Source organism: Oncorhynchus mykiss, chromosome 5 (assembly GCF_057628025.1).
Source record: "Oncorhynchus mykiss isolate SJ-2025 chromosome 5, ASM5762802v1, whole genome shotgun sequence".
In the NCBI taxonomy this organism is placed as follows: domain Eukaryota; kingdom Metazoa; phylum Chordata; class Actinopteri; order Salmoniformes; family Salmonidae; genus Oncorhynchus; species Oncorhynchus mykiss.
Genome location: NC_143026.1, coordinates 98,228,612 through 98,289,559, shown reverse-complemented (window position 1 = coordinate 98,289,559; position 60,948 = coordinate 98,228,612). Strand labels below are relative to the sequence as shown.

Sequence of the window (60,948 nt, the reverse complement as noted above, 5' to 3'; positions counted from 1 at the left end):
CATACCTCTCAGGAAGGAGATGTGTTCTGTCACCTAGAGATGAACGTACTTTGGTGCGAAAAGTGCAAATCAATCCCAGAACAACAGCAAAGGACCTTGTGAAGATGCTGGAGGAAACAGGTACAAACGTATCTATATCCACAGTAAAACGAGTCCAATATCGACATAACCTGAAAGGCCGCTCAACAAGGAAGAAGCCACTGCTCCAAAACCGCCATAAAAAAGCCAGACTACGGTTTGCAACTGCACATGGGGACAAAGATCGTACTTTTTGGAGAAATGTCTTCTGGTCTGATGAAAGAAAAATAGAACCGTTTGGCCATAATGACCATCATTATGTTTGGAGGAAAAAGGGGGAGGCTTGCAAGCCGAAGAACACCATCCCAACCGTGAAGCACGGGGGTGGCAGCATCATGTTGTGGGGGTGCTTTGCTGCAGGAGGGACTGGTGCACTTCACAAAATGGATGGCATCATGAGGCAGGAAAATTGAGGCAGGATATATTGAAGCAACATCTCAAGACATCAGTCAGGAAGTTAAAGCTTGGTTGCAAATGGGTCTTCCAAATGGACAATGACCCCAAGCATACTTCCAAAGTTGTGTCAAAATTAATTAAGGACAACAAAGTCAAGGTATTGGAGTGGCCATCACAAAGCTCTGCTGACCTCAATCCTATAGAAAATTTGTTGGCAGAAATTTTACTAGGATTAAATATCAGGAATTGTGAAAAACTGAGTTTAAATGTATTTGGCTAAGATGTATGTAAACTTCCGACTTAAACTGTAAATATAAGCAGATAATTATTCAATCCACTAATACTAAACATGTGCCTTTACCATATCTCTGTTTAGTATTTTGATCGTCAACAAAGTTTATTTGAGCTATGGTCAGCGCCATTTTAAATTGCCATAGTAACGACTGGCGGTGTAGTATTGAGTTTTTACCCGGAGCGTCAATCGAAGAGAGTGAGGTTAGGTGCGGACAACGAAGATGGAAACAACAATAGCAATTCAAACATGAACTGTATAGTGCCGGGCTGCATGAATTGGCTCCAAAAAAATCCCTTGGTAAACGACCATAGGCTGCACTTTTGAAGAAGTTGCTCCATGTCCTGAAGAGGAAGGACATGCCAGCTCGAGCTAGCAGGATCTACAGACAGCACTTCGCGGAGGCAGACTTCGCGATGAAGGGCACTCTCAATGCGGCAACCAGGAGTTTCCGAATGGAAAGGAGTCATGGGCCTATTTAATGCCCTCTGCGGGGGCCTCCATTTGACATTTAGAGGGTTATGGTGTAGGGGTTACCGACCGACCATCATCACTGACTTCGGAGTCAAGCAAAAGTGACTGAACGGAGGAGGTGATGTGAGTCAATGCAATGGAGCCCGAGATAACGTTAACTGGTCATGAATGTTGTTGACGAGGCTAGCGTTAGACACTGGACAACTTTGTTGCAACTCTAGTTGAAGGTAACAAGGTAATTGCGTCTGAAGTATTTAGCAACTAACATTAGCAAGCAACTCAACTGCAACAAAAATTGCAAGTTTCTCTGTGTTATTAGGTAGTTACTGTAGCTAGCTTCCACCTCAGTCAAGTAATATTTTGTTAGCTCCACCTCATTTAGTTAGACTGAAGTTGACATAACTAATGTTCGCTGAAAAATAAATGTCCCTGTATTTGCTGTGTGTGTGTGTTGACAAAGCATACAAGACAGGTAGCTTGCTAATGCCAACTGATATATTTGTCTTAACAAAATGTTTGTTTGCTTTCAGGATGACATCTTCATCCCTGAATGTTTTCATCCTGGAGGCAGAGGAGGTACAAGCAAATTCCATGTTATTTCTAAAGCTATTGTTTAGTTCAAGTATATGCAGTGATTCTTGAATATAACTGTAGCCTAATAGATGCCTTCATTATTTTCTACCAACAGGAAAGAACAGCATGCCAAACTGACAACTTGGTGCCAGAGTGTTCATGTGCTGCAGTGGAGAAGAGGTCCACCACTAAAGAGCTCAGGGCCCGGCTAGACTGGGCTCACGACCATCAGTATACAACAGAGTCCTGCCCCTATAGCAACATTTCACCAATTATTTAACTGGCATATCGGCTGCTGACTAACTTCTTCTGACAGGAAGTCCTTCATAAGGATTAGTGACACGTCCAATACATCGCCATCCAGACAGACTGACAGGAACCTCTGACTGGATGTAATACGAGAACGAACTCTGATCTGGGGCAATGATCGGCTCAAACATGAATGGCTTCAGTAGGTTTATTGGCTCCCTAACTAACATTATTTCATTCTCTGTAATAAACTCATTCTCAGAGCTACTTGGTAAATTCAGCCATTTTTGGGAGTTTCAAAATCTTCTCTCCTGCCAGTGATGCAACAATGCCAATATGGGGATTTACAGTTAGCTGGAGTTCTAAATCCTTTTTCCATTCTCCTTTATGTTCTCTCACCTCAGTCCGTAGAGCAGCCACCCATCTCCACCTTCTGCCCTCCAGGTGTTGTTGTGCTGGTCTGTTTTGTGGGTTTGTTCTGTCTGGATTGTGTGGACTAGCTCTCTGAGCTCCACCATGTATCTCTCCAGCTCTGTGAACGTATCCCTCTCAGTGATGGAGGAGCAGTGCAGTTGTGGGACCAGGGTGTGTTCAGTGCTGGAGGGGTGACTATCCTCATCTGCAGGACAGTTTGAAGAGGTGTGATCAGACAGGATGGGGGTGGGTCACAGAGAAAGCTTTTCCTGCTGTACGCTCTCTTTGATCCCGTAAAAGTCCTGCTGGAACTGCTTGAGGATGCCCTGTAGCATCTCTCACCATTGAATACAAGTGGATGAAGTCAACAACCCTCATCGAATATTTAAAAAACAGATTACAATAATGAGACGTATCCACCAATCCATAGAAAGGATAGGTGGGAGCTAGGCAGACTACTGTGTCGCTTTGTGGACAACGACTCACATTGTTAGGGCGGCAAGACATGCATCTTGTTAATATATCCATAATCTTTGCCTGCGTACACCCTGAAGGGTTGCGTTGTCATCAGTATCTCTGCCGGAGTCAAATGGTTGTCTCCATCTAGAAAGTGTATGCATCGTTTCAGAGAAAACAGATACGCTTGATATCAATGAAGTTTGCAGTCCAAATTTATTGTAAATAAAAAATCAAATGTTATTTCTATGTTATAGAATATATAGCTAGCTAGATAATATGAACATAATATATAATATGAGTATCCTACTCTCCGTTCATGGTAAGAGAACATTCTCTGCTGTAGGGATGCTGATAGCCTGCTGAGGGTCGAAGGGGAAGTTGGGTTTCAGTGTGTGTTCTGAGCCAGACTCATAAGAGGAGCAGGTTTTCAGTGTGTGTTCCATGCCTGAGTCGTAAAGGGAATTGGTTTTGACATGTGTGTGTGAGTGATGTTCTGAGAGATAGAGGGAGGTGGAATGCCGTGGGGTCTTGTTCCCGAGTTGGGACAGGAAGAAGCGGACTCCGTAAACTCTGATGTTCTCTACATCTATTTCCTCTGACAGCATCACCAAGTGCCTCTGGCCCAACCGCCAATCCTCCCTACTGGCCCGTTGATTGGCAACCAGCGGACTCATGCTCTCTTCATGATGATGCTTCAGCGGCTTGGAGATGAACAGGAAGTCCATCTGACCTGTGATTGGCTCCACGAGAGAGCTTGTCTGAAGCTGCTTGCTGGTTCCAGAGGGGAGTGGTCTGAAGTAGTTTGGAGGGCCAATCAGAGGCTCTGACATTTTAGGGTTCATCCCATTGAGCACAGGACCCACAGCAGTGGAGCTGCCTCGCTTCTGCCTGGGGGGAGGAGAGGGGAGGAGATGGGCCCTGCTTGAGGGAGGGGGGGACAGCTGGTTGCTATGCAGCGGGAGTTGTCCCAGTTCTGAGGCCTTACCAACCCTCCCATCAGCAGACAGAACCCAGAGGCTCACACTGTGGGGCCCTGCCACACCCTGTTTCTCCTCCCTCTCTCTCTCCCTCTCCCCTTTCACCTCACCCTTCTCCCATCTCGCCCCTTCTTTCTCTCTCCTCTCCCTCACCATTATGTCTGCCTGCAGGGAGTCAGTGATGCGGACGATAGCAGAGTGGAGAGTGGTCCTGCTGAGGTTGCGGCTAGGGTTAAGGTTGGGATTAGGGTCTTCTAGGAAGTGGTGTCCAGAGGAGGTGAAGGGCTTGTGTTGGTACGGATCACTGTTGCACACCACAGGGTATGTTTCACTGACTATCTGTGAAAACAACAATACAAGTAGGAAATAAACACACAGGCCTTACAGAGGCAAAGCCACGACCGGTTGAATACTGGCCCACCCAAATCAGGCTGTATATTAAAATATATGCAAATTAGTGGATTCGGCTATTTCAGCCACACCCGTTGCTGACAGGTGAATAAAATCAAACACACAGCCATGCAATCTACATAGACTAATATCGGCAGTAGAATGGCCTTACTGAAGAGCTCAGTGACACAGTCATAGGATTCCACCTTTCCAACAAGTTAGTTCATTGCGAGAGCTGCCCCGGTCAACCGTAAGTGCTGTTATTGTTAAGTGAAAATGTCTAGGAGCAACAAGGGCTCAGCCACAAAGTTGTAGGCCACAGAATGGGACCGCAGAGTGCCGAAGCACGTAAAAATCATCTGTCCTCGGTTGCAACACTCACTACCGAGTTCCAAACTTCCTCTGGAAGCAACGTCAGCACAAGAAGTGTTCATCGGAAGCTTCATGAAATGGGTTTCCATGGCCGAGCAGATGCATACAAGCCTAAGATAACTATGCGCAATGCCAAGCGTCGGCTGGAGTGGTGTAAAGCTCGCAGCCAATGGACTCCGGACCATTGGAAATGCGTTCACTGGAGTGATCAATCAAGTTTCACCATCTGGCAGTCCGACGGACAAATATGGGTTTGGCGGATGCCAGGAGAATGCTACCTGCCCGAATGCATAGTGCCAACTGTAAAGTTTGCCCCAGACCACTAAGTTTGGTCAATAGTGGTCTGGGGCTGTTTTTCATGGTTCTATCCGTCTAACTTTGTGGCAACAGTTTGAGGAAGGCCCTTTCCCGTTTCAGCATGACAGTGGCCCCGTGCACAAAGCGAGGTCCATACTGAAATGGTTTGTCGAGATCAGTGTGGAAGAACTTGACCGGCCTGCACAGAGCCCTGACCTCAACCCCTGTCCACATACTTTTGATCATCTAGTGAATATAAAAAAATTAACGAATTTAATTTGTAGTTTGTATCGTCTCCTGACTAATCAGACATTTTGGGTAAATGCAGCAGGAGGTTACTGGCATCTTATTGGTTTTTATCACAATCACATGGTACGGACAGTTTGTCTGAAATACAGTTTATCAAGGGATGCTGTTTTCTGTCAAATGTGGAGACACTTCCCTCAGCTCTACTATGGAAAGCTCATTTGTTACAGACAGATAAGGATTGGAAGCACCTTTGTGAAGCATGAGTCAAGAATCAGGCTAGTAAACCCCACTTTTGAAGACTGCAGTGCAAGCCATGGCAATCAAAGCCAGGGTAATGTTATAAATCAGCTTAACTATGAGGCCATGGACTATTCATTTGTAGAGCATAATCGTGGTTGTGGACATTGTCCTGTTTAGCGTAAAACAAAGTGACACAGACATGGGACATACTGTTTCAGCCATTTCACCCGGTGGGCGGTGCTATAGGTCACGGTGGGCGTAGATTTCAGCGCGCATACATACGGGTGCACACAATGTAGAGCACGAGCCGAGCACGAGCTCAAATCGTGGAATATATTCAACACATACATTATGGCTGACCCCATCTGGTCAATTGTTTGGTCGCCCAAGATTTCTTTTAGTCGAGCAGTTGCAAATAGATGTTTTTTTTTTTTTATGGCAAACGAGACACCTGCCTGATTTGCACCAGTCTCAGTGAACTAATTCATTGACCCGGCTGCGGGGATGGTTGGGTACAAGAAGAAGGGAAGTGTGGGTAAGATGCAGAATGCATTCTTTCCCACCAGTTTGTGCGCATTCATTGTTTCATAACTTCATTGTGTGAATTGTTTAACCTTTGATTGTTAGTGTCTATCAATACAGTATTGTTGATTTTATTACAAACACAAAGTGTGTCTTTTAATGGAAAAACACACATTTTAAAATTTAGAACAATCAGAAAGAAAAGACCACTCTTGGTCGACTAAGATTTTATTTTTTTGTCGGCGACAGCCCTAACATACATATCATACTGACCTGAAGTATTGGTTACCATTTTTTTGTAGTTCACATCACAGTTACTGAAAAGGGAGGGGTGAAAGGCTCAGTTAATCTGATCTTGTTCGTCTAAACGCAAACAATTCAGCTCAGTGATTGACAGCATATGTTGACTAACCAATCGAAGTGAAATTAGTTTAAATCTAGTCATTATCAGTTTAATTTATTTCATTCAGGCAAGCTGTTGGGAATTTTATGAATAAATTACTAAACAAGATCCCCATTTTAAATAGAACTGTAACTAAGTAAACTATACCCTGTTTTGCAATATCTGATTAATAATGTTAGTTCATAAAGAAGGGATTATGTGGCATGAACAAGGAGTAATTAAACATAATAAACACCATTCCAACTAGTCTGGGGAGGAACGGGTTGTGGGTTAAGTAAGTAGATAGGAAACTTAGCTCTGGGGTGTTTTAGATAAGGCAATGAGTGCATTCCTAGGTTTTCTGTTAACTAGAACTGTCAGCTCATTGGTGATCGATAATGGTGAAGGGTCAAGAGTTAATTCAGTTATGTTGTGTGTCCTGTGTGTGTGTTAGTGAGTTGGAATGAACTTTTGAACTTGCTTTATTCTCAGTCGGGAGGAGGAGATTCATTCTAGAAGCAATGAAATTACGTCATGTTTTGTATATAAACTGTTGTTCGTGGATACTTGAGAGCGCGCTCCGAGAATAAATACTATTATCCATTTTTGATAAGACTGGTCTCCGTCTATTTTATGCAAATAAGAATCTTACAAATTCTCATAAAATAGACAATGAATTAAATTAATGAACACATATTGGAAATAATGAAATTACAGTAACAATTGGTCCTACAAGCGGATTCCACAAACTTGCCTCTGTCGTCCGAAGGTAGAGCCGAAAGCCATGCACGGACGGGTCTGGACTCGTTATTTAAAGACCTGGCCTCTGAATTGAGGTTTAAAGAACAGGCCGGTATTAGATCTAAGGGCGACAGAGAAGGTGACGGAATCGAACCGGCATTGCTTTTCCCAGTCTACAGGACGAAGGTAAATAGTCTTTATTCTCGAATTTGGGAGGAAATACACTAGGTTTCTACTTTGTGTTTTACCGGAAGGAGGTCCGAAAAGACCTAAGGTAACGAATTCTACCACAAATAAATATAACGGAAGGAAGTGATATAGTAACTTTTGTTAGATAGGACGGTCGTTCTGTACAAATAGGATAGCCATTAATTCAAAAGACATACCTAAATAAAGTTTTAACCTAAGTAGTCTATCTGTTATGTAAAGTAGCGGATAGATATATTAAAACAGGTGAGGATAAATTAGGCTTGGTGAGAAGGCAGGGTAATCCTAGGCGAACGGAATAACTGAACCTATTCAATACTGAAAGAAAGTAATATCCAAGGAGGTGGAGAGGGAAACCTAGTCTAGAGAAGTGAGATATGAGATATTAACGTTGACAGTCCCAAGGAACAATAGTTTATAATGAGCTTATAATTGTATACGGGTGAAATTTAATGTCCGATCAAAAGTAAAATCTATAGACGAAGTTTCCAGAAAGGGGAATAAATAGAAACCCATACACATTGGTTATCATTAAAGAGACACACACATAGACAGGAAAGAGCAACTAAAGTAACTGGGTAACGGTAAACAGCACATACATAGATCGTAGTAATACACACACATAGAAGGTAAAAAATAGAAAGGCATAGATAAGTGATTAAATACCATAGCTACTAGTAACGATAAAGATAAGTGTCAAATATGGGTAGTATATCCTCAAAGGAGGTCCCGGAACTAACGGGAGATGAGCGTTATATGGAAGAGAGAGACAAAATAAACATTGATTTCGGTCTAAAATGGAGAACGAAATATGATTTTGATGGCCGTCTAAATGTAGAAAAGCTAGAATCACTTAAAAAACAGATACATAAGGAACGTGGAAAAGATGTGAAAAAGCAGAATAAACAGGGGTTATACACAGCCGGAGTTTGGCTTTCAGAAGCAAAAAAGAGAGTTGAGGGTGAAAATAGGAGGAAACCCAAAAAGAGCCAAGATGCGCTGCCCTCCGCTCCCGCAGATGAAAAAGTTAGCCAATTGGGCGGGGGTGAGGGTAACAAACTATATCCTTCTCTAGTATACCAAAAATACAGAGGTAATCATGTTGATGAAATAGTGGTTGTGAGAATACGGCTGCAGGAGCTACCCGCACAACCACCACCAGCATATGTGGAGCCTGCTGGAGCAACAGGAGCAGACAGAAAGGGAACGTCAGGCGAAGGGAGTAAGGGGGAGCTGAGATGTTTTAATTGTAATAAAACTGGACATTTCGCCCGGGAGTGTAACACTCCCTGCAAACATTGTGGCGGATTAGGACATAATCACAGAGATTGTAATTTAACTGAGGGGAAGATCAGAGGCGACAATCGGGGGGGGGGGGGGGGAGAAGGGTCAGATACAAAGAGAGCGAGATTAATGAGAATCCTCGCTGAGGAAAAGCTTGGGCTTTTAAATTAGGGCTATTTTCTGTTGTCCCGGAGAATCTTGCGGAGAATCTTAGTAATTTACATAGCGGTATAGTGGTGAGCATAGCTGCCTTCCAAGCTGGAGTCCCGGGTTCGGTTCCCAGCCAAGGCGTTAACCAAAATCTGAGTTTTTGATTGTAATTAAACTATTTGTATGTTTTGCCTGGAAAGTTGTTTGTATAAGATATAAACTGAACGTTTTAATAGATTGTTTAGGTTAAATTGATAGACTAATTCATTGAACTAAAAATAATAACGAAGCGAATTTTGATGCAAGACTATGTCTGTTCACTAAATTATCTTCTGGAATAATGTATTGAGAATTGAGTTGTATTTAAATTGTTGTATCAATAGAGGAGACAGTTGCCTAAATAAAAAATAATCTAAATAATAGCGGAGAGATAATGGCGATAGAGAGGTGGCCACCGCAATGTTTTTCATTCTTATAGATTGACTGACACGTTATAATTTTGGCGCCTTGTGTGTTATTTTTAAAGTCTTGGACATTTTATAAGTGTGAAGAGGAAAGAGAAGAGAAAGTTATAAAGGTTGGTTTTAAAGCTTATGATAGAGGTAAGGAAAAACGTTGAAATGAGAGGGGTTATATATTTTTGCCCACTGGGAAAAAAGAAATAGGATATTAAAATGCTGAAAGTAATAAGAGAGTTAGTTGTTAGAGGCAGGTAGATTTGTTATGGAATAATGTAAAACTGCGTCATTAACAATAACGTTACTCAAATTGGTTTGACCGTTGTTCAGGTACACTCTTTTCTGTACTTCTGGCAGTACAATTTTGGTTGATTGATGCAGTAAGTTCTATTCAAGATGCAACAGATGTGATAAATTAGGTTTGGATTTTCGAACCCTGCTGCAGACAGCCAACAATAATTTGTCGCTGTGGAATGGGCATTGTTGATGACATCACTCACAAGGCACTTTTGTCGCTACGGCAATGATGTTGTGACTGGGGGTGACAGAGAAAATTGTTTGTGTCATTTAGAAGGAAAATGCATGCATTATCCTATTTATCATTGATAATAAATAGGGGGAGATAAGATACATTGAGGTTTGGATAGGAGATATATTAAGCCAATAGGGCAGGAAATTACATAGAAAAATAGTGATTTTATAAGCATTAAAAATTATTAATGAAAATAAATAAGTTTCAGTTCTTAGGGGTGATAAATTACTGTAGATAAGGTATTCCACACTATGCAACATATATTAAATTATTGATGAAACTGATTTTAAGGTTAATTCATGTTATTGTCAGATAAAATACTGTGGACCCCTGAAGGAAAGAGCTTATTAGTGTAGGAAGGATTTGATATGGTTAGCATTTGTTTTGGCTTTGTTTGACTATTAGGAGTTTTTTATTTAAATAGTATTACATTTGAAAGGGATATATGACATCTATGATGATTTAGGATTATTGTTAGGTGAGACAGTGAGACGCTTAGTGGTATTTGAAAGATAGGAAAGGGTTACGGTTTTAATCAATAAATATATATATTTAAGGACATATATAAGTAGCACAGATACTTCTTAAAGTAGATAAGACACTTGACAGAAAATTGGTACAGGATTGATATGAATGGACGCCCAAGGGAGAATTGGACATGTGGAGAATGAAAGGGGCGCTCCTACATGATGATGTCAGACATAAGGATAATTTACTAATCTTACCTAAGTCATTGTTTAGAGTAGGCAAGGCTGTTACCTGGCCAGAGCCAGGGGGGATGGGTAAATTGTGGTCTAGGATAGGATGTGGCCTATTGGATAATACACTTAAAAAAAAAATTTTTTTTTAAATAGCTAACAAGTAGGTATAGAAGTTAAAGATATAATCAGATAGAACAAATGAGAAACTGTTTGTTAACCAAACCTGTATGTCCAAGATTTTATGCACTACAGGTGAATTACAGGTGAAGTCACTCAATCCAGTCCCTGAGGCCTGTTGGGGGAACCATACCAAGGACTCCTGGTGACAGCTAGCTGAAAGAGCTACCCGGATTCATATCACACTGCGGGAGGGTAAGACACATTGCCACTGTCGAACAATCAGAGTGTTCGAGAGGAGAACTGTAATTAACAGAATTCCGGGGGCCATCTCTCGATTGAAGTAATCCTCCCTGTCCTATCAGCCCTGTTTTCTCTCAAATGAAGTAATCCTCCCTGTCCTATCAGCCCTGTTTTCTCTCAAATGAAGTAATCCTCGCTGTCCTATCAGCCCTGTTTTCTCTCAAATGAAGTAATCCTCCCTGTCCTATCAGCCCTGTTTTCTCTCGAATGAAGTAATCCTCCCTGTCCTATCAGCCCTGTTTTCTATCGAATGAAGTAATCCTCCATGTCCTATCAGCCCTGTTTTCTCTCAAATGAAGTAATCCTCCCTGTCCTATCAGCCCTGTTTTCTCTCAAATGAAGTAATCCTCCCTGTCCTATCAGCCCTGTTTTCTCTCGAATGAAGTAATCCTCCCTGTCCTATCAGCCCTGTTTTCTCTCAAATGAAGTAATCCTCCCTGTCCTATCAGCCCTGTTTTCTCTCAAATGAAGTAATCCTCCCTGTCCTATCAGCCCTGTTTTCTCTCCAATGAAGTAATCCTCCCTGTCCTATCAGCCCTGTTTTCTCTCAAATGAAGTAATCCTCCCTGTCCTATCAGCCCTGTTTTCTCTCAAATGAAGTAATCCTCCCTGTCCTATCAGCCCTGTTTTCTCTCAAATGAAGTAATCCTCCCTGTCCTATCAGCCCTGTTTTCTCTCCAATGAAGTAATCCTCCCTGTCCTATCAGCCCTGTTTTCTCTCAAATGAAGTAATCCTCCCTGTCCTATCAGCCCTGTTTTCTCTCAAATGAAGTAATCCTCCCTGTCCTATCAGCCCTGTTTTCTCTCCAATGAAGTAATCCTCCCTGTCCTATCAGCCCTGTTTTCTCTCAAATGAAGTAATCCTCCCTGTCCTATCAGCCCTGTTTTCTCTCAAATGAAGTAATCCTCCCTGTCCTATCAGCCCTGTTTTCTCTCAAATGAAGTAATCCTCCCTGTCCTATCAGCCCTGTTTTCTCTCAAATGAAGTAATCCTCCCTGTCCTATCAGCCCTGTTTTCTCTCAAATGAAGTAATCCTCCCTGTCCTATCAGCCCTGTTTTCTCTCAAATGAAGTAATCCTCCCTGTCCTATCAGCCCTGTTTTCTCTCAAATGAAGTAATCCTCCCTGTCCTATCAGCCCTGTTTTCTCTCAAATGAAGTAATCCTCCCTGTCCTATCAGCCCTGTTTTCTCTCAAATGAAGTAATCCTCCCTGTCCTATCAGCCCTGTTTTCCCTCAAATTAAGATTTCCTTTTCCCGTCATTCCATCCCTGTGTTTGTTCCTAGAAGTGAAAGTGTGTCTGGCTTCTTGCCGATGATGTGTTCTCTGGGAGAGTGTGGGGCTTTTACAGTAACACAAGCTTAGTAAATTGGCTTGATAAACACAGACGTTGCTGGTTGGCTAGCAAGCAAAGTTTGACATAAAACGTTGTTCACTTTTGGGAAAACTGATCCAGCCACTTAGCTATTGTTAGTTCAAATAAAGCAAAATTATGTCCTAATATGAAAGCATAAACCCACCATAGTGATGACTGAAGAAGTTATGAATAATGTCCCAGGCAGAGGGTTATCAATTGAACGTGGATGCGCATCGGACAGTCGTTGCACTTTAAACCACGCCCACCGTGACGTATAGCACCGCCCACTGGGCGAAACGGTGTGAAGGGAGTGTGTCCCACGTGGACATAGGGAGAGTGAAGAGGCCCTTAATGATGCACTATGCTGAAATAGTGCCATTTCCTGGTTGATAAAATTCTAATAGTTCGCATTATTTCAGTTTGTGACAAAACAAGCAAGTATAATGTAGAGAATCACTGTACCATCTAAACCACTGTGAAATATATTTTCTTTCATCCAAAATATTGTATTTTCAGCTGTTCAAAGCTTGTGTACAAAACTGAAAGCATATGAAGCATAGAAATAGCACACACAGAACAGAACCTATGTGTTTAATTCAAAGTGAGCTGGGCTACAGTCTTCATACCCACCGTGATATTATGCATGATGTTTTCATGCCTGCCTATACAGTGGTGTTTGTTCATTCAAAATGAGCTATTCACTTCAAAGTGGGTTCAATAAAAACACATGCAGGGCTTTCTATTTCTATGCAATATACAGTCCGGAGCAGGACCATGGAGCAGAACCGAGTAGCAGAACCTCGGAGCAGAACCATGGGGCAGAACCTCGGAGCAGAACCTCGGAGCAGAACCTCGGAGCAGAACCTCGGAGCAGAACCTCGGAGCAGAACCTCGGAGCAGAACCGAGTAGCAGAACCTCGGAGCAGAACCTCGGAGCAGAACCATGGAGCAGAACCTCGGGGCAAAACCATGGAGCAGAACCTCGGGGCAGAACCGGTCGATGCCTGACCATGGCCCTGAATTCACTATTTTGCCTGTAGACCTACTGTAGATCGTTGAGTGGGAGTGGTCGTTCTGATCTGATAATATCTTGATTATTTCATGATGTTTAATTACGGTCACGTACGATGGACTGAACACTTCATCCATTCTCCATATTTTGTGACACTTATAATAACCCCTTTTATCACTGCACTTCTCTGCTGTAGAATCTCTCTCTGAATATGTAGGTAATAGCCATGTTGTGTATTACATTATGCTTGCTGTAGGACTCGGGACAGTCGGCCTGTTTTGTCAGTTGTGCGGTTGTAAGCGGTTGTGTAGTTGCGCTGCATAATTAGCAATAATAACAGGCATGTTTGCAAAGGGAAATCTGTGGTGTTTCTTGGTCACATTTATCCAAATATGTCAGGGTACTTCTGCCAACGCCACTAAGGCCTTATATAATTGGCAACCATAAGGGCTTTTGAGGAACAGAATGTAAAATAGTAAAACAGAGTGAAAGATAGTTTCCTCTGAGGGTTGGGGGTCAGAGGTTAGGGAACTTACCGGCAGAGGGAGGTAAACTGAAGGGGGTCGAGGGATTAGGACTCTCACATTCTTTCTCTTCAGCTCCTCTGATAGGCTGAGAGAAACACAGTCTGCTGTGACATCATCACTTACAGGAGACACTTCCTCTCTCTGGCTGTCAGTCACTGGAGTATGCCGCTGCCCGTCCCTCACACTCTTCCTTTTCAACCTTCCTCCTCCTCTGCTTTCTCCTGGGCAGGAACACAGACACAGCACTATTTTGTATTTTATTTTATCTTTATTTAACTAAGGAAGTCAGTTAGGAACAAATTCTTATTTACAATGGCGGCCTACCAAAAGGCCTCCTGCGAGAACAGGGGCTGGAATTAAAAATAAAAATATAGGACAGAACACACATCACCACAACACTACATAGAGACCTAAGACAACAACATAGCAAGGCAGCAACACATGACAACACAGCATGGAAGCAACACAACATGACATGGTAGCAGCACAAAACATGGTACAAACATTATTGGGCACAGACAACAGCACAAGGGTAGAGACAACAATACATCACGCGAAGCAGCCACAACTGTGAGGAAGCGTGTCCATGATTGAGTCTTTGAACAAAGAGATTGAGATACCTCTAACCCCAACCAAGGCTGACCTCTAACCTGCAACCTTAATGAAGTATTTCAAATGTTACCTGTGAAAGTACTAAGGGCTTGGTGTCTGCCAGAGGGGGGAGGGGTTAGAAGGGTTGCTGCACTACAGTTACTGTAGTAGAGGGGTAGATGGATACTATCGATATTGGCCTTGGGGCAGTTACTGTAGTAGAGGGGTAGATGGATACTATAGATGTTGTTGGCCTTGGTTGGGGTTTAGAGATGAATCCTTCCTCAGTTTAACCTACGGAAACCTTGTTACGACTTTTACTTCCTCTAGATAGTCAAGTTTGATCGTCTTCTAGTAGAGGGGTAGATGGATACTATAGATGTTGTTGGCCTTGGGGCAGTTACTGTAGTAGAGGGATAGATGGATAATATAGATGTTGGCTATGGGGCAGTTACTGTAGTAGATGGGTAGATGTTAGCCTTGGGGCAGTTACTGTAGTAGAGGGGTAGATGGATATTATAGATGTTGGCCTTGGGGCAGTTACTGTAACAGAGGGGTAGATGTTGTTGGCCTTTGGGGCAGTTACTGTAGCAAAGGGGAAGATGGATACTATAGATGTTGTTGGCCTTGTGGCAGTTACTGTAGTAGAGGAGTAGATGTTGGCATTGGGGCAGTTACTGTATCAGAGGGGTAGATGTTGGCTTGGGGCAGATATTGTAGTGGAGGGGTAGCTGGATACTATATATGTTGTTGGCTTTGGGTTTGAGGAGGACAGTATTACATGGTGAGGATGAGGAGGGTTAGAGGTAGAGGACAGTATTACATGGTGAGGATGAGGAGGGTTAGAGGTAGAGGACAGTATTACATGGTGAGGATGAGGAGGGTTAGAGGTAGAGGACAGCATTACATGGTGAGGATGAAGAGGGTTAGAGGTAGAGGACAGCATTACATGGTGAGGATGAAGAGGGTTAGAGGTAGAGGACAGCATTATATGGTGAGGATGAGGAGGGTTAGAGGTAGAGGACAGTCTTACATGGTGAGGATGAGGAGGGTTAGAGGTAGAGGACAGTATTACATGGTGAGGATGAGGAGGGTTAGAGGTAGAGGACAGTATTACATGGTGAGGATGAGGAGGGTTAGAGGTAGAGGACAGTATTATATGGTGAGGATGAGGAGGGTTAGAGGACAGTATTACATGGTGAGGATGAGTATGGTTAGAGGTAGAGGACAGTATTGTATGGTGAGGATGAGGGAGGGTTAGAGGTAGAGGACAGTATTACATGGTGAGTAGGTTTAGAGCTAGAAGACAGTATTATATGGTGAGGATGGGGAGGGTTAGAGGAGGACATTATTACATGGTGAGGATGAGGAGGGTTAGAGGAGGACAGTATTACATGGTGAGGATGAGGAGGGTTAGAGGTAGAGGAGAGTATTATATGGTGAGGATGAGGGAGGGTTAGAGGTAGAGGACAGTATTACATGGTGAGGATGAGGAGGGTTAGAGGTAGAGGACAGTATTACATGGTGAGGATGAGGAGGGTTAGAGGTAGAGGACAGTATTATATGGTGAGGATGAGGAGGGTTAGAGGTAGAGGACAGTATTACATGGTGAGGATGAGGAGGGTTAGAGGACAGTATTACATGGTGAGGATGAGTATGGTTAGAGGTAGAGGACAGTATTGTATGGTGAGGATGAGGGCGGGTTAGAGGTAGAGGACAGTATTACATGGTGAGTAGGTTTAGAGCTAGAAGACAGTATTATATGGTGAGGATGGGGAGGGTTAAGGGAGGACAGTATTACATGGTGAGGATAAGGAGGGCTAGAGGTAGAGGACAGTATTACATGGTGAGGATGAGGAGGGTTAAGGGAGGACAGTATTACATGGTGAGGATGAGGGTTAAAGGTAGAGGACAGTATTATATGGTGAGGATGAGGAGGGTTAGAGGTAGAGGACAGTATTATATGGTGAGGATGAGGAGGGTTAGAGGTAGAGGACAGTATTACATGGTGAGTAGGGTTAGAGGTAGAGGATAGTACCCCCTTTAACCCACCTGTCCTGTGTCCAATCCTCCAGGGAAGGTATTCAGGGCTGGAGAAGGTGCAGACGCTCACTCTTCTGCCGACGGCCTCCTTCAGTTTGCAGCTTAAGTCTTCTGTGGTGGACGAGGCTGCTGTTGCTGGCTTTGATACCCTGGACGTAAAACATTTGTACAGGAACCGGGTTAGGTTCTACAAATTAAGCATCTGCCAAGGGTTAGGGCCCTAGACATGAGACACTATACTAGTACTAAGACACCTCCTACCCTAACCCAATAGTGTATTAGTACTAAGAAAACTCCTACCCTAAGCCAATAGGTACATCATACCCTAACCTAACATCTAAAATGGCTGCGGAAGAAATGGCAGGAGTTTTACGGGCGCCCAACCAATTGTGCTATTGTGGGGTTTTTTGCGTTATTTTAACTTATTTTGTACAGTCGTGGCCAAAAGTTGAGAAGGACACAAATATTGATTTTCACAAAGTCTGCTGCTTCAGTTTGTATGATGGAATTTTCATATACTCCAGAATGGTATGAAGAGTGATCAGATGAATTGCAATTAATTGCAAAGTCCCTCTTTGCCATGCAAATGAACTGAATCCCCAAAAAACACTGCATTTCAGCCCTGCCACAAAAGGACCAGCTGACATGTCAGTGATTCTCTCGTTAACACAGGTGTGAGTGTTGACGAGGACAAGGCTCTGTCATGCTGATTGAGTTCAAATAACAGACTGGAAGCTTCAAAAAGAGGGTGATGCTTGGAATAATTTTTCTTCCTCTGTCAATCATGGTTACCTGCAAGGAAACACATGCCGTCATCATTGCTTTGCACAAAAAGGGCTTCACAGGCAAGGATATTGCTGCCAGTAAGATTGCACCTAAATCAACCATTTATTGGATCATCAAGAACTTCAAGGACAGCGGTTCAATTGTTGTGAAGAATGCTTCAGGGCGCCCAAGAAAGTCCAGCAAGCGCCAGGACCGTATCCTAAAGTTGATTCAGCTGTGGGATCGGGGCACCACCAGTACAGAGTTTGCTCAGGAATGGCAGCAGGCAGGTGTGAGTGCATCTGCATGCACAGTGAGGAGAAGACTTTTGGAAGATGGCCTGGTGTCAAGAAGGGCAGCAAAGAAGCCATTTCTCTCCAGGAAAAACATCAGGGACAGACTGATATTCTGCAAAAGGTACAGGGATTGGACTGCTGAGGACTGGGGTAAAGTCATTTTCTCTGATGAATCCCCCTTACGATTATTTGGGGCATCCGGAAAAAAGCTTGTACGTGGAAGACAAGGTGAGCACTACCATCAGTCCTGTGTCATGCCAACAGTAAAGCATCCTGAGACCATTCATGTGTGGGGTTGATTACCTCCTGAACAGGTAATCAAATGGCTACCCAACCCCTCTTTTACGCTGCTGCTACTCCGTTTATCATATATACATAGTCACGAACAAAACATTCATGAACATACTACCTCAATCAGCCCGACTAACCGGTTGCATGTATACAGCCTCGCTACTGTATACAGCCTCGCTACTGTATGCAGCCCCGCTACTGTATTCTGCCCCGCTACTGTATGCAGCCCCGCTACTGTATGCAGCCCCGCTACTGTATGCAGCCCGCTACTGTATGCAGCCCCGCTACTGTATACAGCCCCGCTACTGTATGCAGCTTCGCTACTGTATGCAGCCCCGCTACTGTATGCAGCCTCGCTACTGTATGCAGCCCCGCTACTGTATGCAGCCCCGCTACTGTATGCAGCCTCGCTACTCTCCAAGATGGCGTAGCAGTGAAGACATGTTTGTTTTGTCCTCTTGTGTACTTTTGTATTTTTCGTATTTTTGTATATATATATATATATATATATATATATATATATATATATATATATATATATATTTCAATTTATTTTCAATTTTTTATTCGATTATACCTTCCGGTAACCTGCCTCACCCAATGTGATACGGAATCGCTATTATTTTCAATTTTAGAACACATTCAAGTATCTCCAGAAGCTAACCAGCTAATTAGCTACAAGCTATTTAGTCATTGTTAGCCACTGCTAGCGGCTTTTACCTTCTGCACAGATACCAGCCCTGTTCTTAGCCTGGATAATACTCGCTAGTCTACCATTATCGGACTGTCTCTCCACAACAACGCTGGATTCCCGCCGTAATCCCTGGACCACTACTTCTGATCTTCACAGCTAGCTCACGGCTAGCTAGCTAGCTCACAGCTAGCTTTCACTCACCGTGGCACCCAGTACCGAAGCTATCCCTGAGGCCCACCTCCCCACTCGCTACTGTATACAGCCTCGCTACTGTATATAGTCTCTCCAATGTATATAACCTCTCCTGTATATAACCTCTACTGTATACAGCCTCTACTGTATATAACCTATCCACTGTATACAGCCTATCCACTGTATATAACCTATCCACTGTATACAGCCTCTCCACTGTATACAGCCTCTCCACTGTATACAGCCTCTCCACTGTATACAGCCTCTCCACTGTATACAGCCTCTCCACTGTATACAGCCTCTCCACTGTATATAGCCTCTCCACTGTGTACAGCCTCTCTACTGTATATAGCCTCTCTACTGTATATAGCCTCTCTACTGTATATAGCCTTGCTACTGTATATAGCCTCGCCACTGTATACAGCCTCTCCACTGTATAGTCTCTACTGTATACAGCCTCGCTACTGTATATAGCCTCGCTACTGTATATAGCCTCTACTGTATACAGTCTCACTACTGTATTCAGCCTCGCTACTGTATTCAGCCTCACTACCGTACAAACCCAATAGTTTTAGGACTAAGACACCTCCTACACCAACCCAATAGTTTATTAGGACTAAGACACCTCCTAAACCAATAGTTTATTAGGACCAAGACACCTCCTAACCCAATAGTTTATTAGGACCAAGACACCTCCTAACCCAATAGTTTATTAGGACCAAGACACCTCCTAACCCAATAGTTTATTAGGACCAAGACACCTCCTAACCCAATAGTTTATTAGGACCAAGACACCTCCTAACCCAATAGTTTATTAGGACCAAGACACCTCCTAACCCAATAGTTTATTAGGACCAAGACACCTCCTAACCCAATAGTTTATTAGGACCAAGACACCTCCTAACCCAATAGTTTATTAGGACCAAGACACCTCCTAACCCAATAGTTTATTAGGACCAAGACACCTCCTAACCCAATAGTTTATTAGGACCAAGACACCTCCTAACCCAATAGTTTATTAGGACTAAGACACCTCCTACTACTCTAAACCTATAGACACCTCCTACTCTAACCCAATAATTTAGTTCTAATTATGCCGTAGTTTGTTCCTCTTACCCAAAGTCAATAGTTTATTCGGACTAATTCTACCGTAATTTGTTGTGCAGAAACTCTTGCTCCACGTTGATGTCAGTGGTGGTCTTGTGTTTGGAGATGGGGGTCCTGCGAGCATTGGGGAACTCAAAGGTCCAGTCACAGTTGACAGTCAGAGGCAGGACCAGGTCTGGCTTCCTGCAGGAGGCACAGCAGCATCGGGGGGCATGGCTCAGCAGACGACTCTTCTGGAGAATTTAACAGGTTCACAACAATTTACTTCCAGGTGCATGAAGGGGGGAAATCTAAAGTTTAGCTATGTACTATTTGGGGTTGATATACATTAAACATGTTGTGGAGCATGTACTGTGTTCCTTCTGAGAATATATAACTAACCATAGTCAATAATATAAATATATTTAATATAAGATTAAGATCAATTTAACTAGTGTGTTAGATGAGTTGAAATAGCTAAAACCTTCATTGATGGAACAACAAACCAACCTCCTGTAATGCCAGTGAATACATCCAACATAATAAGTAAATAGTAACAAGAACGTTAGCTTGATAGCTGACTAAATAAAGGTTTGGGCTAAGCTAGTCAACTACTTGCCCTTGCATGCCCATCCAGGACTTTCTTGGAGTGATTGTCCAAGACATTAAATGAGGCAAGAAGTCTGGTTGTCATCTTTAGACACTGAAATTACATCAGAAATACATTAGCAACATAGCTATATAACGTTATACTGTTCGTTGAGCTACTTCACTGCCAACAGTGGCAGCTAACGTTAGCTATCAGCCAAACGGAGTTGGACACATCTTTGAACTTAAAATACCTAGCTAGCTACCGTTTATGACACTGGTAATAGCCTACTAACAGGCTACACAGCCTTGCCATTATAGTTCGTCTCCGTTAGCAAGCTAACTACCATCTTTCCAGCTCGCCTGACAAACTACTATTGACCGTTACCATAGCAACACACGAACAGGAGCCAATAGGGGAGACAGAAACTAGATGTGTAGTGGTAGAACAGCGCCCTCCTGCGGTTCAGTATAAGTTCACAACGTTTCAATGCTATGGATCCCCGTTTGGGTCTTACGTGTAAAAAAATATATATATATACTACTATGCTTTACAAAAAATATAAACGCAGCATGTAAAGTGGTGGTCCCATTTTACATGAGCTGAAATAAAATATCCCAGATATGTTCCAGACTGTACACGTTGGGATTTGAACACAACGTCATTTCCGGTCACGACTTGCAGACTTGTTTTTGAGTTGCTGTGCGTTTTGTTGCCAACCTGTTTTGCTACCTGACAAATTTACGGTTTTTACTTTTTAATTACCGTTTATATTTTTGTTTTTTCCTACTCAACTTTTTCACTCCGGACGCTTTATCTGGACACGATTCGTCAGGACCTCCAACAGCCGAAGCTAAGTAGTAACATTAACATGATGCCTTCTAATTGTAGTCGCTGTACTCGCCTTACGGCGAGGATAGCTGTGCTACAAGCCCAGCTTCAGACGCAATCGCTAGGCAAGGGCAATTTCAGTGTAGGAAAGGATGAAACAGCGTCTGTGCCACCAGTAAGTACAGATAGTAGTATAAATCCCCTGGCACAGTCCCCGCAGCCGGACAACTTTCTCACGGTTTCTGGAAGGAAATGCTGTAGGAACGCTCAACCGGTGTCGCTCATTCAGCCGACAGAAACTTTCAACCGGTTTTCCCCATTAAGCAGCGGGTCGGAGTCAGAGGCCGAGTCTTCTCTGGTCTCTACTCCTCCCGTTACGGGGTCTGAGACGCCGAAGCTTCCCACCATTAGCTCTGACAAATTGAAAACTCTAGTCATTGGCGACTCCATTACCCGCAGTATTAGACTTCAGAATCATCCAGCGATCATACACTGTTTACCGGGGGGCAGGGCTACCGACGTTAAGGCTAATCTGAAGATGGTGCTGGCTAAAGCTAAAACTGGCGAGTGTAGAGAGTATAGAGATATTGTTATCCACGTCGGCACCAACGATGTTAGGATGAAACAGTCAGAGATCACCAAGCGCAACATAGCTTCTGCGTGTAAATCAGCTAGAAAGATGTGTCGGCATCGAGTAATTGTCTCTGGCCCCCTCCCAGTTAGGGGGAGTGATGAGCTCTACAGCAGAGTCTCACAACTCAATCGCTGGTTGAAAACTGTTTTCTGCCCCTCCCAAAAGATAGAATTTGTAGATAATTGGCCCTCTTTCTGGGACTCGCCCACAAACAGGACCAAGCCTGACCTGCTGAGGAGTGACGGACTCCATCCTAGCTGGAGGGGTGCTCTCATTTTATCTACCAACATAGACAGGGCTCTAACTCCTCTAGCTCCACAATGAAATAGGGTGCAGGCCAGGCAGCAGGCTGTTAGCCAGCCTGCCAGCATAGTGGAGTCTGCCACTAGCACAGTCAGTGTAGTCAGCTCAGCTATCACCATTGAGACCGTGTCTGTGCCTCGACCTAGGTTGGGCAAAACTAAACATGGCGGTGTTCGCCTTAGCAATCTCACTAGGATAAAGACCACCTCCATTCCTGTCATTATTGAAAGAGATCATGATACCTCACATCTCAAAATAGGGCTACTTAATGTTAGATCCCTTACTTCAAAGGCAATTATAGTCAATGAACTAATCACTGATCATAATCTTGATGTGATTGGCCTGACTGAAACATGGCTTAAGCCTGATGAATTTACTGTGTTAAATGAGGCCTCACCTCCTGGCTACACTAGTGACCATATCCCCCGTGCATCCCGCAAAGGCGGAGGTGTTGCTAACATTTACGATAGCAAATTTCAATTTACAAAAAAAAAAATGACGTTTTCGTCTTTTGAGCTTCTAGTCATGAAATCTATGCAGCCTACTCAATCACTTTTTATAGCTACTGTTTACAGGCCTCCTGGGCCATATACAGCGTTCCTCACTGAGTTCCCTGAATTCCTATCGGACCTTGTAGTCATAGCGGATAATATTCTAATCTTTGGTGACTTTAATATTCACATGGAAAAGTCCACAGACCCACTCCAAAAGGCTTTCGGAGCCATCATCGACTTAGTGGGTTTTGTCCAACATGTCTCTGGACCCACTCACTGTCACAGTCATACGCTGGACCTAGTTTTGTCCCATGGAATAAATGTTGTGGATCTTAATGTTTTTCCTCATAATCCTGGACTATCGGACCACCATTTTATTACGTTTGCAATTGCAACAAATAATCTGCTCAGACCCCAACCAAGGATCATCAAAAGTCGTGCTATAAATTCACAGACAACACAAAGATTCCTTGATGTCCTTCCAGACTCCTTCTGCCTACCCAAGGACGCCAGAGGACAAAAATCAGTTAACCACCTAACTGAGGAACTCAACTTAACCTTGCGCAATACCCTAGATGCAGTTGCACCCCTAAAAACTAAAAACATTTCTCATAAGAAACTAGCTCCCTGGTACACAGAAAATACCCGAGCTCTGAAGCAAGCTTCCAGAAAATTGGAACGGAAATGGCGCCACACCAAACTGGAAGTCTTCCGACTAGCTTGGAAAGACAGTACTGTGCAGTACCGAAGAGCCCTTACTGCTGCTCGATCATCCTATTTTTCTAACTTAATTGAGGAAAATAAGAACAATCCGAAATTCCTTTTTGATACTGTCGCAAAGCTAACTAAAAAGCAGCATTCCCCAAGAGAGGATGACTTTCACTTTAGCAGTGATAAATTCATGAACTTCTTTGAGGAAAAGATTATGATTATTAGAAAGCAAATTACGGACTCTTCCTTAAATCTGCGTATTCCTTCAAAGCTCAGTTGTCCTGAGTCTGCACAACTCTGCCAGGACCTAGGATCAAGAGAGACACTCAAGTGTTTTAGTACTATATCTCTTGACACAATGATGAAAATAATCATGGCCTCTAAACCTTCAAGCTGCATACTGGACCCTATTCCAACTAAACTACTGAAAGAGCTGCTTCCTGTGCTTGGCCCTACTATGTTGAACATAATAAACGGCTCTCTATCCACCGGATGTGTACCAAACTCACTAAAAGTGGCAGTAATAAAGCCTCTCTTGAAAAAGCCAAACCTTGACCCAGAAAATATAAAAAACTATCGGCCTATATCGAATCTTCCATTCCTCTCAAAAATTTTAGAAAAGGCTGTTGCGCAACAACTCACTGCCTTCCTGAAGACAAACAATGTATACGAAATGCTTCAGTCTGGTTTTAGACCCCATCATAGCACTGAGACGGCACTTGTGAAGGTGGTAAATGACATTTTAATGGCATCGGACCGAGGCTCTGCATCTGTCCTCGTGCTCCTAGACCTTAGTGCTGCTTTTGATACCATCGATCACCACATTCTTTTGGAGAGATTGGAAACCCAAATTGGTCTACACGGACAAGTTCTGGCCTGGTTTAGATCTTATCTGTCGGAAAGATATCAGTTTGTCTCTGTGAATGGTCTGTCCTCTGACAAATCAACTGTAAATTTCGGTGTTCCTCAAGGTTCCGTTTTAGGACCACTATTGTTTTCACTATATATTTTACCTCTTGGGGATGTTATTCGAAAACATAATGTTAACTTTCACTGCTATGCAGATGACACACAGCTGTACATTTCAATTAAACATGGTGAAGCCCCAAAATTGCCCTTGCTAGAAGAATGTGTTTCAGACATAAGGAAGTGGATGGCTGCAAACTTTCTACTTTTAAACTCGGACAAAACAGAGATGCTTGTTCTAGGTCCCAAGAAACAAAGAGATCTTCTGTTGAATCTGACAATTAATCTTAATGGTTGTACAGTCGTCTCAAATAAAACTGTGAAGGACCTCGGCGTTACTCTGGACCCTGATCTCTCTTTTGAAGAACATATCAAGACCATTTCAAGGACAGCTTTTTTCCATCTACGTAACATTGCAAAAATCAGGAACTTTCTGTCCAAAAATGATGCAGAAAAATTAATCCATGCTTTTGTCACTTCCAGGTTAGACTACTGCAATGCTCTACTTTCCGGCTACCCGGATAAAGCACTAAATAAACTTCAGTTAGTGCTAAATACGGCTGCTAGAATCCTGACTAGAACCAAAAAATTTGATCATATTACTCCAGTGCTAGCCTCTCTACACTGGCTTCCTGTCAAAGCAAGGGCTGATTTCAAGGTTTTACTGCTAACCTACAAAGCATTACATGGGCTTGCTCCTATCTATCTCTCTGATTTGGTCCTGCCGTACATACCTACACGTACGCTACGGTCACAAGACGCAGGCCTCCTAATTGTCCCTAGAATTTTTAAGCAAACAGCTGGAGGCAGGGCTTTCTCCTATAGAGCTCCATTTTTATGGAACGGTCTGCCTACCCATGTCAGAGACGCAAACTCGGTCTCAACCTTTAAGTCTCTACTGAAGACTCATCTCTTCAGTGGGTCATATGATTGAGTGTAGTCTGGCCCAGGAGTGGGAGGGTGAACGGAAAGGCTCTGGAGCAACGAACCACCCTTGCTGTCTCTGCCTGGCCGGTTCCCCTCTTTCCACTGGGATTCTCTGCCTCTAACCCTATTACAGGGGCTGAGTCACTGGCTTTACTGGGGCTCTCTCATGCCGTCCCTGGAGGAGGTGCGTCACCTGAGTGGGTTGAGTCACTGATGTGGTCATCCTGTCTGGGTTGGCGCCCCCCCCCCCCCCCCCCTTAAGTTGTGCCGTGGCGGAGGTCTTTGTGGGCTATACTCAGCCTTGTCTCAGGATGGTAAGTTGGTGGTTGAAGATATCCCTCTAGTGGTGTGGGGGCTGTGCTTTGGCAAAGTGGGTGGGGTTATATCCTTCCTGTTTGGCCCTGTCCGGGGGTGTCCTCGGAGTGGGCCACAGTGTCTCCTGACCCCTCCTGTCTCAGCCTCCAGTATTTATGCTGCAGTAGTTTATGTGTCGGGGGGCTAGGGTCAGTTTGTTATATCTGGAGTACTTCTCCTGTCCTATTCGGTGTCCTGTGTGAATCTAAGTGTGCGTTCTCTAATTCTCTCCTTCTCTCTTTCTCTCTCTCGGAGGACCTGAGCCCTAGGACCATGCCCCAGGACTACCTGACATGATGACTCCTTGCTGTCCCCAGTCCACCTGGCTGTGCTGCTGCTCCAGTTTCAACTGTTCTGCCTTATTATTATTCGACCATGCTGATCATTTATGAACATTTGAACATCTTGGCCATGTTCTGTTATAATCTCCACCCGGCACAGCCAGAAGAGGACTGGCCATCCCACATATGCTCTCTCTAATTCTCTCTTTCTTTCTCTCTCTCGGAGGACCTGAGCCCTAGGACCATGCCCCAGGAATACCTGACATGATGACTCCTTGCTGTCCCCAGTCCACCTGACTGTGCTGCTGCTCCAGTTTCAACTATTCTGCCTTATTATTATTTGACCATGCTGGTCATTTATGAACATTTGAACATCTTGACCATGTTTTGTTATAATCTCCACCCGGCACAGCCAGAAGAGGACTGGCCACCCCACATAGCCTGGTTCCTCTCTAGGTTTCTTCCTAGGTTTTGGCCTTTCTAGGGAGTTTTTCCTAGCCACCGTGCTTCTTCACCTGCATTGCTTGCTGTTTGGGGTTTTAGGCTGGGTTTCTGTACAGCACTTTGAGATATCAGCTGATGTACGAAGGGCTATATAAAATAAATTTGATTGATTGATTGATATGCATAAAAAGCTTATTTCTCTCAAATGTGCACAAATTTGTTACATCCCTGTTCATGAGCATTTCATCTTTGCCAAGATAATTCATCCACCTGACAGGTATGGCATATGAAGAATTTGAAAACAGCATGATCATTACACAGGTGCACCTTTTGCTGGGGATAATAAAAAGGTCACTCTACAATGTGCAGTTGTCTCACACAACACAATGCCACAGATGTTTAAAGAGTTGAGGGAGCATGCAATTGGCATGCTGACTGCAGGAATGTCCATCAGAGCTGTTGGCAGAGAATTGAAAGTCAATTTCTCTACCATAAGCCTCCTCCAACATCATTTTAGAAAATTGGCCAGTACGTCCAACCGGTCTCACAACCGCAGACCGCGTAAACCACGCCATCTGATGACCTCCATATCCGGCTTCTTCAACTGCGGGATCGTCTGAGACCAGCCACCCCGACAGCTGATGAAACTGGAGTATTTCTGTCTGTAATATAAAGCCCTTCTGTGGGGGGGAGGAAAAATCATTCGGATTGGCTGGGCCTGGCTCCCAAGTGGGTGGACCTATGCCCTCCCATGGCTGTGCCCATTCCCAGTCATGTGAAATTCATAGATTTGGGTCTAAAGAATTTATTTCAATTGACTGATTTCCTTATGAATTGTAACTCAGTAAAATCGTTCAAATTGTTGTATGTTGCATTTACAACTCACACCTACACACACTGGTGGAAAAAGTAGCCAATTTTCATACTTGAGTTAACTTAAAAGTAAATGACTCAAGTAAAAGTCACCCAGTAAAATACTACTTGAGTAAAAGTCCAAACGTATTTAGCTTTAAATGTACTTCAGTACACAACTGTGGCTCCTTCCACCTTCAAAGAATAGGCAAGAGGACCAACCATGGAGAATAGTAAGACACTCCATTGTTTCTATGTACACTATATATACAAAAGTATGTGGACACCCCTTCAAATTCGTGGATTTGGCTATTCCAGACACACCCGTTGTTGCTAACAGATGTATAAAATCCAGGGCGCATCCATGCAATCTAAATAGACAAACATTGGAAGTAGAATGGCCTAACTGAAAAGCTCACTGACTTTCGACTTTCAACCGTCATAGGATGCCACCTTTCGAACAAGTCAGTTTCTGCCCTGCTAGAGCTGCCCCGGTCAACTGTAAGTGCTGTTATTGTAACGTGTTGTAGGCCACAGAAGCGCACAGAACAGGACCGCCAAGTGCTGAAGTGTGTAGCGTGTAAAAATGTATCTGTCCTCAGTTACAACACTCACTACCAAGTTTCAAACTGACTCTGGAAGCAACATCAGCACAATAAATGTTCGTTGGGAGCTTCCTGCAATGGGTTTCCATGGCCGAGCAGCCGCACACAAGACTAAGATCACCATACGCCATGCCAAAGGTCGGCTGGAGTGGTGTAAAGCTCACCACCATTGGACTCTGGAGCAGCGGAAACACGTTCTCTGGAGTGGAGTCATGCTTCACCATCCGACAGTCTGACGGACAAATCTGGGTTTGGTGGATGCCAGGAGAACACTACCTGCCCCAATGCATAGTGCCAACTAAAGTTTAGTGGAGGGGGAATAATGGTCTGGAGCTGTTTTCCGTGGTTCAGACTAGGCCCCTTAGTTCCAGTGAAGGGAAATCTTAAATCTACAGCATACAATGACATTCCAGACTATTCTGTGCTCCCAACTTTGTGGCAACAGTTTGGGGAAGGCCCTTTCCTGTTTCAGCATGACAATGTTCCTGTGCACAAGGCGAGGTCCATACAGTAATGGTTTGTCGATATCGGTGTTGAAGAAATTGACTGGCCTGCACAGAGCCCTGACCTCAACCCCATCAAACACCTTTGGGAGGAATTGGAATGCCAACTGTGAGCCAGGTCTAATCGCCTTTCCTCACGAATGCTCGTGGCTGAATGGAAGCAAGTCCCTGCAGCAATGTTCCAACATCTAGTGGAAAACCCTTCCCATTAGAGTGGATGCTGTTATTTCAGCAAAGGGGTGACCAAATCCATATTAATGCCCATGATTTTGGAATGAAATGTTAGAGAAGGTGAGCACATACTTTTGGTCATGTAGTGTATGTAACTACGTTATATTGTGTCTGTGCATGTTTTTCAGCATAAAGTACTCTGCAGCCACTCAGTACTGTCTCTATTATATTATGACAGACCAGCTAGATCTACTGTCTAGTGTGGACACCAGGTGAGGCAACACACAGATTCCTGTTGAACACTCTTTAACGACCTAGATTGACTTCATCACTACTTGTATTTGCGAGAGGTTGAACATGTTGAAAGCACCGAGCTGTCTAAACGACTAGCACACAGCTTAGACACCCATGCATACCCCCCAAGACATGCCACCAGAGGTCTCTTCATAGTCCCCAAGTCCAGACCATGGGAGGTACACAGTACTACATAGAGCCATGACTACATGGAAATCTATTCCACATCAGATAACTGATGCAAGCAGTAAAATTAGATTTAAAAAGCAGATAAAAATACACCTTATAGAACAGCAGGGACTGTGAAGAGACAAACATAGGCACAGACATGCATGATATAATTCGCACTATACACACATATAGATTTAGTACTGCAGATATGTGGTAGTGGTGGAGAATGGGCCTGAGGGCACACAGTGTGTTGTGAATTCTGTAATGAATATATAGTAATGTGTTTAAATTTGAATAACTGCCTTAAATTTTGCCAGACCCCAGGAGGAGTAGCTGCTGCCTTGGCAGGAACTAATGGGGATCCATAATAAACCCCAGGAAGAGTAGCTGCTGCCTTGGCAGGAACTAATGGGGATCCATAATAAACCCCAGGAAGAGTAGCTGCTGCCTTGGCAGGAACTAATGGGGATCCATAATAAACCCCAGGAAGAGTAGCTGCTGCCTTGGCAGGAACTAATGAGGATCCATAATAAACCTCAGGAGGAGTAGCTGCTGCCTTGGCAGGAACTAATGGGGACCCATAATAAACCTCAGGAAGAGTAGCTGCTGCCTTGGCAGGAACTAATGGGGATCCATAATAAACCCCAGGAAGAGTAGCTGCTGCCTTGGCAGGAACTAATGGGGATCCATAATAAACCCCAGGAAGAGTAGCTGCTGCCTTGGCAGGAACTAATGGGGACCCATAATAAACCTCAGGAAGAGTAGCTGCTGCCTTGGCAGGAACTAATGGGGATCCATAATAAACCCCAGGGAGAGTAGCTGCTGCCTTGGCAGGAACTAATGGGGATCCATAATAAACCCCAGGAAGAGTAGCAGCTGCCTTGGCAGGAACTAATGGGGATCTATAATAAATACAAATACCTGAATCACACCTTTATTTGCCAAGGTAGAGTACATTATCAGTGAATATATTCAATGTACAGGCTACAACAGGCCAGGGCAATTATTTTCCATGGAGGGCCACAAGATCCAAGGTGGCGTAGCAGTGAAGATGTGTTTTGTTCGTGTCTTGGGTACGTTTGTATTTAATTTTTTTTTGTATATATATATATATATATATATATATATATATATATATTTCAATTTCATTTTCAATCTCTTTTCGATTTTTTATTTGATTATACCTTCCGGTAACCTGCCTCACCCAATGTGATACGGAATCGCTATTATTTTTTATTTTAGAACACATTCAAGAACCTCCAGAAGCTAACCAGCTAATTAGCTATTCAGTCATTGTTAGCCACTGCTAGCAGCTTTTACCTTCTGCACAGATACCAGCCCTGTCTTAGCCTGGATAATACTCGCCAGTCTACCAGTATCGGACTGTCTCTCCACAACAACGCCGGATTCCTGCCGTAATCCCTGGACCACTACTTCTGATCTTCACAGCTAGCTTGCAGCTAGCTAGCTCACCGTGGCACCCAGTACCGAAGCTATCCCTGAGGCCCACCTCCCGGCCTACTCAGCTGTTCAGCCGAACCCCACTCATACACGGCTAGAGCCCAATACTCCACCGGATCCTTGCTGTAAACTCTGGACCCTGGCACCGGATCACCGCTGCTACCGATTGGCTATAGTGGCTAACGCCACTGCCACGAAGCTAGCACCAGTTAGCCATGAGCCTGGCGCATCTCCCGGCCAGCAAACTAAATTCTACAATACCTCTTTCGCCATCTGGCTTAGATTCTCTGTCGACACGACACCCCGCCGCACCACCACGACTGGTCTACCAACAAATACTCCACCCGCTGTGCCTTCAACCGGCCTCCGTCTAAGAGCTACTAACTTTAAACGCCTTGTCGCCTGCTAACGTAGTGGTGGGTTCCCTGTTCCATCTACTGCTGCCCCTTGGACACTGATCACTTGGCTACATAGCTGATGCCTGCTGGACTGTCCATTAATCACGGTACTCCATTCTGTTTATTTATTTTTTATCTGTCGGCCCCAGCCGTGAACTCAGGCTCTGTGTGTAGTTAATCCGACCCTCTCTGCCTAGTCATCGCCATTTTACCTGTTGTTGTTGTGTTAACTGATTAGCTGTTGTTGTCTCACCTGTTGTTTTAGCTAGCTCTCCCAATCAACACCTGCGATTACTTTATGCCTCGCTGTATGTCTCTCTCAAATGTCAATATGCCTTGTATACTGTTGTTCAGGTTAGTTATCATTGTTTTAGTTTACAATGGAGCCCCTAGTTCCACTCTTCATACCTCTGATACCTCCTTTGTCCCACCTCCCACACATGCGGTGACCTCACCCATTACAACCAGCATGTCCAGAGATACAACCTCTTATCACCCAGTGCCTGGGCTTACCTCCGCTGTACCCGCACCCCACCATACCCCTGTCTGCGCATTATGCCCTGAATATATTCTTCCATGCCCAGAAATCTGCTCCTTTTATTCTTTGTCCCCAATGCTCTAGGCGACCAGTTTTGATAGCCTTTAGCCGCACCCTCATACTACTCCTCCTCTGTTCCGCGGGTGATGTGGAGGTAAACCCAGGCCCTGCATGTCCCCAGGCACCCTCATTTGTTGACTTCTGTGATCGAAAAAGCCTTGGTTTCATGCATGTCAACATCAGAAGCCTCCTCCCTAAGTTTGTTTTACTCACTGCTTTAGCACACTCTGCCAACCCTGATGTCTTTGCCGTGTCTGAATCCTGGCTTAGGAAGGCCACCAAAAATTCGGAGATTTCCATACCCAACTATAGCATTTTCCATCAAGATAGAACTACCAGAGGGGGAGGAGTTGCAGTCCACTGCAGAGATAGCCTGCAAAGTAATGTCATACTTTCCAGGTCCATACCCAAACAGTTCGAACTACAAATTTTAGAAATGACTCTCTCCAGAAATAAGTCTCTCACTGTTGCCGCCTGCTACCGACCCCCCTCAGCTCCCAGCTGTGCCCTGGACACAATTTGTGAATTGATCGCCCCCCATCTAGCTTCAGAGTTTGTTCTGTTAGGTGACCTAAACTGGGATATGCTTAACACCCCGGCAGTCCTACAATCTAAGCTAGATGCCCTCAATCTCACACAAATCATCAAGGAACCCACCAGGTACAACCCTAAATCTGTAAACAAGGGCACCCTCAGACGTTATCCTGACCAACTGGCCCTCCAAATACATCTCCGCTGTCTTCAACCAGGATCTCAGCGATCACTGCCTCGTTGCCTGTGTCCGCTACGGGTCCGCAGTCAAAGGACCACCCCTCATCACTGTCAAACGCTCCCTAAAACACTTCTGCAAGCAGGCCTTTCTAATCGACCTGGCCCGGGTATCCTGGAAGGATATTGACCTCATCCTGTCAGTTGAGGATGCCTGGTCATTCTTTAAAATTAATTTCCTCACCATCTTAGATAAGCACGCTCCGTTCAAAAAATGCAGAACTAAGAACAGATATAGCCCTTGGTTCACTCCAGACCTGATTGCCCTTGACCAGCACAAAAACATCCTGTGGCGGACTGCAATAGCATCGAATAGTCCCCGCGATATGCAACTGTTCAGGGAAGTCAGGAACCAATACACGCAGTCAGTCAGGAAAGCAAAGGCCAGCTTTTTCAAGCAGAAATTTGCATCCTGTAGCTCTAACTCCAAAAAGTTCTGTGACACTGTAAAGTCCATGGAGAACAAGAGCACCTCCTCCCAGCTGCCCACTGCACTGAGGCTAGGTAACACGGTCACCACCGATAAATCCATGATAATCGAAAAATTCAACAAGCATTTCTCAACGGCTGGCCATGCCTTCCTCCTGGCTACTCCAACCTCGGCCAACAGCTCCCACCCCCCCCCCCCCCCCCCCCCCCCGCAGCTACTTGCCCAAGCCTCCCCAGCTTCTCCTTTACCCAAATCCAGATAGCAGATGTTCTGAAAGGGCTGCAAAACCTGGACCCGTACAAATCAGCTGGTCTATTACCAGCCTGTTCAACCTCTCTTTCATGTCGTCTGAGATCCCAGAGGATTAGAAAGCTGCCGCAGTCATCCCCCTCTTCAAAGGGGGAGACACCCTGGACCCAAACTGTTACAGACCTATATCTATCCTGCCCTGCCTATCTAAGGGCTTCGAAAGCCAAGTCAACAAACAGATCACTGACCATCTCGAATCCCACCGTACCTTCTCTGCTGTGCAATCTGGTTTCCGAGCAGATCACGGGTGCACTTCAGCCACGGTCAAGGTACTAAACGATATCATAACCGCCATTGATAAAAGACAGTACTGTGCAGCCGTCTTCATCGACCTGGCCAAGGCTTTCGACTCTGTCGATCATTGTATTCTTATCGGCAGACTCCGTAGCCTCGGTTTTTCTAATGACTGCCTTGCCTGGTTCACCAACTACTTTGCAGACAGAGTTTAGTGTGTCAAATCGGAGGGCATGTTGTCCGGTCCTCTGGCAGTCTCACAGGGTTCAATTCTCAGGCCGACTCTTTTCTCTGTATATATCAATGATGTTGCTCTTGCTGCGGGCGATTCCCTGATCCACCTCTACACAGACGACACCATTCTGTATACTTCCGGCCCTTCCTTGGACACTATCTAACCTCCAAACGAGTTTCAATGCCATACAACACTCCTTCCATGGCCTCCAACTGCTCTTAAACGCTAGTAAAACCAAATGCATGCTTTTCAACCGTTCGCTGCCTGCACCCGCACGCCCGACTAGCATCACCACACTGGATGGTTCCGACCTAGAATATGTGGACATCTATAAGTACCTAGGTATCTGGCTAGACTGTAAACTCTCCTTCCAGACTCATATCAATCTAAAATCAAATCTAGTCGGCTTTCTATTCCGCAACAAAGCCTCCTTCACTCACGCCGCCAAACTTACCCTAGTAAAACTGCCTATCCTACCGATCCTCGACTTCGGCGATGTCATCTACAAAATAGCTTCTAATAATCTACTGCGCAAACTGGATGCAGTTTATCACAGTGCCATCCGTTTTGTTACTAAAGCACCTTATACCACCCACCACTGCGACCTGTATGCTCTAGTCGGCTGGCTCTCGCCACATATTCGTTGCCAGACCCACTGGCTCATCTACAACTCCATGCTAGGTAAAGCTCCGCCTTATCTCAGTTCACTGGTCATGATGGCAACACCCACCCGTAGCACGCGCTCCAGCAGGTGTATCTCACTGATCATCCCTAAAGCCAACACCTCATTTGGCCGCCTTTCCTTCCAGTTCTCTGCTGCCTGTGACTGGAACGAATTGCAAAAATCGCTGAAGTTGTAGACTTATCTCCCTCACCAACTTTAAACATCTGCTATCTGAGCAGCTAACCGATCGCTGCAGCTCTACATAGTCCATCGGTAAATAGCCCACCCAATTTACCTACCTCATCCCCATACTGTTTTTATTTATTTACTTTTCTGCTCTTTTGCACACCAGTATCTCTACCTGCACATGACCATCTGATCATTTATCACTCCAGTGTTAATCTGCAAAATTTTAATTATTCGCCTACCTCCTCATGCCTTTTGCACACAATATATATACTCCTTTTTTTCTACTGTGTTATTGACTCGTTTATTGTTTACTCCATGTGTAACTCTGTTGTTGTCTGTTCACACTGCTATGCTTTATCTTGGCCAGGTCGCAGTTGTAAATGAGAACTTGTTCTCAACTAGCCTACCTGGTTAAATAAAGGTGAAATAAAAAAATAAAAAACATTAGAATATATTTTTGGCATCGTGGGCCAGAATCACATTATAGGATTATACATGTGACTGTTGACAGACATATCTACTGTAAATCACGTACAAATATGCTATTTTTGCACAGAAAAAAACCACATCCATGTCCTCCTTTTGGTAGATATTTTCATTATTAAAACATGCAATGAACTACACAGAGGGAAAGTACACTGTGCATTCAGCGCCACGGACAGAACTCTTGTTAACGGTATGCACAAAAACAAGAGTGAGCTCAACATTACATTTAAACTACTCAAGCAGTGTGAGGAGGGAAGTCTCTGATGGGCATTGACTAGAGCAGTGAAGTCAGGTATAGTTTCTGACGTCGCTATGAGCAGGATTGCTGAGAGGTGAGTCAGTAAGAAATTATCTGTGCCTTAACTTGTTATATTTCATCACTAAACATGTCTGTTCACATACATAGGTTGACCCAAACAGTACAAACATCTTCTGAGCATGACTCCTAATCTTTGGAAAGCTTTGTTCATCGAGAGATGCATAGAACCTCGTCAGTGACATTGTTTTGAATAGTTCTCCAATCACTGCATCAGACTGAAGATCAGTAAGCTCAAATTGTAGGTCAGGATGAGTGTTATCCACATTGAAGGTGAAAGGAGAGGAAACAAACAGCATGTCATTTTCCAACACTTTGAAATCCTCAAAACGACGAGAAAACTCACCATTCAAAGCACGCAGCAGTGATGTACAGTTGACGTCGGAGTCATTAAAACTCATTTTTCAACCACTGCACAAATTTCTTGTTAACAAACTAGAGTTTTGGCAAGTCGGTTAGGACATCTACTTTGTGCATGTCACAAGTAATTTTTCCAACAATTATTTACGGACAGATTATTTCACTTACAATATCACAATTCCAGTGGGTCAGAGGTTTACATACACTGAGTTGACTGTGCCTTTAAATTATAGAAAATTATGTCATGGCTTTAGAAGCTTTTGATAGGCTTCAGCCAAAAAGTGCGCAACATATGTGGGAACTCCTTCAAGACTTCTGGAAAAGCATTCCAGGTGAAGCCAGGAGTGTGCAAAGCTTTCATCAAGGCAAAGTGTGGCTACTTTGAAGAAACTCAAATATAAAATATATTTTGATCTGTTTAACATGGTAACTAGTCTGGCTCTAACTCTAATTGTTTTATTTTTAAGATAAGCCATTGCGGGATAGGCCAGCGGCGGCTTCCCACACGCGCAATTAATTTGCAGTCTGGACGTGGAGGGGTGAACATCTCCTGCTCTGACTGCAGCTGGGAGGGACTGCTGTGGTATTGTGTAGAATGCAAACCCATACATCTCAACACAGCCAGCATGCTTCCTCCAATCAGTCTACATTAGAGGGAGCATCAAGGAGTTTGCTGGCTACAGCACCACTATACCAAGCCCTGTCCCTTCTGCCACAAGTGTTCATCTGCCCAAATATATTTGTGCAGGCATGGATGTGCCTAAGGGCCAAAAGTATATATACAGTGCCTTGCGAAAGTATTCGGCCCCCTTGAACTTTGCGACCTTTTGCCACATTTCAGGCTTCAAACAAAGATATAAAACTGTATTTTTTTGTGAAGAATCAACAACAAGTGGGACACAATCATGAAGTGGAACGACATTTATTGGATATTTCAAACTTTTTTAACAAATCAAAAACTGAAAAATTGGGCATGCAAAATTATTCAGCCCCTTTACTTTCAGTGCAGCAAACTCTCTCCAGAAGTTCAGTGAGGATCTCTGAATGATCCAATGTTGACCTAAATGACTAATGATGATAAATACAATCCACCTGTGTGTAATCAAGTCTCCATATAAATGCACCTGCACTGTGATAGTCTCAGAGGTCCGTCAAAAGCGCAGAGAGCATCATGAAGAACAAGGAACACACCAGGCAGGTCCGAGATACTGTTGTGAAGAAGTTTAAAGCCGGATTTGGATACAAAAAGATTTCCCAAGCTTTAAACATCCCAAGGAGCACTGTGCAAGCGATAATATTGAAATGGAAGGAGTATCAGACCACTGCAAATCTACCAAGACCTGGCCGTCCCTCTAAACTTTCAGCTCATACAAGGAGAAGACTGATCAGAGATGCAGCCAAGAGGCCCATGATCACTCTGGATGAACTGCAGAGATCTACAGCTGAGGTGGGAGACTCTGTCCATAGGACAACAATCAGTCGTATATTGCACAAATCTGGCCTTTATGGAAGAGTGGTAAGAAGAAATCCATTTCTTAAAGATATCCATAAAAAGTGTTGTTTAAAGTTTGCCACAAGCCACACCAAACATGTGGAAGAAGGTGCTCTGGTCAGATGAAACCAAAATTGAACTTTTTGGCAACAATGCAAAACGTTATGTTTGGCGTAAAAGCAACACAGCTGAACACACCATCCCCACTGTCAAACATGGTGGTGGCAGCATCATGGTTTGGGCCTGCTTTTCTTCAGCAGGGACAGGGAAGATGGTTAAAATTGATGGGAAGATGGATGGAGCCAAATACAGGACCATTCTGGAAGAAAACCTGATGGAGTCTGCAAAAGACCTGCGACTGGGACGGAGATTTGTCTTCCAACAAGACAATGATCCAAAACATAAAGCAAAATCTACAATGGAATGGTTCAAAAATAAACATATCCAGGTGTTAGAATGGCCAAGTCAAAGTCCAGACCTGAATCCAATCGAGAATCTGTGGAAAGAACTGAAAACTGCTGTTCACAAATGCTCTCCATCCAACCTCACTGAGCTCGAGCTGTTTTGCAAGGAGGAATGGGAAAAGATGTTAGTCTCTCGATGTGCAAAACTGATAGAGACATACCCCAAGCGACTTACAGCTGTAATCGCAGCAAAAGGTGGCACTACAAAGTATTAACTTAAGGGGGCTGAATAATTTTGCACGCCCAATTTTTCAGTTTTTGATTTGTTAAAAAAGTTTGAAATATCCAATAAATGTTGTTCCACTTCATGATTGTGTCCCACTTGTTGTTGATGCTTCACAAAAAATACAGTTTTATATCTTTATGTTTGAAGCCTGAAATGTGGCAAAAGGTCGCAAATTTCAAGGGGGCCGAATACTTTCGCAAGGCACTGTATATACACACACACAGAGACATAGGCTATGGTTGTTCTCATACAAACAAACAGACCCTCACAGACTCACAATGACTAGCTAACGTGTACTTTACCCATTTCATTACTTCTTTATATATTGCAAATAAAATGTAAAAACAATCACAACTAATATTTTATATTAATTTCAAACAACGGCATTAGCATGAGAGCAACTTACCAGTCCAAAACAATGTCCTCTCCGTTCAAAAAATATGCCTCAGTTTCAGTCTTCAAAATGGAGTCTTCAAAAAAGCAGATCTGTCTTTCACGATGAATTTCCTCTAAAATTGTTTCTACATTCGTATATCTAGTCTTAGAATTAGCTTTCCTTGACTTATTCGCCATGATGTTGGATAAATAAACAGCTGAAAATGCAAGTCACCGAAATACTGTGTGCGTAATAAGCTTTGCTCCTTCGCGGTAGAATTGGCAATGGCGAAAGAACGGTCCTTACGCCAGCGTTCAATGGAAAGGTTTGTCTTACAACAAAGAATCATGGGATTTTGCTGTTTACCTATGCTCATTGGCTATCTACCCAGCTAGATTTCAAGACGATCAGTGGTCATTGGGTTAAAAGACAGTCAATCAACGAGACAGTGGTCATATAATTGGTGCACAATGGGCTCGTCACTTGTTGTCTTCAAATCGGTTTTTCCGGGTCAATACGTCCCGCAAAATGACCCATCACGTTTGGTTGTGTTACAAACAAACAGTTGATTGCAAGGAAACCAAACATGACTGGATAAAGTCAGGGAAAGTCTGTCTATTTTACGTTGGATGTTACGTCGAAAATTACGTAGACTCGAAATTCAACGAGATAAGCGTTCACAAAATGTTTTGTGTTAGGCTATAAAAAATGGATTTAACCGAACAAAAGACCATTCATTGTGTAACAATGAGCCTTGGGATTGCAACCAGAGCAAGATCTTCAAAGGTAAACGATTTATTTCAATGCAATCTGTGATTTCGTTACGCAAGTGCTGGCTGAATAAGTAGTTTGATATGGGGGTCTGTGCTCAGATAATCGCAGCGTATTCTTTCGCAATAAATCATTTTTTAAATCTGACAACGCAGTTGGATTAGCAAGATTCTAGGCTTTCAAACCATGTGAGACACTCGTATTTTCATGAATGTTTAATATGACTATTTATGTAGCGATCACCTATGTTGTCAAATTCAATCCCGCTAACGGGTTCGGTGTGCAGAGAGGTTAAATCAAATCAAATGTATTTATATAGCCCTTCGTAAATCAGCTGATATCTCAAACTGCTGTACAGAAACCCAGCCTAAAACCCCAAACAGCAAGCAATGCAGGCGTAGAAGCACGGTGGCTAGGAAAAACTCCCTAGAAAGGCCAAAACCTAGGAAGAAACCTAGAGAGGAACCAGGCTATGTGGGGTGGCTAGTCCTCTTCTGGCTGTGCCGGGTGGAGATTATAACAGAACATGGCCAAGATGTTCAAATGTTCATAAATGACAAGCATGGTCAAAAAATAATAATCACAGTAGTTGTCGAGGGTGCAGCAAGTCAGCACCTCAGGAGTAAATGTCAGTTGGCTTTTCATAGCCGTTCATTAAGAGTATCTCTACCACTCCTGCTGTCTCTAGAGAGTTGAAAACAGCAGGTCTGGGACAGGTAGTACATCCAGTGAACAGGTCAGGATTCCATAGCCGCAGGCAGAACAGTTGAAACTGGAGCAGCAGCACGGCCAGGTGGACTGGGGACAGCAAGGAGTCATCATGCCAGGTAGTCCTGAGGCATGGCCCTTGGGCTCAGGTCCTCCCGAGAGAGAGAATTAGAGAGAGCATACTTAAAATCACACAGGACACCGGATAAGACAGGAGAAGTACTCCAGATATAGCAAACTGACCCTAGCCCCCCCGACACAAACTACTACAGCATAAATACTGGAGGCTGAGACGGGAGGGGTCAGGAGACACTGTGGCCCCATCCGATGATGCCCCCGGAAAGGGCCAACCAGGAAGGATATAACCCCACCCACTTTGCCAAAGCACAGCCCCCACACCACTAGAGGGATATCTTCAACCACCACTTACCATCCTGAGACAAGACCGAGTATAGCCCACAAAGATCTCCGCCACGGCGTAACCCAAGGGGGGGGGGGGGGGCGCCAACCCAGACAGGAAGATCACGTCAGTGACTCAACCCACTCAAGTGACGCACCCCTCCTAGGGATGGCATGAAAGAGCACCAGTAAGCCAGTGACTCAGCCCCCATAATAGGGTTAGAGGCAGAGAATCCCAGTGGAGAGAGGGGAACCGGCCAGGCAAAGACAGCAAGGGCGGTTCGTTGCTCCAGAGCCTTTCCGTTCACCTTCACACTCCTGGGCCAGACTAGACTCAATCATAGGACCCACTTACTGAGGCTTCAGTAAAGACTTAAAGGTTGAGACCGAGTCTGCGTCTCTCACGTGGGTAGGCAGACCATTCCATAAAAATGTTGCTCTATAGGAGAAAGCCCTGCCTCCAGCTGTTTGCTTAGAAATTATAGGGACAATTAGGAGGCCTGCGTCTTGTGACCGTAGCGTACGTGTAGGTATGTACGGCAGGACCGAATCAAAAAGATAGGTAGGAGCAAGCCCATGTAATACTTTGTAGGTTAGCGGTAAAACCTTGAAATCAGCCCTTGCCTTAACAGGAAGCCAGTGTAGAGGCGCTAGCACTGGAGTAATATGATAAAAATGTTTGGTTCTAGTCAGGATTCTAGCAGCCGTATTTAGCACTAACTGAAGTTTATTTAGTGCTTTATCTGGGTAGCCGGAAAGTAGAGCATTGCAGTAGTCTAACCCAGAACAAAAGCATGGATACATTTTTTTTTGATCTCTTTGTTTCTTGGGACCTAGAATAAGCATCTCTGTTTTGTCCGAGTTTAAAAGTAGAACGTTTGCAGCAATCCACTTCCTTATGTCTGAAACACAGGCTTCTAGCGAGGGCAGTTTTGGGGCTTCGCCATGTTTCATTGAAATGTACAGCTGTGTGTCATCCGCATAGCAGTGAAAGTTAACATTATGTTTTTGCTTGACATCCCCAATATATAACGAAATCAATAGTGGTCCTAAAACGGAATCTTGAGGAACACTGAAATTTACAGTTGATTTGTCAGAGGACAAACCATTCACAGAGACAAAATGATATCAGGCCAGAACTTGTCCGTGTAGACCAATTTGGGTTTCCAATCTCTCCAAAATAATGTGGTGATCGATGGTATCAAAAGCAGCAATAAGGTCTAGGAGCACGAGGACAGATGCAGAGCCTCGGTCTGATGCCATTAAAAGGTCATTTACCACCTTCACAAGTGCAGTCTCAGTGCTATGATGGAGTCTAAAACCAGACTGAAGCATTTCGTATACATTGTTTGTCTTCAGGAAGGCAGTGAGTTGCTGCGCAACAGCCCTTTCTAAATTTTTTGAGAGGAATGGAAGATTCGATATAGGCCGATAGTTTTATATATATATTCTGGGTCAAGGTTTGTCTTTTTCAAGAGAGGCTTTATTACTGCCACTTGTAGTGAGTTTGGTACACATCCGGTGGATAGAGAGCCGTTTATTACGTTCAACATAGGAGGGCCAAGCACAGGAAGCAGCTCTTTCAGTAGTTTAGTTGGAATATAGGGTCCAGTATGCAGCTTGAAGGTTTAGAGGCCATTATTATTTTCATCATTATGTCAAGAGATATAGTACTAAAACATTTGAGTGTCTCTCTTGATCCTAGGTCCTGGCAGAGTTGTGCAGACTCAGGACAACTGAGCTTTGAAGGAATACGCAGATGTAGAGTCCGTAATTTGCTTTCTAATGATCATGATATTTTCCTCAAAGAAGTTCATGAATTTATTACTGCTGAAGTGAAAGTCATCCTCTCTTGGGTAATGCTGCTTTTTAGTTAGCTTTGCGTCAGTATCAAAAATATATTTCGGATTGTTCTTTATTTTCCTCAATTAAGTTGGACAAATAGGATGATCGAGCAGCAGTGAGGGCTCTTCGATACTGCACGGTACTGTCTTTCCAAGCTAGTCGGAAGACTTCCAGTTTGGTGTGGCGCCATTTCCGTTCCAATTTTCTGGAAGCTTGCTTCAGAGCTCGGGTATTTTCTGTATAACATGGAGCTAGTTTCTTATGACAAATGTTTTTAGTTTTTAGGGGTGCAACTGCATCTAGGATATTGCGCAAGGTTAAATTGAGTTCCTCAGTTAGGTGGTTAACTGATTTTTGTCCTCTTACATCCTTGGGTAGGCAGAGGGAGTCTGGAAGGGCATCAAGGAATCTTTGTGATGTCTGGGAACTTATAGCACGACTTTTGATGCTCCTTGGTTGGGGTCTGAGCAGATTATTTGTTGCAATTGCAAACGTAATAAAATGGTGGTCCGATAGTCCAGGATTATGAGGAAAAACATTAAGATCCACAACATTTATTCCATGGGACAAAACTAGGTCCAGAGTATGACTGTGACAGTGAGTAGGTCCAGAGACATGTTGGACAAAACCCACTGAGTCGATGATGGCTTCGAAAGCCTTTTGGAGTGAGTCTGTGGACTTTTCCATGTGAATATTAAAGTCACCAAAAATTAGAATATTATCTGCTATGACTACAAGGTCTGCTAGGAATTCAGTGAACTCAATGAGGAACGCTGTATATGGCCCAGGAGGCCTGTAAACAGTAGCTATAAAAAGTGATTGAGTAGGCTGCATAGATTTCATGACTAGAAGCTCAAAAGACGAAAACGTATTTTTTTGTTTTTTGTAAATTGAAATTTGCTATCGGAAATATTTACAACACCTCCGCCTTTGCAGGATGCACGGGGGATATGGTCACTAGTGTAACCAGTGAAAACCAAAGCAAATTAAGAAAACGAAACAAAAAAATGTAATCTCAAATAAAAAACGAAGTAGCTCCGCCCGAGTGTCTCTTTTGGGTCACTTTTGCCGGTTTCAAGCCCGGATAAAGGAGGATTAGAATTGTGACAAAAAAAAACAAGAATCGACAGAAGTTCATTTGTAGTTCTAAACATATTTAGGATGTTTTTACTCACTTTTTGTCTCTCCCACGACGTTATTCCGCTCTCCTAAAGCGTCCATCACAATGACATGCACATTACCAATTATGCAAATTAGGTGATGACGCCATTTAGCGACCTCTAGCGACTTTTAGGACAGCCAATAGCTACTTTCCTTACTGAGGAGTTGGCAACACTGCGAATGTTGCGCCTCTTGTCGAGATCAGAGGTGTCTTCATAGTACTTCGCCTGGTTGGAAAGAAAATCTCAGAGGGATGCCATTGAAGTGCAAGCTACATACAAACAGAAAGCTACAATAACAGTTAGCTAGCTAGCTAGCAGGCTGAGTACATTAGCTAGCTATATAAGTACAGTAGCTAGCAACGTCAAATCTAAAAACAGCTGAAATGATTTATTCCTATTGAACAATATTTTCTTATATAAAGACAAATAAATGGTAAAGAAAGTGTTCCCTTTCCAGTCCTCTGAAGCAGCAGGTAGTCAGCAGGTTGTCAGTCAAAAACACCATCTTGAAGAGCAATTCTGAGGTAATCATTTAGTGAATACTGAGCGAGCGCTTCTGATGCGAAATAGAACTAGAACTGCCCGCGTCCTGTGTCCTACGCGACCGCTACGAGGTATAATAGAGCTAAGCAACCAGTATAACAAGGGACGCTTTGGTTCATTACGTAGGCCAGTCAGAATTTAGCAAATTCTAGTAAAATAGCCCTAGCAACCGAAGCTAGAACTTATCGAATCCAATTGTGACGCAGGTGGACACTTTTTGGCATTACAAGTCCCATAAAATTATATTTTGTATTTTCCAGACTTTATTTTCCTGGCTGTTGTTTTTGTTTCACAGTTTATTTCAATATTACAGTTATTCGTAGAGGAACAACAAACATTGATGTTTTGAGAACATGTCAATGCTTAAAATCACATCAGAAGACACATTTTGATGTCTGGAAAAAACAAACAAATCAAATGTTTTTGTGTAATTCCCCTTTAATTGCGAAATTTTACAGAGAAATGTGTTTGTCTAGACATGTATGTCAGGCCTTCTGCTGCTTCATATGTTATGGCAGAGTTGGCAAAACAATGACCCCCCAATTGATCCAAATAATCATGATATCTTTGTCAGATAAGCCTACTTCACAGTTAACATTTAATTAAGAACGTTTTTGGGCAATGTCTACCCACAAGGCCATTACTATTACTAGCATCTCTAATAGGCTACATATTGAGTGATCCACAAATGCGCTCAACAAACAGACAGAGGCAATTTTGCTGGACATGATTTGGCAGATTGCTATTGTGCTAGGTTTGGCTTTTCAAGCCGATAGTGGCTTACAAGGGCTGGGATAATATCAATGTGGCTTTGATTGGTTAGTAGCTGGGAGATTTTTGTTTGAGTTTGTGAAGGATTATATTAGTATATATATATACTGTTAATCTTCCGGCGCCGACAGAGATGGCCGCCTCGCTTCGCGTTTCAAGCATTTCGCTACACTCGCACTAACATCTGCTAACCATGTGTATGTGACAAATAAAATTTGATTTGATTTATTTAAAAAGTGCATGTTCTTTCAGAATTGCATGGCGAGGTCATAGGTGGGCTGGTAGCTACTTGTAGCTCACGATCTACCTGTTGGAGACTATGGCTCCGGACCATACACAATAACAAGAGGACACAAGCTGCTTTCCATTTGGGATATCTATAAAACAGAAAATACACTTTTATTTCAGGTGTGACTTTATAAACAAGCATGACTTACAGCATCTTTTTCAAGTAATTAGAGCTGATTTAAAAGAATTTAACAAGAACACTGTGTTCTAGTGTTGCTTTATGGCACAATGAGTCCTTAACTTCAACTCACCAGCAACAGAAGAATGGTTTACAATACCCAGAACAGAATGCTACAAAAGTTTATTAACCAAGACGCCCTGAGAGATCTCAAAGTAAAGCAAGGCAGGTTCTGCTGTATTATGTTGAGGACGTTTCAACTAAAAGATATATAAAGCATTAAAAAGGCAGTATGAAATATAGTGTCCCTCCCTCACCCATAATCTTTACATTTCTACTTATATATAAATGTCATTAAAATATTTATTTTCTACAAAAATGTACATTCTTGTGTCTGATATTTATGGTTAAACCCATAAATCTGTTTTAACAAATGGTCCAACTGACAACATGACTTCCTTCAGGGACCAATAGCAGGTGAGGATATCTCCGACTCGGACTAATATTAAAAGACGCTACAGAGGATTTTTTGTAGAATTTTTGCATTGTAAATTCAGACTGTGTTATTTAGTGGAATTGTTTTGTTTGTCATTCCCTGGTTGCTACACTGGTCGCTCAATTTCAGTTTATGTGAGAAAACAAGCACTGAATAGTGTAGGGAATCATTGTACAATTTAAATTGCAGAGCGATTCCCACTTGATAACACAGTTACAAAGTCAAACTATTACATTTTGAGGCGAATATCACAGTCAATCACAACACTGGCCGGTAAGCAATACTGTGAAACACACCATCATTCCACTATTTCTGTAGATATATTATGGACATTTTCTGAAATTACAACACAAAATTTAAATTAAAAAAATCCTGTGTATAGCACCTTTAATATCAAACTGAAACCTAGATAGAAAGCCCTTTAATATGTCCCCTTTACTCTTGAAACTAGAACGAGCTGTCATCTGAAATAACTTCTAGAATCACAGAGCAGTCATCTGAAATAACTTCTAGAATCACAGAGCAGTCATCTGAAATAACTTCTAGAATAACTGACCAGTCATCTGAAATAACTTCTAGAATCACTGACCAGTCATCTAAAATAACTTCTGGAAATAAATTAAAATAATCTTTCTCGACAGTTCTGTATTGATGAAAACTGGACAAAGCCTCTGTGCTTGACACCACCAGTAGGGGCGATCTCTTTAACAGCATGACCTTCATTAATCCCCACATCAAACACCACAGTCACAGGGAATTTGAGTTTCAAAAGCACAGCCTGATTATCTCCACTGGTTGGAGGTTGATGGTCTGTGTGCCTGTCCGTCTGACAGGCATTAGATAAAACGTTTAGCTGTTTACGACAATGGCCATCTTACATTGGGGAAAGTAACCTGCTAACACTAGTAACACATTTCACCCTTTACCATGAGAGGCTAGTGACCGTCATGGCAACAGGCCAAAGGTCTACCTTAAACTGCAGATCATCCAGCATCATGGACACATTATTGAACTAACAGGAATTGAAATAGACAACAGACATTCTGCAGCTGTAAACAGGTTTAGCATCTAATATCGTCACTGTTAAATTTATATACACATCCTCCTTATTAACAGGATATTCATGATAATAAAAACAGAACGTCATAGAAGAAAACATTGTACATCTTTGGGATCCAGAAGCAGGATGAAACATTACTCAGTAAAAAGTCTTAGTATGTCCTAGTGTAGGTTAGTCAGACTGTGCTATTCAATGTAAACACTATGGAGAGAGTCTGTTGCTTTGGGATCCAACCAATCACAGCCTTCTGTGTTTGGCTTGCCCAGCTCTGATTGGCTGGGGAGGGGATGAGGTAATGTGGTGTCAGCGATGCACAACGCATGTTTTCACTGATCCACACCATGTGTTTCCATGTTTCCACACTGTCTGTATGTTAGAGGCATGTTACCACAGATAACATAACCGGAGTGAGAGAGCTCAGAGATAAAGAGGGCTTAGTGCAGGCTGGGGGCTAGAGGGGGCTGTGTGCCCCTGAAGAGACTGTTTGAGGTTGAGTATTGGGTCACCTGTAAGAGACGCTGTGGGACATTCTGTGGTAGGATGAGCTGTTTCTCACCTGGGGTCTGTGAGGCCGGGCTAATCTGGGACCTGCTACAGCTTGCCCCGTTTCAGCTCTACAGCTTGCCCCGTTTCAGCTCTACAGCTTGCCCCGTTTCAGCTCTACAGTTTGCCCTGTTCTTTTCTGTGTTTCAGTCCATTTGCCCTGTTTCAGTCTGTTACAATTCTACAGTTTCAGCCCTACAGTTAGCCCTGTTTGTCTGTGTTTCAGCTCTCCAGTTTCACTTCTACAGTTTGCCCTGTTTCAGTATATGTGTTTCACCTCTACAGTTTGCCCTGTTCCATTCTGTGTTTCAGCTCTACAATTTGCCCTGTTTCAGCCGCTCTATGTGGTGACACAGCTTCAAGGCGGGCCCCAGCTTCAGACCCATGTACTTCATCACCATGTCACTCCTCAGCAGCATCAGGGCCTTGCCGTCAATCTCCTGAGGATGGACAGACACGCAGGCAGAAAGACAGGAGAGAGAGACAGGTAGAGAGAGAGAGAAATAAGCCAGGATTAGCATCATTCAGAAGAAACCATGCACACTGGCATATAACCATCAAAACAGTAGTTTTCCCTCTACTCTAGTGGTTATAACTATGGTCAGTAATAATCGTTTACTAGTGGTTATAACTCTATGGCCAGTAATAACAGTAGTTTGCCCTCTACTCTAGTGGTTATAACTATGGTCAGTTGTAACAGTAATTTGCCCTCTAGTGGTTATAACTATGGTCAGTTGTAACAGTAATTTGCCCTCTACTCTAGTGGATATAACTATGGTCAGTAATAACAGTAATTTTCTAGTGGTTATAACTCTATGGTCAGTAATAACAGTAAGAATGGTAGTTTTCCCTCTAACTCTATGGTCAGTAGTCACTCACGTGTTTCCTGAACAGCTCAGCGTGCGGGGCCAAGGCTGAGGGGTCGGCGTCGCTCACAAACTGCATGACCTCATCGATGGACCAGGTAGAGGGGTTCCTGCCCAACCCCGTCCCCCTGGGGGTCTGTGTGTCAGGGCCCGTGGGCTCGGGGCCCGTGGTGGAGCTGGCGGCTGGAGAACAGAGCAGTAAGACACGGTGAACTAGTCTACAGCTCATAGTAGCTGCAGAGATAAACAGCAGGGGGGGAAAATGGGTCTTCCTTGTGGTAATCCGCAGATATTAGTTTTGGGTTTAGACCGTGACCCGTTCACATCCACCATTTGATTATGGCCCATAAGATAGTTTCTGAGCCATTTAATGTCGGAGTTGTTTAAATCCAGGGCTCGGAATTTGAACATTAAGATGGTACGATCTACTGTTGCCACTACGCTACTTCTAAAGAGATTGCAATGATCAAATATTCCAGGGATGTGTGTCTTCAAACAAAAGTTATCCCCATAGCAGCAACCAGACTGACATGGAGAGCATAGCAGGTTATTGGATACAGCAACACACCATGAGGACAGAGGCTCTGACAGGGCCTACCTTCCACTCCTCTGTTGGTGTGTGTACAGGGGAGGTCCGCAGGGTTGGAGGCAAGGCGGTGCAGTGGCGTGCTGTGGGCGCGTTCGGGGCCATGGCATGGGTAATAGGGGCTGCTGGCCTGGGAGTGGTAGTCAGAGGTGCTGCGCAGCATCATGGAGTTAGAGTCCATGAAGCACTGCTCCTTCAGAAGGCTGTTCTCCTCATGGGGCAGAGTATCTGCTAGAGACATCGTCCTCTGCCTTATTAGGCCCTTACTCTAACCTCTATCTGTCCAATCCCAAGATACAGTGCATCCCCTTGACTTTTTACACATTTTGCTACGCAACAGCCTTATTCTAAAATATTATTTTTATTCCCTCAGCAATCTACACACAATACCCCATCATGACAAAGTAAAAACAGGCAGATTTTTTTTGCAAACATAATAAAATAAAGATATTATTTTGAAAAAAAACTATATTATTATTATATCAAGACTTGTTGGGTATGCTGCCACAAGATTGGCACACCTGTATTTGAGGAGTTTCTCCCATTCTCCTACTGCAGATCCTCTCAAGCTCTGTCAGGTTGGATGGGTAGTGTCGCTACACAGCTATTTTCAGGTCTATCAAGAGATGTTTGATCTGGTTCACGTCCGGACTCTGGCTGGGCCACTCAAGGACATTCAGAGACTTGTCCTGAAGCCACTCCTGCGTTGTCTTGGCTGTGTGCTTAGGGTCGTTGTCCTGTTGGAAGGTGAACCTTCGCTCCAGTCTGAGGTCCTGGGCGCTCTGGAGCAGGTTTTCAAGGATCTCACTGTACTTTGAGCCATTCATCTTTGCCTCGAACCAGACTAGTCCTCCAGTCCCTGCCGCTGAAAAACATCCCCATGCTTCACCGTAGGGGATGGTGCCAAGCTTCCTCCAGATGTGAGACTTGGTATTCAGGCCAAAGAGTGTAATCTTGGTCACATCAGACCAGAGAAACGGTTTCTCATGGTCTGAGTCCTTTAGGTGCCTTTTGGCAAATTCAAAGCGGGCTCACGTGTGCCTTTTACTGAGGACCCTCTGGCTACTCTACCATAAAGGCCTGATTGATGAAGTGCTGCAGGGATGGCTGTCCTTCTGGAAGGTTCTCCCATCTCCACAGAGGAACACTGGAGCTCTGTCAGAGTGACCATCGGGTTCTTGGTCACCTCCCTGACCAAGGCCCTTCTCCCCCAATTGCCAAGTTTGGCCGGGTGGTCAGCTCTAGGAAGAGTCTTGGTGGTTCCAAACTTCTTATATTTAAGAATGATGGAGGCCCCTGTGGTCTTTTGGATCTTCAATGCTGCAGAAAAGTTTTGGTACCCTTCCCCAGATCTGTGCCTCTACACATCCTGTCTCGGAGCTCTACTGCTCTGACATGCACTGTCTACCGTGGGATCTTATATAGACAGGGTCTGAATACTTATGTAAATAAGGTATTTCTGTTTTGTATTTTTTATTTCATTTTTTTTTTCTCGCTTTGTCATTATGTGGTATTAGGTGGAGATTGATGAGGAAAAAAACAATTTAATGCATTTTAGAATTGGTCACTGATCATCAAAAGGTCTTAGAGGTTGGAGAAACAAGCTACATATGATTTGTGTTGATGTACTGGATGTGTGTAATGTGAGCCAGTAGACGGTGGTGCTAGGTGCTGATTGTCTGATGTTACCTTCTGAAAGGTGTGCCTCGGTGCGCAGTAGTTTAGGGGAAAGGGGGGCTGCGTAGGGGGATGCGTCTCTAGATAGACGTTTCATCCCCTGGCTCAGTGATGGGGCCTCCAACGCCTCCTCCTTCACTGGAACACAGACAAACGCATAGGGAAGAGATGGTGCTACAGCTACAGGCACGCTGCCAGTACAGACACGCTGCCAGTACAGACACGCTGCCAGTACAGACACGCTGCCAGTACAGACACGCTGCCAGTACAGACACGCTGCCAGTACAGACACACAGGGAAGAAATGGTGTCACAGCTACAGACACACTGCCGGTACAGACAGACTGCCGGTACAGACAGACTGCCGGTAGACACACTGCCAGTACAGAACCACTGCCAGTACAGACACACTGGGAAGAGATGGTGTTACAGCTACAGACACACTGCCAGTGCAGACACACTGCCAGTGCAGACACACTGCCAGTGCAGACACACTGCTAGTAAATTCAATCTAATTTTATTTGTCACATACACCTGGTTAGCAGATGTTAATGCGAGTGTAGCGAAATGCTTGTGCTTCTAGTTCCGACAATGCAGTAATAACCAACGAGTAATCTAACCTAACAATTCCACAACTACTACCTTATACACACAAGTGTAAAGGGATAAAGTATAAGTACATAACGATATATGAATGAGTGATGGTACAGAACGGCATAGGCAAGATGCAGGGGATGGTATAGACTACAGTATATACATATGAGATGAGTAATGTAGGGTAGTACAGACACAGCTAGTACAGACACAGTGTAGAAATGTTGTGAAACACAGCTACTGACAGAGCTACACATATACACAGTGCCCTGTCCAAGACAACATTTATCATTGAATGTACATGTACTTCCTTGAGAACAATGTCAGGGTCCTGCAAGACACTATGAAAGCCATGGCCAAATTCTAATAGGCACTTTGTTACCTGTCCTGGTCCTGTCTAGGTTTAGTTACAGTGTTACCAAAGTTACCTGCCTTGGCGGTGGGGCGGGGGCGGTGCCTTGGCGGTTCGGCGGGGGCAGTTACTACCGGCCTTGGCGGGGGCAGTTACTACCGGCCTTGGCGGGGGCAGTTACTACCGGCCTTCGCGGGGGCAGTTACTACCGGCCTTGGCGGGGCAGTTACCGGCCTTGGCGGGGGCAGTTACCGGCCTTGGCGGTGCTGTGGGGGAAGTTACCTGCCTTGGCGGTGCTGTGGGGGGCAGTTACCTGCCTTGGCGGTGCTGTGGGGGCAGTTACCTGCCTTGGCGGTGCTGTGGGGGCAGTTACCTGCCTTGGCGGTTCTGTAGGTATAGTTACCATATTTACTGTAGGTGTATATGTTGCTGAAGGGCTGGGAGCTGAAGAGGAAATGACTCTGCAGCGTGCGGCACAGCATCTCCAGGAAGCGGAGCACAAAGGAGGCGCTTGAGGCTGAGGGCAGCTTCACCAGACGAACTCCACCATCCATCCTCACTAGGGGCAGGGGGCAGAGGTCAACATGTGGTCAAACACAGAGGTCAACACAGAGTCATTATCAGTTGACTTGTGATATGACAGGTCTGTGGCGTGTCAGTGCAGGTCTGTGGCGTGTCAGTGCAGGTCTGTGGCGTGTCAGTGCAGGTCTGTGGCGTGTCAGTGCAGGTCTGTGGCGTGTCAGTGCAGGTCTGTGGCGTGTCAGTGCAGGTCTGTGGCGTGTCAGTGCAGGTCTGTGGCGTGTCAGTGCAGGTCTGTGGCGTGTCAGTGCAGGTCCGTGGCAGTAGCCATCTCCTCACCACTGACAACCTCTCCTCCCCCAGCGTGTGCCTGTAGAGTTCTGAGCAGCACCTTTGGTTGGTAACAACAGTCTAGACAAGTCTGAACTGCCTGTTGTAGCACCGCGTTAACAGGACCTGGCCCAAAGTGGTCCGGAAGACGCTGCATCTGCTTCCTGTCCAGGTGAGGCCCACAGGTTCCATGCTTGTTCACATACACACACACTGATAACACACACACACACACACACACACACACACACACACACACACACACACACACACACACACACACACACACACACACACACACACACAAAGAGAAACAATTAAAATGGAGGCACACACTGATATAACACACAAAGAGAAACATCAGGGCTTGACATTTTACTTGATCAAATTACAACACTGCCCCATTTAGGCTCTCCTGGAAGATGGCTGGCCACAAGTGCTGAGCAATTAATCAAAATTCTGTCGGTTCAATTACTTGAATTACATTTAATTGAGTCCAACGCGCCTTTCTCAAGAGACAAATCAAATAATTCACAAGAGAAAACAAGTGGGACGCTGGGCTGAAAGGAGATTTCATTAAACAAAAATTCAACCTTGTTTCTTTGGACACTGTGTTAACTAACCTCCGGACGAGCTTCAATGCTATACAACTCTCCTTCCGTGGCCTCCAACTGCTCTTAAATGCAAGTAAAACTAAATGCATGCTCTTCAACCAATCAATGCCCGCCCATCCAGCATCACTACTCTGGACGGTTGTGACTTAGAATATGTAGACAACTACAAATACCTAGGTGTCTGGTTAGACTGTAAACTCTCCTTCCAGACTCACATTAAGCATCTCCAATCCAAAATTAAATCTAGAACCGGCTTCCTATTTCGCAACAAAGCGTCCCCGTCACAATGCTGCCAAGCATACCCTTGTAAAACTGACTATCCTACCGATCCTCGACTTCGGCAATGTAATTTACAAAATGGCCTCCAACACTCTACTCAACAAATTGGATGCAGTCTATCACAGTGCCATCCGTTTTGTCACCAAAGCCCCATATACTACCCACCACTGCGACCTGTACGCCTTCGTTGGCTGGCCCTCGCTTCATACTCGTCGCCAAACCCACTGGCTCCAGGTCATCTACAAGTCTCTGCTAGGTAAAGCCCCGCCTTAGCTCACTGGTCACCATAGCAGCACCCACTCGTAAAACGCGCTCCAGCGGGTATATTTCACTGGTCATCCCCAAAGCAAATTCCTCCTTTGGCCGCCTTTCCTTTCAGTTCTCTGCTGCCAATGACTGGAACGAATTGCAAAAATCACTGAAGCTGGAGACTCATATCTCCCTCACTAGCTTTAAGCACCAGCTGTCAGAGCAGCTCACAGATCACTGCACCTGTACATAGGCCATCTGTAAATAGCCCATCCAACTACCTCATCCCCATACTGCATTTATTTATTTATCTTGCTCCTTTGCACCCCAGTATCTCTACTTGCACATTCATCTTCTGCACATCTACAATGTCAGTGTTTATTTGCTATATTGTAATTACTTCACCACCATGGCCTATTAATTGCCTTAACTCCCTTATCTTACCCCACTTGCACTCACTGTATATAGACTATGTTTTGTTTATTCCATGTGTAACTCTGTGTTGTTGTATGTGTCAAACTGCTATGCTCCATCTTGGCCAGGTCACAGTTGCAAATGAGAACTTGTTCTCAACTAGTCTACCTGGTTAAATAAAGGTGAAATAGAAATGAAATAAAAAGTTCAGCACATAAACATTGTAATTAACTACAATGACCATAATCCATTGTCCAGTTTTTTTCTGGCTCAGAGAGGAAGAAGCAGAGCAAGAGGTTTCACACTCGTCAAAACTCGTCTGTCCAAAAGAAGCACAATGCGTTTCAATGGGTTTATTTCGGACCTAAGCTTGTCACCTGACTTCCCGCCTACGACACACACACAGACCGCATGAAAGAGGAAGGTAACACAAAGATGACAAGGACAGAGACATTTTATTTCTTCATATTATAAGCTCAACAATGAGGCTACCTGTAAATGTTCCAAAATGCAATTAGCGGGAAAAAACACTTTTCACCAAATTTCCACGATTTCTCTATGTACATATACAAAAGAAAGTGTAATGTGGTATCAACACAGCGGCTGCTCCCTGATTCCCTGTACCATCTCCTGTTATTGAGCAACGCACTTAACCCCCCCTAAAGTAGAATACCTGTTAGACAACCCTCAGCCTGGAGAAATACCGGGTGGTCAACCGTCAGCCTGGAGAAATACTGGGTGGTCAACCCTCAGCCTGGAAAGATACTGGGTGGTCAACCCTCAGCCTGGAGAAATACTGGGCGGTCAACCCTTAGCCTGGAGAAATAATGGGTGGTCACCCTCAGCCTAGAGAAATAATGGGGGGTCAACCCTCAGCCTGGAGAAATACTGGGCGGTCAACCCTCAGCCTGGAGAAATACTGGGTGGTCAACCCTCAGCCTGGAGAAATACTTGGTCAACCCTCAGCCTGGAGAAATACTGGGTGGTCAACCCTCAGCCTGGAGAAATACTGGGTGGTCAACCCTCAGTCTTGAGAAATACTGGGTGTGCAGGCTTTTGATCTCAGCCTGGAGAAATACTGGGCGGTCAACCCTCAGCCTGGAGAAATACTGGGTGGTCAACCCTCAGCCTGGAGAAATACTTGGTCAACCCTCAGCCTGGAGAAATACTGGATGGTCAACCCTCAGCCTAGAGAAATAATGGGGGGTCAACCCTCAGCCTGGAGAAATACTGGGCGGTCAACCCTCAGCCTGGAGAAATACTTGGTCGGTCAACCCTCAGCCTGGAGAAATACTTGGTCAACCCTCAGCCTGGAGAAATACTGGGTGGTCAACCCTCAGCCTGGAGAAATACTGGGTGGTCAACCCTCAGTCTTGAGAAATACTGGGTGTGCAGGCTTTTGATCTAGCCCTCCTCAAACACATCAAAGCCAGTCAGGTTGAGCTGCCTGGTATCGCAGCTGCTCGGCATCCGATCATAAGGCGCTACAGAGGTTAATGCGTACGACCCAGTACAACACTGGGGGCAAGCTTCCTGACATCCAGGACCTATATACTAAGCGGTGTCAGGGGATGGCACAAAAAAAATGTCAAAGACTCTAGCCACCCTAGTCATAGATGGTACTGGAGCGCTAAGTCGAGGTCCAAAAGGCTCCTTAACAGCTTCTACCCCCCCCCCCCCCCCTGTTTTTACACTGCTGTTACTATCCGTTTATTATCTATACATAGTCACCTTACAAATTACGTTGACTAACTAACTACCCCTGACATTATTATTATTTTTTTAAACCTTTATTTAACTTTGCAAGTACGTTAAGAACAAATTATTATTTACAATGACGGCCTGGACGACGCTGGGCCAATTGTGCGCCGCCCTATGGGACATTGACTCGGTACCCCCCCCCCCCCCCCCCCCCCCCCCCCCCCGTCTACAGCCGCCGCATTGACTCGGTACCCCCTCCCCCCCCGTCTACAGCTTCCGCATTGACTCGGTACCCCCCCCACCCTACGCATTGACTCGGTACCCCCCTACAGCCTCCGCATTGAATCGGTACCCCCCCCCTACAGCCTCCGCATTGCCTCGGTACCCCCCCCTACAGCCTCCGCATTGACTCGGTACCCCCCCCTACAGCCTCCGCATTGACTTGGTACCCCCCCCCCCCCCCCTACAGCCTCCGCATTGACTCGGTACCCCCCCCTACAGCCTCCGCATTGACTCGGTACCCCCCCCTACAGCCTCCGCATTGACTCGGTACCCCCCCCTACAGCCTCCGCATTGACTCGGTACCCCCCCCCCCCCACAGCCTCCGCATTGCCTCGGTACCCCCCCCCCTACAGCCTACTGCTAACCCAGCCTAACCCTCAGCCAACCCCTATCCCCTAACCCTTAGCCTACCCCTAACCCTCAGCCTACCCCTAACCCTCAGCCAACCCCTAACCCTCAGCCAACCCCATCCCTTAACCCTCAGCATAACCCTTATCCTACCCCTAACCCTCAGCCAACCCCTATCCCCTACCCCTAACCCTCAGCCTACCCCTAACCTTCAGCCAACCCCTAACCCCAACCCCTAACCCCAACCCCTAACCCTACCCCTCAGCTTAACCCCAACCCCTAACTCTACCCTAACCCTAAATCCTTCCCCACAGCCTAACCCCAAACCCTACCCCTCAGCCTAACCCTACCCCTAACCATCAGCCTACCCCTAACCCCAACCCCTAAACCCAAACCATACCCCAACCCCTAACTCTCAGCCTACCCCCAACCCCTAACCCACCTAACCCTACCCCTAACCCCCAGCCTACCCTTAACCCTAACTCCTAACCCTTATCCATAACTCAGCCTAACCCCTACCCCTAACCCCCAGCCTACCCTTAACCCTAACCCCACCCCTCAGCTTAACCCCAACCCCTAACTCTACCCTAACCCTAAATCCTACCCCACAGCCTAACCCCAAACCCTACCCCTCAGCCTAACCCTACCCCTAACCATCAGCCTACCCCTAACCCCAACCCCTAAACCCAAACCATACCCCAACCCCTAACTCTCAGCCTACCCCCAACCCCTAACCCACCTAACCCTAACCCCCAGCCTACCCTTAACCCTAACTCCTAACCCTTATCCATAACTCAGCCTAACCCCTACCCCTAACCCCCAGCCTACCCTTAACCCTAACTCCTAACCCTTATCCATAACTCAGCCTAACCCCTAACCCTAACCCTCAGCCTACCCCCAACCCTAACTCCCACCCCTAACTCTCAGCCTAACCCCAAGCCCTAACCCCGCTAACCCTACCCCTAACCCTCAGCCTACCCCTAACTCCCACCTCTAACCCTTAGCCTACCCCTAACCCCCACCCCCACCCCTAACTCTCAGCCTAACCCCAACCCCTAACCCCCCTACCCCTCAGCCTACCCCTAACCCTCAGTCTACCCCTAGCCCCAAACCCTACCCCTAACCATCAGCCTACCCCTAACTCCTAACCCCTAACCCTCAGCCTAACCCCTACCCCTAACCAACCCCTAACACCAAACCCTCAGCCTAACCCCAAACCCTACCCCAACCCTCAGCCTACCCCCAACCCCTACCCCTCGGCCTACCCCTAACCCTAACCCTCAGCCTAACCCCTAACTCTCAGCCTACCCCTAACCCCCACCCCTAACCATTACCCCTAACCCCCACCCCTAACCATTACCCCCACCCCTACCCCTCAGCCTACCCCTAACCCCCACCCCTACCCCTCAGCCTACCCATAACCCCCACCCCTACCCCTCAGCCTACCCCTAACCCCCACCCCTACCCCTCAGCCTACCCCTTACCCTCAGCCTACCCCTAACCCCAACCCCTAACCTCCCTAACCCTAACCCCCACCCCTAACTCTCAGCCTACCCCTAACCCTACCCCTCAGCCTAACCCTAATCCCCACCCCTACCCCTCAGCCTAACCCCAACCCCTAACACCCCTACCCCTCAGCCTACCCCTAACCCTCAGCCTACCCCTAACCTCTAATCCCCAACCCCTCAGCCTACCCCTAACCCTACCCCTAACTCTCAGCCTAACCCCAACCCCCTTACCCCTCAGCCTACCCCCACCCCTAACTCTCAGCCTAACCCCAACCCCCTTACCCCTCAGCCTAACCCCAACCCCCTTACCCCTCAGCCTAATCCCAACCCCCTTACCCCTCAGCCTAACCCCAACCCCCTTACCCCTCAGCCTAACCCCAACCCCCTTACCCCTCAGCCTACCCCTAACCCTCAGCCTACCCCTAACCCTCAGTCTACCCCTAGCCCCAAACCCTACCCCTAACCATCAGCCTACCCCTAACTCCTAACCCCTAACCCTCAGCCTAACCCCTACCCCTAACCAACCCCTAACACCAAACCCTCAGCCTAACCCCAAACCCTACCCCAACCCTCAGCCTACCCCCAACCCCTACCCCTCGGCCTACCCCTAACCCTAACCCTCAGCCTAACCCCTAACTCTCAGCCTACCCCTAACCCCCACCCCTAACCATTACCCCCACCCCTACCTCTCAGCCTACCCCTAACCCCCACCCCTACCCCTCAGCCTACCCATAACCCCCACCCCTACCCCTCAGCCTACCCCTAACCCCCACCCCTACCCCTCAGCCTACCCCTTACCCTCAGCCTACCCCTAACCCCAACCCCTAACCTCCCTAACCCTAACCCCCACCCCTAACTCTCAGCCTACCCCTAACCCTACCCCTCAGCCTAACCCTAATCCCCACCCCTACCCCTCAGCCTAACCCCAACCCCTAACCCCCCTACCCCTCAGCCTACCCCTAACCCTCAGCCTACCCCTAACCTCTAATCCCCAACCCCTCAGCCTACCCCTAACCCTACCCCTAACTCTCAGCCTAACCCCAACCCTCTTACCCCTCAGCCTACCCCCACCCCTAACTCTCAGCCTAACCCCAACCCCCTTACCCCTCAGCCTAACCCCAACCCCCTTACCCCTCAGCCTAATCCCAACCCCCTTACCCCTCAGCCTAACCCCAACCCCCTTACCCCTCAGCCTAACCCCAACCCCCTTACCCCTCAGCCTACCCCTAACCCCTAACCCCTAACCCTCAGCCTACCCCTAACCCTCAGTCTACCCCTAGCCCCAAACCCTACCCCTAACCATCAGCCTACCCCTAACTCCTAACCCCTAACCCTCAGCCTAACCCCTACCCCTAACCAACCCCTAACACCAAACCCTCAGCCTAACCCCAAACCCTACCCCAACCCTCAGCCTACCCCCAACCCCTACCCCTCGGCCTACCCCTAACCCTAACCCTCAGCCTAACCCCTAACTCTCAGCCTACCCCTAACCCCCACCCCTAACCATTACCCCCACCCCTCAGCCTACCCATAACCCCCACCCCTACCCCTCAGCCTACCCCTAACCTCGAATCCCCAACCCCTCAGCCTACCCCTAACCCTACCCCTAACTCTCAGCCTAACCCCAACCCCCTTACCCCTCAGCCTACCCCCACCCCTAACTCTCAGCCTAACCCCAACCCCCTTACCCCTCAGCCTAACCCCAACCCCCTTACCCCTCAGCCTAATCCCAACCCCCTTACCCCTCAGCCTAATCCCAACCCCCTTACCCCTCAGCCTAACCCCAACCCCCTTACCCCTCAGCCTAACCCCAACCCCCTTACCCCTCAGCCTAACCCCAACCCCCTTACCCCTCAGCCTAACCCCAACCCCCTTACCCCTCAGCCTAACCCCAACCCCCTTACCCCTCAGCCTACCCCTAACCCCTAACCCTCAGCCTACCCCTAACCTGGTGGGCTGCAGTTGGTTAGAGGGGCGGGCTGCAGCTGGTTAGAGGGGCGGGCTGCAGCTGGTTAGAGGGGCGGGCTGCAGCTGGTTAGAGGGGCGGGCTGCAGCTGGTTAGAGGGGCGGGCTGCAGCTGGTTAGAGGGGCGGGCTGCAGCTGGTTAGAGGGGCGGGCTGCAGCTGGTTAGAGAGGCGGGCTGCAGCTGGTTAGAGAGGTGGGCTGTCATCAAGTTTACCTGTAGAGACCACAGAGCTGAAGCAGTCCTGTTGACCCCCTGACAGCTTGCCATCCGCAGCACCTGAAGACACTACGTTCTGGAGCACCTTGGGCTTCCTCTTGCTGCCAGGTTTAGGGCCTCTCTTCTTGTGAGGCCTGGGAGCCAGCAGTGAGTTAGAGGTTGGAGCCGTGCCGTTCTGAGCTGCAGCTGCCTCCGCTACAGCCTTCAGCAGGGCGATGGTCTCACTCTTGGGGCGCCGCCCCCGCACCCCCTTCCTGACAGGCAGCGGGGGTAGGGGGCTGGGAAGCCGGAAGGGCGCAGGCATGGATCTACGGCTAGGCTTGGAGGGGGTGTGGGCTGCTGTTAGGACATGCAGGTTCTTTGGCAGGTTGACTGGAAAAACAACAGAGGGATTATAAGATTTCAGTGCAACAGACATGGAGGGTTACGCTGGGATACAGCCTCTACACTGGCTGAGGAGTTACGCTGGGATACAGCCTCTACACTGGCTGAGGAGTTACGCTGGGATACAGCCTCTACACTGGCTGAGGAGTTACGCTGGGATACAGCCTCTACACTGGCTGAGGAGAGTTACGCTGGGATACAGCCTCTACACTGGCTGAGGAGAGTTACGCTGGGATACAGCCTCTACACTGGCTGAGGAGAGTTACGCTGGGATACAGCCTCTACACTGGCTGAGGAGTTACGCTGGGATACAGCCTCTACACTGGCTGAGGAGAGTTACGCTGGGATACAGCCTCTACACTGGCTGAGGAGAGTTACGCTGGGATATAGCCTCTACACTGGCTGAGGAGAGTTACGCTGGGATACAGCCTCTACACTGGCTGAGGAGAGTTACGCTGGGATACAGCCTCTACACTGGCTGAGGAGAGTTACGCTGGGATACAGCCTCTACACTGGCTGAGGAGTTACGCTGGGATACAGCCTCTACACTGGCTGAGGAGAGTTACGCTGGGATACAGCCTCTACACTGGCTGAGGAGAGTTACGCTGGGATACAGCCTCTACACTGGCTGAGGAGAGTTACGCTGGGATACAGCCTCTACACTGGCTGAGGAGAGTTACGCTGGGATACAGCCTCTACACTGGCTGAGGAGAGTTACGCTGGGATACAGCCTCTACACTGGCTGAGGAGAGTTACGCTGGGATACAGCCTCTACACTGGCTGAGGAGAGTTACGCTGGGATACAGCCTCTACACTGGCTGAGGAGAGTTACGCTGGGATACAGCCTCTACACTGGCTGAGGAGTTACGCTGGGATACAGCCTCTACACTGGCTGAGGAGTTACGCTGGGATACAGCCTCTACACTGGCTGAGGAGTTACGCTGGGATACAGCCTCTACACTGGCTGAGGAGAGTTACGCTGGGATACAGGCTCTACACTGGCTGAGGAGAGTTACGCTGGGATACAGCCTCTACACTGGCTGAGAAAGGAGAGTTACGCTGGGATACAGCCTCTACACTGGCTGAGGAGAGTTATGCTGGGATACAGCCTCTACACTGGCTGAGGAGTTACGCTGGGATACAGCCTCTACACTGGCTGAGGAGAGTTACGCTGGGATACAGCCTCTACACTGGCTGAGAGAGGATGGTTACGCTGGGATACAGCCTCTACACTGGCTGAGGAGTTACGCTGGGATATAGCCTCTACACTGGCTGAGGAGAGTTACGCTGGGATACAGCCTCTACACTGGCTGAGGAGTTACGCTGGGATATAGCCTCTACACTGGCTGAGGAGTTACGCTGGGATACAGCCTCTACACTGGCTGAGGAGTTACGCTGGGATATAGCCTCTACACTGGCTGAGGAGTTACGCTGGGATACAGCCTCTACACTGGCTGAGGAGTTACGCTGGGATACAGGCTCTACACTGGCTGAGGAGAGTTACGCTGGGAT

General features: G+C 45.7%; 2 protein-coding genes and 1 long non-coding RNA gene across 16 annotated transcripts in view; 1 reads left to right on the top strand and 2 right to left on the bottom strand.

Moving 5' to 3' along the window:
- Window positions 1-899: 899 nt before the first annotated feature.
- Window positions 900-6,129, top strand: LOC110524906 (uncharacterized). Of its 3 annotated transcripts, none has more exons than XR_005051935.2 (3): window positions 900-1,363; window positions 1,771-1,816; window positions 1,929-6,129. It is a non-coding gene; the product is annotated as an uncharacterized LOC110524906 (long non-coding RNA). The 3 variants fall into 3 exon arrangements; XR_016496410.1 differs by having other exon boundaries at window positions 905-1,467; window positions 1,929-3,475; XR_016496409.1 differs by having other exon boundaries at window positions 905-1,475; window positions 1,929-3,475.
- LOC110524903 (uncharacterized) lies at window positions 3,130-20,419 on the bottom strand. The gene is made up of 5 exons (XM_090236565.1): window positions 20,331-20,419; window positions 19,775-19,965; window positions 16,397-16,536; window positions 13,763-13,974; window positions 3,130-4,251 (listed from the first exon to the last, which is right to left on the bottom strand). The coding sequence occupies exons 1-5, from the start codon at window positions 20,403-20,405 to the stop codon at window positions 3,250-3,252; spliced, it is 1,620 nt and encodes a 539-aa protein (XP_090092691.1). The 5' UTR covers window positions 20,406-20,419; the 3' UTR covers window positions 3,130-3,249.
- Window positions 20,420-44,408: 23,989 nt separating this feature from the next.
- Window positions 44,409-60,948, bottom strand: part of LOC110524902 (sex comb on midleg-like protein 2) — a 76,915-nt gene continuing 60,375 nt past the window's right edge. For 5 of the 12 annotated variants that reach the window (XM_036979019.2, XM_036979021.2, XM_036979022.2 and 2 more), the window contains 7 exons: window positions 59,050-59,424; window positions 51,485-51,688; window positions 51,030-51,185; window positions 49,694-49,819; window positions 48,017-48,235; window positions 47,432-47,601; window positions 44,409-46,992 (listed from right to left, as the gene is read on the bottom strand). In XM_036979019.2, the coding sequence (XP_036834914.1) occupies window positions 46,867-46,992; window positions 47,432-47,601; window positions 48,017-48,235; window positions 49,694-49,819; window positions 51,030-51,185; window positions 51,485-51,688; window positions 59,050-59,424 (1,376 nt within the window). In that variant the 3' untranslated portion in view covers window positions 44,409-46,866. The remainder of the gene's footprint in view (window positions 46,993-47,431; window positions 47,602-48,016; window positions 48,236-49,693; window positions 49,820-51,029; window positions 51,186-51,484; window positions 51,689-59,049; window positions 59,425-60,948) is intronic. The other 7 variants (XM_036979020.2, XM_090236553.1, XM_090236552.1 and 4 more) reach the window with 2 other exon arrangements.

Excerpts from the sequence above, each read along its gene's own strand:
- LOC110524903 (XM_090236565.1), bottom strand. The coding sequence starts at position 20,405 with ATGACAACCAGACTTCTTGCCTCATTTAATGTCTTGGACAATCACTCC. Across the intron at positions 19,966-20,330 it reads TCCTGGATGGGCATGCAAGG|AAGAGTCGTCTGCTGAGCCA; the intron begins GCAAGTAGTTGA and ends TAAATTCTCCAG. Across the intron at positions 4,252-13,762 it reads CAGTTTACCTCCCTCTGCCG|ATAGTCAGTGAAACATACCC; the intron begins GTAAGTTCCCTA and ends TTGTTTTCACAG.